The sequence below is a fragment of the Zalophus californianus genome, chromosome 16, assembly GCF_009762305.2.
Source record: "Zalophus californianus isolate mZalCal1 chromosome 16, mZalCal1.pri.v2, whole genome shotgun sequence".
In the NCBI taxonomy this organism is placed as follows: domain Eukaryota; kingdom Metazoa; phylum Chordata; class Mammalia; order Carnivora; family Otariidae; genus Zalophus; species Zalophus californianus.
In genome coordinates, this window is record NC_045610.1 from 40,657,417 (window position 1) to 40,727,794 (window position 70,378).

The window sequence follows — 70,378 nt, forward strand, 5'->3', positions numbered from 1 at the left end:
CCCCAAAGATACAAATGTAGGGATCCGAAGGGGTACGTGCACCCCAATGTTTATAGCAGCAATGTCCCCAATAGCCAAACTGTGGAAAGAGCCAAGATGTCCATTGACAGAAGAATGGATAAAGAAGAAGTGGTATATATACACAATGGAATATTATGCAGCCATCAAAAGGAATGAGATCTTGCCATTTGCAACGACGTGGATGGAACTGGAGGGTGTTATGCTGAGTGAAATAAGTCAATCAGAGAAAGACATGTATCATATGACCTCACTGATATGAGGAATTCTTAATCTCAGGAAACAAACTGAGTGTTGCTGGAGGGGTGGGGGGTGGGAAGGATGGGGTGGCTGGATGATAGACATTGGGGAGGGTATGTGCTATATGGGAGCGCTGTGAATTGTGCAAGACTGTTGAATCACAGATCTGTACTTCTGAAACAAATAATGCAACATATGTTAAGAAAAAAGAAAAAGAAAAAGATTGCAGGAGGGGAAGAATGAAGGGGAGTAAGTCGGAGGAGGAGACGAACCATGAGAGACGATGGACTCTGAAAAACAAACTGAGGGCTCTAGAGGGGAGGAGGGTGGGGGGATGGGTTATCCTGGTGATGGGTATTAAAGAGGGCACATTCTGCGTGGAGCACTGGGTGTTATGCACAAACAATGAATCATGGAACACTACATCAAGAACTAAGGATGTAATATATGGTGATTAACATAACAATAAAAATTTTTTAAAAAAAGAACAAAGTTAGAAAACTCACACTTTCTGATTTCAAACCTTAACTACAAAGTTATAGTATTCAAAACAGTGTGGCACTGGAATAAAGACAGACATATGACCAACGGAATAGAATAAAAATCATCCTTCACATACATGATCAAATGATTTTCAAAAAGGATGCCATTCAGTGAAGGACAGTCTTTTCAATGAATGGTGCTGAAAAAACTGGATATTCACATGCAAAGAATGAAGTTAGACCCTTACCTCACACCATATACAAAACATGAACCCACAATGGATCATAGACCTAAATGTAAGAGCTAAAACTATAAAACTTTGAGAATAAACCGTAGAGGAAAACTCTATGACGTTGGGTGTGGCAATGATTTCCTGGCCATGGCACCAAAGGCTCAGATAACAAAAGAAAAAATAGATAAAATGAACATAAAATGTAAAAACTTGCCCACCAAAGGACACCATCAAGAGAGTGAAAAGGTGACCCACAGAACGGAAGAAAATATTTGCAAATTATATTTCTAATAAGGGATTAATATCCAGAACACATAAAAAAACTCCTACAGCTCAACAACAACAAAACTAAACGACTCAATTAAACACATGGTCAGAAGACTTGAATAGACATTTCTCCAAAGATATACAAATGGTCAATAAGCACATGAAAAGATGCTTCAACATCACTAATCATCAGGGAAATGCACATCAAAACCACAGAGGTACCACTTCACACCCACTAGAATGGCTATTAGCAAAAACAAAAACAAACAAAAGACCCAGAATTTAAAAAAGTGTTGGTGAGGATGTGGAGAAATTGGAACCCTCATGCATGGTTATGTTGAATGGCACAACCTCAAACAATTAAACATAGAGTTACCATAGGATCCAGTAACTCCACTTTTAGGTGCATACACAAAAGAATTGAAAGCAGGGACTTGAACAGATATATATATAGCAGTGTTCACAGCAGCATTAATCTCAATAGCCAAAATACCCATCCATGGATGAGTGGACAAACAAAATGTGATATATACAATGGAGTATTATCTAAGCTTTAAAGGGAACAAACTTCTGATACATGCTACAACATGAATGAGCCTTGAAAACATTATACCAAGTGAAATACACACACAAAAAAACCAAATACCGTATGATTCCACTTATATGAGGTACTTAGAGTAGTCAAATTCATACGGACAGAAAGTGGAATGGCAGTTAGCAGGGGCTTAGGGCAGAGGGGTTATGGAGTTTAATGAGGACAGAGTTTTAGTTCAGATTGGTGAGAAAGTTCTGGAGATGGATGGTGCTGATGAATGGACAACAATGTGAATGTACTGAATTAAACACTAAAAAAAAAGATAAAATGGTAAATTTTATGTTATATATATATATTTTTTTCCACAATAAAAAGAGAAAAACCAAGGTGTTGGCAGGACTATGTTCCTTTCTGGAGGCTCCAACAGAGAATCCATTTCCTTTTCTTCTCCAGCAACTAAAGCTACCTACTTTCTTGGCCCCCTTCCTCCATCTTCAGATCCTGCATTGAGGGGTCTGGTCCTCATATCACATCGCTCTGACCTGTGTCCTCAGTCATATCTCCCTGTCCCTCTCACTATATTCTGCCTCCCCTTCCACTTTAAAGGACCCTTCTGATTACATTGGGCCCATTAGATAATCCAGTTTAATCTCCCCCATTTTAAAGTCAGCTGATTAGCAGCTTTAATTCCATCTGCACCTTTAACTTCCCTTTGTGTGCAACCTAACACATTCCTGGGTTCCAGAAAATAACATGGGCATCTTGCAGAGAAGGGGGACAGTCATGCCACTTACGACAGGAGCCATTAGCATTAATTTTGCATTACTGTAAAATAATATATGTAAGCAGAACTTGGAATAAAGGAACAAGCAAAATTAGGGAGGGCCTCTGAACTGAGCTTGACCTTGGATTGGAAGGAAATCACAGACACAGTAGCAGACCACATCACAGAAGAGATTCCAGGTCAGAGGCTGCTCACGAACCAAGCAGGTGTGCAAATCTGAATCCATCCTGGAATTTGAGCTTTAAAAATAAGGGTCTGGGGGGACAATTATGGTAGAAACAATAAACAGTTGCTTTATCAAATATATATATGTAATTTCAATCCGTTTGGTCATTTCAGTACACAAGACTGTGTTTCATCAAAGTGGGGTCTGATATCTGCCTCAGAAAGCCTGGTGTGATGGGAAGGTTCATGGGAAAAGGTAGACACCTGAGTGGTTTCTGATCCTTTCATGTCAAAATGGTCCTCTGGGGTTCTAGCAGGTCAAAGCTTAACATTTCCTTGGCTCTTCTTTGAAGTTAAAGATTCAAGTTCAAGCCTTTCTTGATGAACTCTGATGTCATTTTCAGTACTCGGTGATTTGTTTGCAGCACAAGCCTGAGTGTTCAGTGTCGGGGACAATGCCTTATAATAGCACTACTTAGGGACTAGTTTTATCCCTTTACAAGTTGGAAATAACTTGCAGCCAGGACTATGTCTTTCTTGATGTGTGTCTCCCTTCCCCACCAACAAGGGTGTGCAAAGAGTAGGTAACAGGTACTGGTTGGGATGGACTGAGAAAGGTGGAAGTATCAGTTGAGGCGGGGGGGGGGGTCTCTAAGCCCCCGAGTTGGGAGGGTAAGTGAGCAGCTGGAATCCAGGGTGATAATGATCCACTGACACAGGAGGAAAAAGGAAGTCCTGGGCACGGCAGGCAAGACAGAGCATTCTTCTGCTTGTTGTTCCTGAGGCTGCATGGAATGCGCAGGGTCACCAGGACCCAGATAATACAGCACTAGATCTGAAACTTCCTGCTGAGAAAAGATGAACTTTCCAGAGCCTCTTTCTCGTGCCCAGCTGATGAGCCTCCTTACTTGGGATTTAGATGCAACCAGCTCTAGGAGATGTCCAGGTCACAAGGGGAGAGTGGGAAACATGCAGGAATGGTCAAGGAGAGATGAGGGCCACAGCATTGCAGCTTCTATGCCCTCCCTCCTGACAGCCTGCCTCACCCATGTGTCCAGGGCGCCAGACCAGCCATCTGCCCGCCAGGCAAAGAACGGCTCTTGTATCCAAGAGTCAGGCCATTATGTAGCCTGACTTTCAAGTGGCTTTTTATAGAGTGCTCAAGTGATGGGCGCGGCAGAACGAATGAATACCAATGAGAAAGGCATCTGCTTTGCCAGGGAAATCAAGTTTATTAGCAGGTTACAAGGGAACGCCCTGGCATTTCCGAGGGTTCCCTGGGCAAGTGAAAAAGGAACAGACCCCAGCGAAGGAAGGGTGGGCAAGGAACGATCTGCAGTAGGTGGGGTGAGTTTCGTGGCTGCCTTACTGGGGCGGCTCCAGCCACGCAAACTGTTTTCTGCCCCTTTTTGTCGAATGAACCAGTGCCGGGTCAAAGCTCTGGAACCTTGGGCCCTGCCTCCTTGCTCCTCTGGCAGCCCCTGGGCTCTAGCGCACGAAGGAGTTGCAGGGCCCACAGCGTGGGCGGGGGACACATGGCGTGCAGGGGGTGCAGGAATTAGAGACGCAAGACCCGGCGGATCCGCATGCATTCGTTGTGGCACAAGGGTTGCAGGGCAGCCTGGAGAAAAAGAATGATGTGGAAAAGATGAATTGAGGGAGGCTTGTAGACTATATGAGCAGAATGCCTGTGGGATTTGACCTGACCTGTAACAGAGAAAACCACGGGCTCACCTGCTGTAAAGCTCCCTATCAAATTGCTTGATGGTCTTCCTACCATGTAGTGCCCAAAGTGTTAGACAGAAACTCTAGAACTCTGGCTTTCACTCACAACACTGTCCATTCCTAGTGAGTGACCTTGGGAAAGTCACTTAGCTTCTCCAAGCCCCAGTTTCTTCACCCGCAGAATGGAAAGAATACTGATCCAACCTGCTTGGCAGTAAATATAAGGTCAGATAAGGTAGCGTATGGAGATGTACCCTCTACGCAATACGGTCTTATAAAATGTAAGAAATATCATTGATCTTATATCTATACGATCACAGCAGAATGCAAAGAATTGGCTGTACAATTTTAGTTTGTGCATCAAACAATTCTTGCTTTTCTGTGTCTTTAATGATGGCCATATTATGTTTTCTGAGTTCTGTTTGATCATGTCTGGTGTGGAGGTATAATTTCCTTTTGAAAGTATGCAAACTTTGCCTGGAGTCCAACTGAGAAGCACGCTTATGTGAGCCTCATCAGATAACTCCAGCTGGCTACTCACTTGCAGTCCTCGCTCTCCAGCAGGCCCCGGTACGTGTTGATCTCACACTCCAGCCGGGCCCGCACGTCCAGCAGCACCTGGTACTCCTGGTTCTGCCGCTCCAGGTCACTCCTGATCTCAGCCAGCTGGGACTCCACGTTGGTGATCATGCACTGCACCTGGCCCAGCTGGGAGCTGTAGCGCGCCTCCGTCTCCGTCAGCGTGTTCTCCAGGGAGTCCCTCTGTGTGGGGAAGATAAAGAATGTCACAGAGCTGCTCCTCAGGAAGCTTCTCCATGGGGTTCCAGAGAAGTCCCAGGCTTCACGAGGTCAGGTGAGTGTGGCCCAAAGGGCACCCCACTGACTGCAGTTCCCCGACCTCACATTGGTCACCAGGAGGGCTGAACAACACCCACCAGGTTGTGCTGGGCCTGCAGCTCAATCTCCAGGGCATTGACCGTGCGTCTCAGCTCGATGATCTCTGCCTGGCAGGACTGCAGCTGCTCCGAGCTGGACACCACTTGCTTGTTCAGCTCCTCGGTCTGAAACAGTACAGGGGAGAAGACAGGGTCAGACCCTGCCTCAAGGGCCCTGAGGGGCCAAGTGTCCTGAGTGGCCATGTGCTGAGATGCCCACCTGGGTGGTGAACCATTCCTCCACGTCCCTGCGGTTGGTCTCCACCAGGGCCTCATACTGACTCCTGGTCTCGTTGAGCACACGGTTCAGGTCCACGGCAGGGGCTGCGTCCACCTCCACGTTGAGGCGGTCTCCAATCTGGCAGCGCAGGGTGTTGACTTCCTGTGGATGCAGAAAACGCAAGAGTGATTCTCCTCAATGAAGAATAGACTTTGCTTGTTGAAGCCCCGTTGGTCTATTTCCTTGGAAAAGAGACTGAGTGGAGCAGTCTGTGACAGCTCAAGGCAAAGCGATCTGTGCTCCATGTGGCACAGCTCCCTCCTCACACAACTGTGCCATGGCTCTTGGGCTCAAAAAGAATTCCCAAGGATTTGCTTGGATGCTGCCAAAAGATGAACTAATGCCTAACGTTCCCAATTTGCAGATTGGCTGCAGAAGACCTCATAATACAAAGAATTTTGACTGTACAATTTCAGATTGTATGGCAAACAATTCTTGCCATCAGATAAGATCATGGCTTGGCCCCTCTGGGAGAGAGAAGGAGGAACCCCAGAACATTTTTCAACAAGACTTTGAAAGAGTGGAGACTTAGATCCACCAAGCTTGATTCTGTGACCTTTGGGGAGAGAGATGACTTTGTACAGATGAATACAGCTATGCTGAGGCTCATTCTATAGCTCAGTAATCAATCACAAGCTGATTAAGGGGCTCTAGGAAACTCACATGATGCACTAGTTTTGAGTGAAAGATACATCTTATCTGGGAACATGGATAGGTTTCATCTCTGTTTTTTCATTCATCATGAAGTTTGGCATTTTTAAAGGAAAATCGTAAAGTCAAACCCAACCTCATATTCCAGTTTCTGCCATCCCAAATCATTCAAGTCACCCTCAGCCTGAGGCTGAGCCAGGTTTCTTCATTTCTCATTTCTGGTCTCACCTCCTCATGGTTCCTCTTGAGGCACAGCAGCTCCTCCTTCAGGGACTCCACCTGGGCCTCCAGGTCAGACTTGCAGAGGGTCAGCTCATCCAGAATCCTGCGCAGGCCATTGATGTCTGATTCCACCAGCTGCCGCAAGCCCAGCTCCATCTCGTACCTGTGCAAGGACAAGGTCAAAGCAGTGACCAGCACACCTTTAAGACTCACAGGAATATTTGATAGCCCGCATGCATGTAGCCTTTCCACTTTCTGCCAGGAGAAGTAGACATCAATGTGAAATCTGAACAACTCACTTGGTTCTGAAATCATCTGCGGCCAACTTGGCATTGTCGATCTGCACCACCAACCTGGCGTTCTCAGACTTGGCACACAGAATCTGAAAACAAGAGTCTACTATGAGGGCAACTTGAACTTGAGAATGTCTTATTGTTCAAGGACAGTTAGCGGCTGTTGCACCCCCATATGGCTATGGCACCCCCTCACCTTCTGCTGGAGCTCCTCGATGGTCCGGAAGTAGGACTGATAGCTGGGGCACACGTAGGGCTCCTGCTGCTGGCACCGCTCCCGGATGCGGCTCTCCAGTTCTGCGTTCTCCCGCTCCAGCTGGCGCACCTTCTCCAGGTAGCTGGCCAGGCGGTCGTTCAGGAACTGCATGGTCTCCTTCTCGCTGCCATTGAAGGAGCCCTCACAGAACCAGCCACAGTTGCCCACATTGGCGGGGATGTTGCAGGCCCCGGGCAGGGTGCAGGTGTGGCAGCTGGGGGGGACGCAGGGCCGGGAGGAGCAGGTGGAGCGGCAGCTCATGTTGGGCAGACAGCAGTTGTAAGGCATGGTGTTGGAGGGAGCAAGGCACCCGGCTGAACACAGAGCCCAAGTTCTCCAAGGAGCTTGTGGATTTCCTTCCTCTGAGGAGGATTTATATTCCCTCCACAGAGGGTGTGGACATGGTATGTAATGTCTTTTTTCTTTCTATGTCTTCTCTGGTTTTCAAATGCCCTTCCCTCAGTCTGTTATTTGCCTTCCTCAGAAGAGTCCCTTGTCCCATAAAATTCTTTACTTGGGCTTCTTGCGAAGTCAGGACTCCTCTTCAGGCAGTATACCCATAAAATCAGAGTTTTGTGGTAGATCTTAAAAGAGTCCACACAGTCTAGCCCAGGTATCTGCCCTTGTTAATTGGGAGTTAGTCCATCCAATGACATTCTTCTGTGTTATGTGATCCTGTAAACCCACACTCAGACTCATTTCCTGGCCCACCTGACATTTCGAGGGAGGAACTGGGATTGAGTCAAAGAAGTTGCATTCAACTCTTTTCCCATCTGCTTTAAGGGAAGAATCCTTCAATGGTGCAGCATCCCAAGCCTTGGAAGCCTTGAGTGGATAAGGACTGAGTTGGGCCATGGCTGAGGAGAATGAGCAGCTGTTTGTGGAAGGCCTCCTATATTTCTTGAACACAGGTTGTAGAGGAGTTTCAAAAGAAAAGGCTCTGATAATTAGTTTAAGAACAGAGAAGGCTCTGGAGGTAGAGATCATTTGGAAGGAGGGCTGAGAGATCCATATAAATGTGTTTTAACTGTCCAGGAAAAGTATCTGGGGCTGGCTTGGAAAAGAAAAAAGGCATTGCTAGTCAAACCTTACCACTGAAATGTCCATAACATTAGACCAGTGTGAGCAGATAATTGGGGAAGTCGAGAGCTTGCCCAAAGGAGGCTCCTCAAGGAGGTTGATCTTAAAACTTCATGTGAATTGACCTTATATTCCATCATATGCCCATGTTGGCTTTAATATTTAAAAAAAAAAAAACTTTTACAATTTCCAGTTAAACTTTCTAAGATTTTGCCCAATCCTCTCAGTGAAATTGACACACCCAGAAGATGGATCACATCCTTTCCTGGGCTCCCATCCCTAGCCTTACTGGGTTATGCACAATCTGGTTTAAGAACCAAACGTTAAAATGTACCGAGGAGGGCTCTGTGGTTGTATAATTGAATCCAAGGACTTGGGCACCAGGACAGAAACTGCTGAGAAATAGCAGAAGCAGAGCAAGCTTGGAGTCATGCAGGGTTGATTTGGGAGGGGAGGGAAGGCACCAGAAGGTCTGTGGAAAGGGATGGCCAAAGTTCTGAGTATATAAAGGTTGCATAATTATAGGCACCACTGGGGTACCCCCTGCATCTTGGGTAGCAGCATCTCAACTTCCATTGTGGCTTTGGCTGCCAGCCAGAGTGGTAGTTTTATTGACAACTTATTGGAGTCCTTTTCCCCAACAAGCTTTCATGATGGTACTCATGCGGCACTCCGCTTGGGTCTCAGATAAAAGGTCCTCCATCTACCCTCTCCAAGGCCATTATCTCGCCACTTATTATAATGCCATTCAGATGGAAAGCCCCACCACACTACAAAGAAGCCCCAGACTTATAATAAAACCAAAATTTCTTTGTTTTCCTCCCAGGCAATTAAAGGGGCAGAAATAGGTGGGTCCTGAGGCAGGCACCACTGAGACTTTCCAGAGGAAGAACACAAGGCCAGGTGTAGGGACCTTCTGTCTCACTTCAGCTGGGCTTGGGACAGATGGAAAGCCCTGTCAATCAGACTGATGCACGTTTGCTCATAGGGAACAGCACTGGCCTCCTGCTTCCTGCCTCTTGTCAGCCTGCTCCAGAGCCTGCTCCGTTTCCAGCCCAGAGCTGTTCCTCACTCCTGCCTTCCTCCCTACCCAAGGACACTGGCCCTTGAGCACAGACCGCTGGCAGCAGCTCTTCAAGCTCTTTGGTCAAGCCCACTGATTGATCAGCGCAGCCTCACGGGGACTTCAGTCCAAAGAGAGTGTTTAGGTCTAAGAATAAGAAGATTCAAGAACTGGGTCAACAAAAAAGCAAAGCCAGAATTTGCATACAATGCCGAGAGACCAGAGAAATAGAAACTGGGAGCAGGGTGTTGAATAAGAGATAAGAATGGACCAAGAGGCAAGGAAGGAATCCTCAGAACCTCAAGTGGCCACGGTACTCAGACAAAGTGAGCCCATCCTCAAATGAGTGAACCTGGAGAACACAATGCTAAGAAGTAGCCAACGCGACCCAAATCCATGGACAGAAGATTGGCCCACCCTGCTGAGTGTCCTGCATGATGTAAATAGAGATGATTCAGAAGAGATCTATAGACATGGGACCACAGCTCCAGAGGCCTCCAAAAGAAGTGACATTTCCCGAGGTGCCCAGACCAGAACATCACCTCCGCTATCCAGTCTGAGATTTGTTTGTGGCTGAGAAATACAAGGTTGTCTAAAGCAGCATAAGGTTAGAAGGGGACAACACCACCTGTTCCTGAATGGTACGGACAGGTATGGTATGGACAGCGGAAAGAAGAAAGAAGCAGAGGGGGTCAGAGCTGCACTGGCTTCAGGTCAAGCCAACCAGCATCCACACCGATGATGCAGGAATGAACAGGTTACAACCAGAGATTCCTTTTCCCCTGCTGGCTGCCCCGCAGGTGCAATGGCACAAGAATTCAGAAGAGAGACAGCAGACGGAGTGACCGGTGAGTGAACACAATGCTGCCATCCCTTGTAAATCTTGCCTCTATCTTGCAATGTTTTTAAAATACCAGTAGGCTTGAGTGAATTTGCTTCTTGAACTAGTGGGGGAAAAGGGACTCCTGCACTGTAAGGTCTTTGAGAACTCACACAGGGTAGGAGTCGACTTTGTGTACTCTCTTGATTTCCTAATTGAAATATCGGCAAATTGTATTCACTCAAAGAGAAATTGAGCAGTTGAGAGACAATCAAGCCCACATTCTTTCTTTAGATCAATTTTATTCAAAGCACATTTATTGTGCAGCTTCTCCAAGCTGGGCACACGTCTACATTGGAACAGAAGAATCATAGTTCTGGTAGAGGATTATATTTTTATAAGCAATTCAGGCTAATATGGGTCCCCCAAAATATCTGAGAAACAACAAGAAGGTAAGGAAGTGAGATATTTAAGAGCTGTGAGATGGACATATCTGGAAATTTGTATTTAGTGTAACTAGGAAATTGCATATACAACATTAAGGGCAGAAGTCATTTACTGAACACCTGCCAAACACCTGGCACAGCCCCAGGGCTGGGGACGGGGACGAAGACAGGGGACGGTGGGGAGATGACATGCTACGGTCCTGCTGAGCACACAGCCCACAACAAACTCTAATGTAAAGTGATATAATTGGGTCCTTCCCCCCACCCAAAAGTTTCTTCCTTCCTCCTCCACTTCTTCCCGCACCTATTCCTGCCCCAACCTCCAGTTGGACCATTTTAAACCAGTTTCTGATTCTCTGCCTGGAAATGGGGGATGAGACCATTTCAGGTCATTTACCTGTATCCCAAAGGAGACTTAGTAGTAACCCCACTCGCTAGGCGACTCAGGGGTAGGATTCAAACAAGTGGTCTCATCAGAGCCCTAATCCCTTTAAGAATCTTGTCTTCCATCAGGCCTGGTCATTAGTTTTTTTGATATTTGGTTCTTGTTGCTTTGAAGACCACAGCTGAGTGGTATGGTTGCCCCGAGACATCCCCAGAGGCTCCATGGCATTAGGGTGAGCTGCCAAGCAGGTGGAAGAGGTCTCCGGGGACGCAGTATGGGGTGGCAGAAGAAGGAGAGGCAACGTTAAATCAAGCAAGTGAAAGAGGAAGTGTCGAAGGGCCTGAGATTCATGTGGGGAAATGGGGGTGACACGTGAGCCAGCTGATGAGCAGGCACAAGTCTGCCACCCTCGGGATGAAAGAGATCTACTGTGTGGCAGAGGCATCTTGGTGGAGGGCCTTGGGGCACATGTTTAGGATGTCCAGCAACCCAGCAGGAAGAAGGGAGAGGCAAGCAAAGGAGCTTTGGGCACGAAATCCAGCATACCGGGAGCCTCAGCTGAAAAAGACCAGTGGATGGCCAAAGGCCAGAAGCTCAGTCTGAAATGCGATTGGGGTGAGGAGGACCATGCGGGTGGGAGTTAACACCAGGAAGATTCTCCTTGCAGAGATTCGCAGGCCCTGTAAAATCCATCTGAGCCACCTCACCCCAGCATCAGACAGTGGGTGTGAATGGGCAGTTTTATGCAGATGTACCCCCAGCCCTTAGCAGCTGAGTGCAGGGACAGGGCAGTGGGCTTGAGAGAGAGACCACTGGGAGACCTCGGGGGTTCATTTCCTTCCCTAACCCTGAACTTCTCCTCCTGCAAAATGGGGAGCCTGCTCTGCCTCTCCAGAGAGTTTGGGGGATTTCAAATTGGATAGCCTGTGTGAAAGTGCATTTTAAGTGGTGAAGGGACAGATAGGTAAGCGATTCTGTTTCTTTCTCCTCCTCTTCCTTGGTAGAGAGAGTGTTTTTAACAATAGCAGTGGGTGAGTTGAACTTCTTTCATGATTTCCATTCATTAAAATTGCCAGGGTTCTCAGGCTATTTTGAAATGCTGTACAACCTTTATTTCTTGCACTGCCCTTTGTGGCAGAAATTCTCAGCAGTGGTTCTGCTAGCATAAACACTCTACCATTCCCTTCAAGGAAAAGGAATCAAAACAAAGGGGTGATTATGATTCTGTCATCCTGCCGACACAATCGGAGACTTGGCCTCTGTGAAGCACAGTGGTCAGGAGCACAGTTGCTGGAGGTAGACAGCCTGGATCTGAATCCTGGCTTCACCACCTACTAGCTGTGTGATCTTGGGCATGTTACTTAACCTCTCTGAGCCATGGTTTCTCACTCCAAAATGGGGATAATATGAGTTTATATACATAAATTTATCTATAACTTAGACGAGTGCCTGGCTCATGGTAAGAGCTCAATGAATGTGAGCTTCAATGATGATGATGATGGTGGTGATGATGGTGGTGGTGATGATGATGGTGATGATGGTGGTGATGATGGTGGTGATGATGGTGGTGGTGATGGTGGTGATGATAGACTATTTGGTCTCCAGGGAAGCTCTTCACACCTCCCCAAGCAGAGTGATCCCTCCACCCAGCATTTCTTCCCAGGAACCCAAACCACTTCACACACACATACGTATACACCACACACACACACAAACAATGTCTCATCAAAGCTCCTCTTTTAATTATAATTAGAGCACTGGATGTGAACTTAAGAAACACGGGTCAATTACCCTGGGGCACTGACTCATTTCATGTCACCAGAAGAATCCCTCCACCACTCAATGACTCACCTTCTCTCCCTCTCCTTAAAAGGGAAAAACAATGCTTAGCTACTGTCATGGTGCAAGAATAAGTGGGTTTATTTTGTTAGACCGCTTTGAACTTGTTGGATGAAAGGAGCTTTTTAACTACAAAGGAAGAGGCAAAGGTATTTGGGCCAGGTGCTAAATTAAGACTTAATCAAGATTGTTCTTTCTTATTGGGACCTACCCTCAGAGATGGGTCACCTGGGACGCCTGAGTGGTTCAGTCGGTTAAGCATCTGCCTTCGGCTCAGGTCATAATCCCAGGGTCCCAGGATCAAGCCCCATGTCAGGCTCCTTGCTCAGTGGGGAGCCTGCTTCTCCCTCTGCCTGCTGCTCCCCCTGCTTGTGCTCTCTCTCACACACACAAATAAATAAATAAAATATTTTTTAAATCCTTAAAAAAGAGAGAGAGAGAGAGATGCCCCCTGTACCCTAATGCCGGTACAGCTTGAGAAAAAGAGCAGAGGCAGAGTGGAGGAGAAGGGTGTAACAGCCTCTGACCCTTCCAGATTCCCTGTGTTGGAAGTCCTGTTGCTTCCCAAGCAAATCGGTCCTGTCCGCACAGATGGTGGCCAACAAGTAGGATTTGGGATTTGAGAGCAGTTGGAGATGCAACAACCAGGCCCTGGCTTAAGATCTCTCCAGCCTTGGGGCTTGGGGCTATGGTCACTCCTGTACCAGGATGGGCTGGACTTTGTAAATTTCTCAGCAGGCTACTCTGATTCGGAGAGCTCACGGAGCAGAGGGAAGACAAGAACCAGTGCGTGGAGTCAGTGTGTCAGCTCTGCTTTAACACTTGTAATCTCACCAATCAATAAGACCTAGACCGCAGGGGGTCATAGAATTTGGGGACTAGAAAACCCCCTAGAACCACCTTATTCGGCCCCATCAGATGCCCGAGTAACCTCCTCAACATCTCTACCAGGTGGTTAAAAAGACCCTGCTTGAATGCCTCCAATGATGGGGAATTCGCTGCTTCCCCTCTTTGGCCAGCTCTGATGCTGTTTTCTGGAGACATGCTGTTTTTGGCCGTGGCTGCCTAAACATGGAGCTTCTGATTCATGTGTCTACTGCCTACAAGGTCCAAGCCAGGCAGCTTCAGAGGGCTTGCTAGTGGAGCCCATGAGGGAGCTTGGATGGGTCTGTTTGGCCTTTTCTATACTGATAGTCTGACAGGTTGGGCAACCACCATCCTTTATACATTCAGCATTTCACAGCGTGCAGGGAAAAGGCGCTATCTTGATCGAATGAGGCACTGCTCACACACAGGATCCTTAGGAGGCTGTGGCCAACTCCTTCCACAGTGTATCTGGCCCATAAGGGGCTCAGTCCCCAAATAAACCCCCTAACCCAGGGGTTCTCAAACTTGAGTATGCATAGAATCACCTGGAAGGCTCAGTAAACCAGACTGCTTATTCAGAAAGTCTGAGGTGGGGCCCAAGACTTGGAATTTCCTAAAAGTCCCCAAGTAAAGCTGGTACGACTGGTTGGAGGACAACACTTTTAGAACCTCCACCTTAAACCTACTCATCTTTATTTTTTTTTCCCTTCAAAGCTTCCGAAGTATGGGCTTTGGGCCTAATTCAAAGAGACCAGGGTTCAAGTCTTGATTCAGCCACCAGCTGCTCCCTCTTTGCAGGCTTTGGCAGAACCCCTGTGTCACAAGATCTGTAAAGCCCAGCACTGTGCCTTGCTCGCCCTGGGCCTGTGATCACAAAAGTTTACTTTAAGTAGAGTATTCTAGGGGGTCCCGGCAGCACCTCTGACCTGAGCTTTTCCTTTGCACAAGGACCAGAGGCTTCATCCTGATAAGGGGGGGATTTCAGTTGGTTCGCATATTTTAACAGCTCTGTGAATCTGGCTCTAAATAGGTTTTAGATACCCAATTACAGCTGGGTATCTCTCAGCGGCACCATTTTGTGACAGGCCTATTTTTAACTGTGGTCCTGGCTGGCTTTGCCATCTCTCAGAACCCTCAGATGAGGGAGCCCCAACCCCTGCTTCTGTGGGAACAGCTCAAGGGGCCCTCAGCAACACTCTTGGCATGAGGTGGAGACACTGACCACAGGCCCTGGGCTCTTCATGCTGCAGAAGTGAAGTTTATTAGCAAAATAAAAACCAGGCTACCTACCACTTCTCAGACTGTGAAGCAACAGAAGAGAGCAAAAGGAGTGTTTAAGACACTCTAAATTTTAGAGAGGAAGCCCAAATCCAGGGGCCTGGGCTAAGCCACTGGACTAGAAAGCCCATCAGCAGAGAAGCACTGCCTGGCATCAGCTCCCCGCCCAGCTGGCCAAGGGAGCAAGGCCTCAGGGGCCAGGCCAGCAGAGTGGAACCAGTGGGGCTGCAGACGGTTCCCATCTCCCTCAGGCTGAGGAGGGTGTCAGCATCGAGGTGTTGAGCTGGAGCCACAGGAGGCCCGAGGAGGCCCAGAAAGGCAGGGAGAGCAGGGGGTACAGGCTGCAGGGACTGGGCGGGGGGTGCTGGAGGCTGGGGTCGCACATGGGTTGCAAGGGAGCCTGTGGAGAGAAAAAGATGAGATGTTTGAAATACTGACGTCAGAAGTGCATGAAAGACGAAAGTATACAGACACTTCAGAATCAGAAAAGCAAAAGGGGATTGTAGACCTTGGAGGTCCTGCTGGGCCTAGAAAGTCCACAGTGGAGCTGGGACCAGAGCTCACCGTGCCCCTGTGCAAAACCAGGGCTTCCAGCCCCAGGCAAAGGAACACGGATGAGAAAGGCAGAAAGGCTGGCCAGGCAAGAGCAGGCCAGAGGTTAGCTGCCCTCCGATTGACATATAACCCCCAGTCTTGTTGATTATTGCTTAACGGGGTGTTCTATCCACCTTACCTTTTGCACAGCGCAATGGAAGGACAAAATGAAAGAATGGCTGCAAATGCCCTTAGCAATGTTCTTTAAACTTGAGTATGAAGAATCCCTGTTACTAGAATACTTCTTCCAGAGAGAATTTAGCAAAACCTAAATGCACTGAGCTCTCAGTATTTCAGCACACCCGTGGCAATGATTGGCATCTGGGAACATAATGTGGTCAGCAGAATGGATGGCATGAGCTGAAAAGTTCCCGAATGCCCTACTCTACGTCCAGGCGGCTCACCAGGCTTAAGTTTGTCCCCAGAGAAGCAGTCTGCAATGCCACCCCTCCTTTCAAATCATCCCCACAAGAGGTCCCTGCTTTTACACATGACACTGGCACAAACGTCAGGGTACACACTTGCAATCCTCGCTCTCCAGAAGGTTCCGGTACGTGGCAATCTCACACTCTAGCCGGGCCTTGACGTCCAGCAGCACCTGGTACTCCTGGTTCTGCCGCTCCAGGTCAGCCCGGATCTCGGAGAGCTGTTCCTCCACGTTGCTGATCAGGATCTGCATCTGGGCCAGCTCGGTGCCAAAGCGAGTGTCAGCTTCACACAGAGAGTTCTGCAGACAGTCTTTCTGTAATACCAAAGGGGGAAGCAGGTGGAAAATCATGGACTGCAGCCCTCAGTCTCTCCAGTAAGACTGTGACACCCCAGGGGGCGGAGCAAGATGGCGGAGGAGTAGGAGACCTGGATTTCGTCTGGTTTCAGGAATTCAGCTGAATAGGGATCAAACCATTCTGAACACCTACGAACTCAATAAGAGATCGAAGATAAGAATAGTAACAACACTCTGAACAGAAAAGCGACCACTTTCTGGAAGGCAGGATGTGCGGAGAAGTGAATCCGAGGCGATATTCGGGAGGATAGACGGCGGGGGAGGGGGCCTCCGTCGGCCGCTTCTGGCAAGTGCTAGAGCCGCGGAGCACAAAATCGGACCTTTTAGAAGTCGGCTCCGCGGAGGGACGTCGCTCCAGTGGCTAAGCGGGGTGTGGAATGCTCGCAGGACAGTGTGGTCTCAGGACCCTCGGGGTGACAGAAAGACTGGGGGTGCCTGAGTGCGGCAGAGCTCCCAGGGATCGGAGCAGGGAAGTCGGCTGCAGAGATGGAGCCGAGTCGCGGGCTCTCAGCTCAGGGTGGCCATAAACTGTGATCCGCGGCCTAGTCGGGCTACTGCTCCTCCAGCAGGGACCCAACAAGCGGCAGAGGCGGGGAGACTCCCCTTCCTCCCCTGGGAGGAACAGCGCGGAAGAGCACCGCAGGGATCTGCTGGGTTTGGAGACTCCACACGGGGTCGGGTGCCAGACATAGAAACGCTCGATCACAGGCCGGGTGAGCACGGAGTGCGGCCGGAGACCGGGGAGACAGGAATGACTGCTTTTCTCTGGGGGCGCACTGAGGAGCGGGGCCCCGAGTTCTCCGCTCCTCCGGGCAGAGATTGGGAGGCCACCATTTTCACCCTGGTCCTCCAAAGCTGTACCGAGAGCTTGCAGGGAACAAAAGCTCCTGAGAGCAAACCCAAGCAGCTTGCTTAGCCCGGATTCACAAGGGCGGGGCAATTCCGCCTCCGGCAAAGACATTTCGGAACCACGGCAACAGGCCCCTCCCCCAGAAGCTCAGCAAGAACAGCCAGCAAGCCAAGACCAAGTTTACTGATCAAGGAGAACGGGAGAACTCCAGCGCTAGGGGAATACTGCACATAGAATTCATGGCTTTTTTACCATAATTCATTAGTTTTTCAAAGTTAATTTTTTTAACTATTTTTTTAATGTTTCTTTTTCCCTTTTTCAAACAACATCTTATCAATCCCTTTTTAAAAAAAATTTTTTTTATTTTTCATTTTTAGAGTCATATTTTTATCCCTTCATAGTAGTTACCCTTATTTTTGGCATATATATATATATATAAGTTGTTCTCTCCTTAAAATTTTGAGATACAATTTCTTCTAACAGATCAAAATATACCCTAAATCACTAGTGTATGGCTTTGTTCTAGTCTCCTGCCTGATCACATTCTCTCCCTTTTTTTTCTTTTTTCTTTTTCTTTTTAAATCTTCTTCTTTCTTTTTAAAAACAACTTCTTATCTTATTAAGTCCTTTTATAAAATCTTTTATAATTTTCATCTTTACAGTCATCTCCCATCCCTTCATTATTACACCCCTTATTTTGTACATATATAAGTCTTTCTTCCTTTAAAATTTTAGCAGGCACTTTCTTCTAACAGAACAAAATATGCCCAAAAGCTAGTATGTGGCACTGATCTATGCACTAGCCTGATCATATTTGATCATATTCTGGTTTTTTTTTGTTTTGTTCTGTTTTTGTTTGTTTTTATCTTTTTCTTTTTCCTTTTTTTTTTCTCTTCTTTCTTTCCCTTTCTTGTCCCCTGGTTTCAGGTCTTTTCTGATTTGTATAGAGTATATTTGGTGGAGACGTTAACCTGTTAGCATTCTGTTCTCTCATTCATCTGTTCTCCTCTGGACAAAATGACAAGACGAAAAAAATCACCTCAGCAAAAAGAACAAGAGGTAGTACCGTCTGCCAGGGACCTACTCAATACTGACATTAGTACGATGTCAGACCTAGAGTTCAGAATCATGACTTTAAAGATACTAGCTGGGCTTGAAAAAAGCATGGAAGTTATTAGAGAAACCCTTTCTGGAGAAATAAAAGAACTAAAATCTAACCAAGTCAAAACCACAAAGGCTATTAATGAGGTGCAATCAAAAATGGGGGCACTAACTGCTAGGATAAAGGAGGCAGAAGAAAGAATCAGCGATATAGAAGACCAAATGATGGAAAATAAAGAGGCTGAGAAAAAGAGAGAGAAACAACTACAGGATCACGAGGGCAGAATTCGAGAGATAAGCGATACGATAAGACGAAACAACATTAGAATAATTGGGATCCCAGAAGAAGAAGAAAGAGAGAGAGGGGCAGAAGGTATATTGGAGCAAATTATAGCACAGAACTTCCCTAATGTGGGGAAGGAAACAGGCATCAAAATCCAGGAGGCACAGAGAACCCCTCTCAAAATCAATAAAAATAGGTCAACACCCCGACATCTAATAGTAAAACGTACGAGTCTCAGAGACAAAGAGAAAATCCTGAAAGCAGCTCAGGAGAAGAGATATGTAACCTACAATGGTAGAAACATTAGATTGGCAACAGACCTATCCACAGAGACCTGGCAGGCCAGAAAGGACTGGCATGATATCTTCAGAGCACTAAACGAGAAAAATATGCAGCCAAGAATACTATATCCAGCTAGGCTGTCATTCAAAATAGAAGGAGAGATAAAAAGCTTCCAGGACAAACAAAAACTAAAGGAATTTGCAAACACGAAACCAGCCCTACAAGAAATATTGAAAGAGGTCCTCTAAGCAAAAAGAGAGCCTAAAGCAGCATAGATCAGAAAGGAACACAGAAAATATACAGTAACAGTCACCTTACAGGCAATACAATGGCACTAAATTCATACCTTTCAATAGTTACCCTGAATGTAAATGGGCTCAATGCCCCAATCAAAAGACACAGGCTATCAGATTGGATTAAAAAACAAGACCCATCAATATGCTGTCTGCAAGAGACTCATTTTAGACCCAAAGACACCCCCAGATTGAAAGTGAGGGGGTGGAAAACCATTTACCATGCTAATGGACACCAAAAGAAAGCTGGGGTGGCCATCCTTATATCAGACAAATTAGATTTTAAAACAAAGCCTGTAATAAGAGATGAAGAAGGACACTATATCCTACTTAAAGGATCTATCCAACAAGAAGATCTAACAATTGTAAATATCTATGCCCCTAACATGGGAGCAGCCAATTATATAAGGCAATTAATAACAAAAGCAAAGAAACACATTGACAACAATACAATAATAGTGGGGGACTTTAACACCCCCCCTAGACAGATCATCTAAGCAAAAGATCAACAAGGAAATAAAGACTTTAAATGACACACTGGACCAAATGGACTTTACAGACATATTCAGAACATTCCATCCCAAAGCAACAGAATACACATTCTTCTCTAGTACCCACGGAACATTCTCCAGAATTGATCACATCCTAGGTCACAAATCAGGTCTCAACCGGTACCAAAAGATTGGGATTATTCCCTGCATATTTTCAGACCACAATGCTTTGAAACTAGAACTCAATCACAAGAGGAAAGTCGGAAACAACTCAAATACATGGAGGCTAAAGAGCATCCTACGAAAGAATGAATGGGTCAACCAGGAAATTAAAGAAGAATTAAAAAAATTCATGGAAACCAATGAAAATGAAAACACAACTGTTCAAAATCTTTGGGATACAGCAAAGGCAGTCCTGAGAGGAAAATATATAACAATACAAGCCTTTCTCAAGAAACAAGAAAGGTATCAAATACACAACCTAACCCTACACCTATAGGAGCTGGAGAAAAAAACAGCAAATAAAGCCTGAACCCAGCAGGAGAAGAGAAATAATAAAGATCAGAGCAGAAATCAATGAAATAGAACCCAAAAGAACAGTAGTTCAATTGCTGGATCGTATGGTAGCTCTATTTTCAACTGTTTGAGAAACCTCCATACTGTTTTCCAGAGGGGTTGCACCAGCTTGCATTCCCACCAACAGTGTAGGAGGGTTCCCCTTTCTCCACATCCACATCTGTTTCGTTGAAACAGTAGTTTCAACGAAACTAGGAGCTGGTTCTTCGAAAGAATTAACAAGATTGATAAACCCCTGGCCAGACTTATCCAAAAGAAAAGAGAAATGACCCAAATCAACAAAATCATGAATGAAAGAGGAGAGATCACAACCAACACCAAAGAAATACAAACAATTATAAGAACATATTATGAGCAACTCTATGCCAGCAAATTAGATAACCTGGAAGAAATGGGTGCATTCCTAGAATGTATCAACTACCAAAATTGAACCAGGAAGAAATAGAAAATCTGAACAGACCTATAACCATTAAGGAAATTGAAGCATTCATCAAAAATCTCCCAACAAACAAAAGCCCAGGGCCAGATGGCTTCCCAGGGGAATTCCATCAGACATTTAAAGAAGAATTAATACCTATTCTCCTGAAACTGTTCCAAAAACTAGAAATGGAAGGAAAACTTCCAAACTCATTTTATGAGACCACCATTACCTTGATCCCAAAACCAGACAAAGACCCCATCAAAAAGGAGAATTACAACACCAAAACAAATTATGTAATATATGGTGATTAACATAACAATAAAAAAATTTTTAAAAAAAAGGAGAATTACAGACCAATATCCTTGATGAACATGGATGCAAAAATTCTCACCAAAGTACTAGCCAACAGGATCCAACAGTACATTAAAACGATTATTCACCATGACCAAGTGGGATTGATCCCTGGGCTGCAAGGCTGGTTCAACATCCGCAAATCAATCAATGTGATACAATACATTAACAAAAGAAAGAACAAGAGTCATGTGATCCTCTCAATAGATGCAGAAAAAGCATTTGACAAAGTACAGCATCCTTTCTTGATCAAAACTCTTCAGAGTATAGGGATAGAGGGTACATACCTCAATATTGTAAAAGCCATCTATGAAAAACCTACAGCGAATATCATTCTCAATGGGGAAAAGTGGAGAGCTTTTCCCCTAAGGTCAGGAACGCAGCAGGGATGTCCACTCTCACCACTGCTATTCAACATAGTATTAGAAGTCCTAGCCACAGCAATCAGAAAATAAAAAGAAATCAAAGGCATCCAAATCGGCAAAGAGGAAGTCAAACTCTCACTCTTTGCAGATGATATGATACTTTATGCGGAAAACCCAAAAGACTCCACCCCAAAACTGCTAGAACTCATACAGAAATTCAGTAAAGTAGCAGGATATAAAATCAATGCACAGAAATCAGTGGCATTCCTATACACCAACAACAAGACAGAAGAGAGACAAATCAAGGAGTCGATCCTATTTACAACTGCACCCAAAACCATAAGATACCTAGGAATAAATTTTACCAAAGAGGCAAAGGATCTGTACTCAGAAAACTATAAAATACTCATGAAAGAAATTGAAGAAGACACAAAGAAATGGAAAAACGTTCCATGCTCATGGACTGGAAGAACAAACCGTGTGAAGATGTCAGTGCTACTTAAAGCAATCTACACATTCAATGCAATCCCCATCAAAATACCATCCACCTTTTTCAAAGAAATGGAACAAATCATCCTAAAATTTGTATGGAACCAGAAGAGACCCCGAATAGCCAGAGGAATATTGAAAAAGAAAAGCAAAGCCGGCGGCATCACAATTCCGGACCTCCAGCTCTATTACAAAGCTGTCATCCTCAAGACAGGATGGTACTGGCACAAAAACAGACACATAGATCAATGGAACAGAATCGAGAGCCCAGAAATGGACCCTCAACTCTATGGTCAACTCATCTTTGACAAAGCAGGAAAGAATGTCCAATGGAAAAAAGACAGTCTCTTCAACAAATGGTGTTGGGAAAATTGGACAGCCACGTGCAGAAGAATGAAACTGGACCATTTCCTTACACCACACACAAAAATAGACTCCAAATGGTTGAAAGACCTAAACGTGAGACAGGAGTCCATCCAAATCCTAAAGGAGAACACAGGTAGCAATCTCTTCGACCTCAGCCGCAGCAACTTCTTCCTAGAAACATCACCAAAGGCAAGGAAGCAAGGGCAAAAATGAACTCTTGGGATTTCATCAACATAAAAAGCTTTTGCACAGCAAAAGAAACAGTCCACAAAACCAAAATACAACCGACAGAATGGGAGAAAATATTTGCAAATGACATATCAGATAAAGGGCTAGTATCCAAAATCTATAAAGAACTTATCAAACTCAACACCCAAAGAACAAATAATCCAATCAAGAAATGGGCAGAAGACATGAACAGACATTTTTCCAAAGAAGACATCCAGATGGCCAACAGACACATGAAAAAGTGCTCAACATCGCTCGGCATCAGGGAAATCCAAATCAAAATCTCAATGAGATACCACCTCACACCAGTCAGAATGGCTAGAATTAGCAAGTCAGGAAACGACAGATGTTGGCCGGGATGTGGAGAAAGGGGAACCCTCCTACACTGTTGGTGGGAATGCAAGCTGGTGCAACCCCTCTGGAAAACAGTATGGAGGTTCCTCAAACAGTTGAAAATAGAGCTACCATACGATCCAGCAATTGCACTACTGGGTATTTACCCCAAAGATACAAATGTAGGGATCCGAAGGGGTACGTGCACCCCAATGTTTATAGCAGCAATGTCCACAATAGCCAAACTGTGGAAAGAGCCAAGATGTCCATCGACAGATGAATGGATAAAGAAGAGGTGGTATATATACACAATGGAATATTATGCTGCCATCAAAAGGAATGAGATCTTGCCATTTGCAACGACATGGATGGAACTGGAGGGTGTTATGCTGAGTGAAATAAGTCAATCAGAGAAAGACATGTATCATATGACCTCACTGATATGAGGAATTCTTAATCTCAGGAAACAAACTGAGTGTTGCTGGAGGGGTGGGGGATGGGAGGGATGGGGTGGCTGGGTGATAGACATTGGGGAGCGTATGTGCTATGGTGAGCACTGTGAATTGTACAAGACTGATGAATCACGGATCTGTACTTCTGAAACAAATAATGCAATATATGTTAAGAAAAAAAAAGAAGAAGATAGCAGGAGGGGAAGAATGAAAGGGAGTAAGTCGGAGGGGGAGACGAACCATTAGAGACGATGGACTCTGAAAAACAAACTGAGGGCTCTAGAGGGGAGGAGGGTGGGGGGATGGGTTATCCTGGTGATGGGTATTAAAGAGGGCACATTCTGCGTGGAGCACTGGGTGTTATGCACAAACAATGAATCATGGAACACTACATCAAGAACTAATGATGTAGTGTATGGTGATTAACATAACAATAAAAAATTATTTAAAATAAAAGACTGTGACACCCCAAGGTATTGCCAGGCCTGGAGAACAAGCTAACTCCTGTTAGCAGTCCTCAGCTGGGAGAACTAAACGTGCCATTGTTCTTCATTCTAGACCTCAGGATAAGTTTGCAGGACCTCCCTCATATGGGTAATGTTCATTCCCTCATCATCCACATCTATGAGAAAGTTCTTGCAAAGGCAAGGAAATCAAGGTTTGAACTGTGTCCTGGTCTGTATTTAAGGGAGGCAGGTACTGAACCAAGCAAAGGAGCTCACCAGCGTGTGCTGGGCCTGAAGCTCCACCTCCAGGGCGTTCACTGTGCGTCTCAGCTCCAGGATCTCCGACTGGCAGCACCGCAGCTCCTCGGAGCAGGACATGTCCTGCTTGCTGATGCTTTCAGACTGAAGCACAAGGGCACAGAGACATGATCAGTAACCTGCCCAGGTGGAAGCCAGGGTCCCTCCCTGCTCCGAGGCAGCACCCGCACCTGATCTTGGAACCACTCTTCCAGATCATTGTGGTTGGTCTGCACCAAGGCCTCATAGTGGCACCTCATCTCCTGCAGCACCCTGCTCAGGTCCACGGTGGGCTCCGCATCCAGCTTAATCTGGAGCTTGTCCCCCAGCTGGCTCCTCAGGAGGCGGACTTCCTGTGGGCACAAGAGGACATCTCAGCCGTGGAGTCCCCACTGCCCTCCACCCCAAAACCTCATCTCCCACTCCCCACCCTCCCCAGTGATTTCCCTGGGCTCCTCTGAGGACAAGGCACCACCTGCATTAGCCTAGCAACTTCCAAAGGCTGTGGATGAAGAGCAAGTCCCCACTGAAAGCTGGAGCTCACCTCCATAGCTTGTGAGGCTTACCCACAAGGCAGGGCCTGTAGATCTCCCATCCTGAGGAGGAGGAAGAGCTTCATTTCTTCCCCCAAATGAGCCCAAATTCACTTCCAGAAAGTCTTACACAAAGGGCCATGTACCTGCTCATGGTTCTTCTTAAGGCAGAGCAGCTCCTCCTTGAGGGACTCCAGCTGGGCCTCCAGGTCACACTTGGCGAGTGTGAGGTCATCCAGCACCCTGCGCAGGCCGCAGATGTCGGCCTCCCCCAGCTGACAGAGAGAGTGTTCCATCTGGTACCTTTAGCAGGAAAGATACAGGAGTCGGGAGTAGAGAGCAGAGGGACCCCAGGACACTGGCAGCCACTCCACTGGCCATCCCTCTGCAGTCTAATTGTGAGTTGGCATTTCCTATGTGGCACACTCCCAGCCTGGAAAGCAATGGGGTGTTCCCCACCCATCTGACATGAAGCACCACTAGGCAGAGTGGCCAGGACTGAGGGTGCTGGGGCAGACACACGGCCAGCACCTGCCCTCAGGTGATCCCTGCAGACCCTCCTCTTCCACGCCCCCTACTGAGGCAGACCCTGGGTTCTCTCAGATTAGAAGCCAAATGCCAGATGGGAGGATAGAAATGGCCCTCTTTAGCTCCAGAGGAGTGAGGCTTCCACAGAGTTCTGAAGAAAGAATAAAGCACAATGCCCCTTCCTGTTCCCAGGTTGGACCTTCTGAGGTGGCATAAACCTTTTGAGCCTCACAGGCCTCCATCATAGATGGTGGAGCATGATTCCTGTCATGAGTTATTAGTGCTCACAAATTGGTTGGGCTGCAGTGTGGAAACATTCTCATGGAGGCAGCAGAATTTGGTAGGAAATGGCCTCAGCGTAGGAAACGTAGGGCCAGGTTCCAGTCCTACCACTCAGTGGCCACATGACTTGGGGCCCTGAGCTTCAGTTCCCTCACAAGGATGAAGCCATCAGTGCCCTGCCTACCTCCCCAGGTCCTTGGAACAGGAAGCAGCAAGAGTATGATGCATTCTCAAGCATGTTGTGAACTATAAAAGCTAAACAATTGAGGGGCAGAGGAGTGTTCTTTCAAGATCGTGGGCATAATGCCCTCTGTTTTCTCTTGCTTTAACTGTCGGTTTGGGATCTTGGTCAATTATATCTCTAATGCCAACTGCATCACCAGAGAGAAAAAGTCAGGGTAGGTACCTGGCTCCCCCCTCTGCCTGTTCTACCCCAACTCACTTGGTCCTGAAGTCATCTGCAGCCAGCCTGGCATTGTCTATTTGCACAACCAGCCTGTTGTTCTCAGATTTGATGCACAGGATCTGGGGAAAGAAAGAAGGCTCAGTAATTGACTATCTCTAGAGCCATCAATGGCCTCGGGTCAAAAGAAGTTCCATTGGCCTGAGATTCAAACAACAACATCCCCTTGGACTCCCAAACACCTAAGAGATGCTGGTGTGACACAGGGCGGGGGCTGTGCATGAGGATGCTTGGCAAAGGTGGAAGGCATACAGCCAAAAGAACTGGGAGATGGAAAGGAATAGCAAACTGAACACATAACAGAGACTTAATTTTATATTGCCAGCCGTGATACTTAGCCTGATATGAACAAGATCTGAAATCTAGGCCACAGAAACAATGGACTGGTTATGAAAGGTTTAGATGAAGAGGGACCCATTCTTAATAAGAAGTCCCTTATGCTTGTTGATCAACTTCCCCAAAGGTCTTCTGTGAATCTAGCCAGGTTTCTGTGGCCCTTATTTGACACTTTTTGTCTTCCTATCTCCAAAACAAAGATGTAGTTTCTTAAGAAGCTTTGCATTGATTATCAAAGGGGACAGTAGCTATGCAGAAGAGACCAGTGCTACTGAATGACCATATACTGGCTCATAAGGGACATTAGAACATGCCGCCTTGTACTGCACTGGAGGTTACGTTGCACTGTCTTTGCAACTACAATGTTAGAATTGTAAGTACTGAGATAAGCAAACATAAACTCAGAATCCTGGGGAGTCAAATCTCCCATCTCAACTTCTACATATTCCCATTCATCTGCACTCAAGAAATTCTCTTCCCACAGTCAAAAAAGAATTTTTTTTTTCAAATGTGGCTATTTCCAGTCCCAATCCAGGCCCTGAAAATTTTGTGCAAGTGTCAGTAATCTTTTTCTGTAAAGGGCCAGACAGTAAATATATAGGGTTTGAAGGCCATGGATCTCTGTCACAGCTATTCAACTCTGCCATTAGAGCGCAGAAGCAGCCATACACAATACATTAATGAATGAGCATAGCCATGTACCAATAAAACTTTATTTATAAAAATCAGTTAGTAGGCCAGATGGGCCATAGTTTGCCAACCCCTGATCTGAAGCACCACAAACCTCACCTTCTGCTGGAGCTCTTCAATGGTCTGGAAGTAGGACTGGTAGTCTGGACACATGGTGGACTCATGGCATTTGCTCGACTCTCGGATCCTGGTCTCTAGCTCCGTGTTCTCCTTCTCCAGCTGGCGCACCTTCTCCAGGTAGTTGGCCAGGCGATCGTTCAGGAACTGCATGGTCACCTTCTCGTGGCCATTCGGGGCACCTTCCCCATAGTTCTCACAGACTCCAATGTTGCCGGGAATGTTGCAGGTCCCTGGCAAGGGGCAAGCAGTGCGGCAGCTGTGGGGCATACAGAGGCTGGGTTTGCCCAGAGGGGTTGCCCCCACACGCACTCGGTTGGCATGTGCCAGGGTGGCTGACAAGCATAGGGAAGCGGGCTTGGCCTCTGGAAACTTTCCACTGAGGAGAGAACTGCAGTGATGAGAAGTCATGGTGTTCGAAGGCCAGACGTGTCCTTTGCCCACAGTTGGATTTGCTTGAAGTAGAAGCCTTCCTTCTCCTCCAGACCTTATATAGATTTGTAGTGGGTGTTGGTGCAAGAAAACAGGCATTTTCCTCATTAATATTTATGTTGATTCTCATACAATCACTCTATTAGTCAGTGATTTTTGTCTCTTATAAAGAGTTAATGAGCTCATGAAAGAGGCCTTCACCCACACAGGATACTTCCCCGCACTGCAGGGTCCTACAACACAGAGAAAATGAGGTTTTCTTCAAGTGGCCCACATCCTGTAGCTTATGTCTCTTTCCCCTCTGTCAATTTATCTGCGAGATAATCAACAACCAGAGACTCCTAAAATCACCTCAAAATCTCTCCCTCTCCAGTATCCTTTTCCTGCCTCCAAATGTTTCCATCATGGCAAAGTCTAAAATAATCATCAAATCAGGCACACTGAGGAAAGCAAAACAAATCACAATTAGTTTGTTTCAGCAGATATGTATAGAGGTCTCCACTCTGGGACGCAGCTTAGCCTGCCTGGAGGGAGGGGTTTAGATTTTAGTAAGAGGAATAAGAAAGTAAATGACCTTTATTATAAAGGCAATAAGAGAGGGGGTTAAAAAAAAAAAAAAAGCTGCATAGATTTTTAAGAAGAGAGCACACTGTGTGACCAGAAAAAGACTTCATGGAACAAGGAGCATTTCAAATGTGTTTTGAATGATGGTTTCCAGGAGGGGCTGGGGGAGAGACCATCTCTCATAGAGACCAAAGTGAACAGAATCAAATGTGTCTGGGAAATGGAAAATAGTATAGCTGTGCTGGAGCCCTGGAAAGTTGCATTCAGTCCAGGTTGTGGGAAGCCTTGAATGCCAGGACCATCCCATATATAGTCTTCTGGTAAAGGCAAATCAAAGGTAGGAATCTGCCCCTGGAAGCTGACTCTCCCCAAATATGAGGAAAAATAAATACACAGCTTCCTTATGAAGGAAGGTAACAGAGAAGAGATGAAAATCTCCTCTATAAACATTAGAGGACAACATCAGACCAGAACAACAAAACAGAAACCTAACTTCTAAATTGATTTTGGTGTCTGAAAACTGAATAGACACTTTTTAATTACTCATGGGTCAAAGGAGATATCAGATGAGAAATTAAAGTATTTTCAACTGAATTAAAATGGAAATACCACCTATCAAACTGATTTGGGCAATTAAGACTTCCCTGTGCAAGCATGAGATAAATAAGTAGTTTGGGAAGCAGGAAAAAAAAAAAAAAAACTTCATGAATGAAACAGGGTAATCTATGACTCCCAAGAAATAAAATTATCGGTTTTTTGTATTAGAGTCTATAGGCTAATTAAGGCAGGCAGTGATTAGTACTTTATGGTGTCTGTTCTCAGGCACCTCCTCCTCCTTTCTGGCAGCTTTCCTTGTAAGACACTGGTCCTCTCACCCACTGACTCCCTCTACACCTTGTTTAAGGAGATACACACTCAAGAACTTTGATCTTTCATCTTTTGAAACTTCGTGCATTTCTTTGAAATGCACCCACCTTGATTGTCCATTACTTAGCAGACTGTAAAATAAAATTTAAATTTCATTAATCTTCAGACACACTCAGAGCTTCAGAAGCTTTATGGCCTCCTCCATTCCTAAACAAATAAGCCAGTTGTTCAGTAAGCCCTGGAAAAGGGCAGCCAGCCAGCTTCTAGGCTATGCTAACGAAGACGCTGCTTTGACCCCATTCCTAAGATGAATGAATTTACCAGGAGGACCCTTGAGGCAGGAGGTACGTGTTTTAGGTGGCTCTAAAACAAGGAATCTGAGCTAAAAGGGATCTCAAAGACTTCTAGTCTAAGGCCCTTTGGCATTAAATCCCTTCTGATAACCTTCCAACTCATTGTCCAGTCCACTGCTCTCCGGAAGGCCCATCCCATCACTGGCCAGCTGGGCCTCTGTGGCTCAGCTTCCCAGGCTTTGTGCAAGATGCTGGTGTCAAGAGATAAATAACATCTAGCTCTATCTTCAGGGGCTTACAATACAAGGGACTGTGAGAAAGTCCTTTCTGCAGAGAGACATATCTACCTCCATGCTGTTTATGTCTATTGCTTTCATTTGTTCCTGCATTCTTCAATAAACATTGAGGGAGTACCCATTCTGTTCCAGGCAGGCTCTGATGCTGGATGCTGGCAGTAGGTTAGCAAGTAAGTCAGAGAGTTTGCCTTCCAGCTCTTTCTAATCCCCCTCGCCATCCTGAGTACATTCCTATGGATACATTCCATGGAGTCTCTACTACTCTTAAGTGAAGGCCCTAGAATGGAATTTCTGATGAGCAGGGATTAAGAGGCTGCCAGCAGATGGCCCAGAAAACCTTCATGCCCAGGACTCCTGTGTGCAGTATGCTGGTGCCACCAACTCTTAAGACATGGTATCCACCCAGCCATCAGTTGGTCCCATACATAAACAGTGAGACCCATGGGAACACTTCCCCTTAACAACTCTAACTACAGATATGGGCAATATTCACCAAGGCAGGGTTTACCGCCATCAGTGAACTTGTCCCAGTGAGCTACTCCAAGTGATTCAGTATTCATATAAGCTCCTCTAACATTCAAAGCCATCTCAAGGCACCATGAGGATTGCAGTGATGAATCAGAGAAATCCCCACCTCTGAAAAAGCTCAGAGCAGAAAGAAAAATAGGTCATGTCACTCAAAGGAAAGAGAAGTCACAGAAAGAGCTGCAGGGGTGGGGGGGGCGGATATCAAGAGACTTTATCTGGAGCTTGAAATATAGATAAGATTTGGACAGGCAGAGGAAAGACAGAAAGGATTTTCTAGAAAAACAGGTAACCACAGGCACACACTCAGAAGCAGAACCGTGATGGTGGGCTCTGGAGAAGCAGGGGTACAACCTTAGGAATGCAAGCGTGCAGCCAACAGAGGCCTGCCCCAACAGGAACAACTTTGAATGACACAAAAATGTAGACCTCAAGAGTCAAATAGCATTTTTAAAGCCTAGAGAACTGAAATTTATACTAACTTACGCAAAAAAAAAAAAAAATGTGGTCTCCTTATATTTTTGTAACTTCTACACAGGTGATTCTCAAACTTTAGGCTGCATCAGAATCATCTGGAGGGCTTGCCAAAAGGCAGATTGCCAGGCCCCCATGCCAGGGTATCTGATTCAGTAGATTTGGGGTCAGCCCCAAGAGTCTGCATTTCTAACAAGTTCCCAGGTGATACCGACTCTGGGGTCTGGAGAGCACACTTTGAGAACAGGACCTCTGCTCCACAGAAAGAGAAGAGCTTCCTGGTGGCTGTCGTCCTATGTAAATGAAGCACAATGTAGCAAACTGGTATTTGATGCATTCAGGAGGGGCCAATGTTTGGGCACATTTGAAATGTGTGTTAGCACGTGTTGTCTTTAATATAACAAGCAAGTTCTGTTTGTTTTCTTCCTAGTCATTCTTCTTCACAGAGGTTTGTTTTATAAGAACATCTAAGACAGAAGGAGAAGGGAGGGACCAGAGGGGAAACCCATACAGTGTTTGTTAAACCTGTGGGTATGAAGCCTGTCCACATGAAACAATATCTGTAGCGGACAGATGAAGGTCAAGTGAAGTGATACTTATTAACATCTACTAGGCCCTGGGAATCTGGCTTGGCACTCACACAGGATTTCATGACTCTCTCTCTCTCTCTCTCTCTCTCTCTCTCTCTCTCTCACACACACACACACACACACACACACACACACACACACCCTACATATTCAGAGTTGATACACACTATCATATTTTACTACTTACTCTGCACTCCTGGGTATTGTACCTCAGGCTTTAATCCTTTCAACCACACTGCAAAGTGGTTGCCAGTATCCCATTATAGAATAAGCAAAAAGCTCAGAGCGGTTAGGAACTTGTCTGAGCTCACAGAACTAGAAAAGAAATTCCGAGAAACATTAGCTCCGGTCGACCAGACCCTCAAGCCCAAGCCGAGGCTCCTAGCCAGCCATCACAGATACCCATTCCATCCACGTGCTTCATTCCACAAACCAGTGCCACAGTCCCCTCTGAGCTGCACACTCACCCAAAGAGCTAGAAGTAGAGCAGGGGACAGAACAGAATCCTCTGGAGGTTTTGAGCAGACCAGAGAGATGACCAAAGGGCAGTTTAGGAAAAGCAGTGCCCAGAATGCACCCTGAGATGGGGATGGTGAATCTCCATTCTGCACGCTCTCCAGCACATACTGCAGTGCCTGGTACATAAAACACACTCGGGAACTATCAAACGAGACAGTGAAGGGCTGGTAGTATGTGCAGGATAAACTTGGTACAGAGGAGACGGGGCAGATGGAAGAGGAGGAGACGCCTACAAGACCCCTAGCAGCATGTGATGAAATCAGCAGTGCCGACAGGAAGGGATGGGCGGCAGAGGTGTTCCCAGAGGACTCTACCAAAACACTACAAGGCTGAGTCATTTGCAGTATATGGGGGTCAAAGGAGGGAGGGACGCCAAGTGTCCCTGAGGTCCCTGGGTTCCTGGGACAATAATGTGGTGGGAAGGGAAGCCGCAGGGAAGTCAAAGAGCTGGCTCAAGGGGACAGATGCTGAATTCAAGTTTTGGAGAATGTGAAATGTAGCCCATTGGGACTGCCCATGCCCACCAGGAGGTCGGAGGGAAAGACCTGGAGCCAGGCAAGAGCAGCCTGAGTTGCTTGGACTCACTGAGAGACTCTCCTGGTTTCTTACACCAGGCAGGCTGGTAGAGCGGTTGAGTTAGCCCAGAGGCTCATACCTAAACCAGGCAGTGATTCTCAAAGGGAGGGTCCCCTCCCCCTGCTGGAGGGGAAGTGGTGAGGAAGATATTTTGGTTAGAGGGAATGTCATTTAAAAACAAACAGCCTGTATTCTAAATGAGCTGTCTTTTAACCATGACTGGGCTTGGTATTCATATTTTTTAAAGCTAAATTAACATTAAGTGAGAAGTGAGGGTTTTTTTTGAATATTTGTTAAAGAGAAGGCACAAATGAGAAAAATGTTGAGAAACACTAAATTAGGTGAAAAGAAAGAAATGATTCAATAAGATGAGCTCAGAAGGGGCGGATTTGATTTTGTTCTAGTCGGGAAGATGAAGGGAGGATGATGAGGGGGTGGCAAGGCAAAGCCTTAGGTATCACACATCATGGACCACAACACACAAAAATTAATATCTAAATAAAAAATGTTCCCGTTCAGAAAAGTCCAGAATTCCATCTCAATATTCTTGGCTTCTGGGTGTAAACAGTGGTGGGAGCAGAAGTATGGGCCCTTCCCCAAAGCTGGCTCAGTGACTGGGGGCCTGCCGCCAGCCACCCTCTCTTCTTCCACTTTACTGGTATTTGGGAGAAATGGCATTTGGAGTAAAAAAAAAAAAAGCAGGTTATGAGTGGTGGGGCCTGCAGAGGCCTGCCTGGTGTCATTGTGTGAAGCCTGGAAAAAAGTATTACAGATCAGCACATTGGTAGTGCAGGGTGGTAATCTGAAGACTAATGGGCTTAGTACTTACAAGGTGGCTCAAAACTGGATCTGGTCCTAAACCAAGGGAGCAAAAGTCTCAGGGGAAGAAAAATAATCAATATGGTTAAAATTGCTGTGACTAAAGCAAAACCAGATATGCACCTTGGGTCCCTATCAGTCCAATCCATGAGGATAGTGGGATGCAGGGAGGCCAGAGGGCCCCGCGTGGAACGTACAGATGTGAGAATCAGTCTGTGAGTGGAGAAGTGCTTGGATTTTGGCACCAGAGGGCACCCTGAGCTGTTGGGCATAATTCTGGATGATTGTAAAACCAGTGTCCAGGTGCCCTGGGCCGGGCTGGATAGCCACCTGCCAGCCTCCCTAGCCGGCAGTACCCCCTGTGTCCGAACAGCCTTTCCTACTACAGCCAATAGCCATGGGGGTCCCAAATTAGAGTGCATTCAGATTGTGACCTGGCCAGGCAAGCTAGGAACAGGCCAGATTTTCATGGCCCTGTTACATGAAAAGGTAATGGCCACTCCTTAAAGCATATAATTTTTGTGAGTTACTTGTTAGAAGGAAGCCCACAAGAGCCCACTTGTCCTCTGACAGCCCAAATAATACTTTTTTTTTTTTTTTGGTTAGGCCATTTGGAGAGAAACACTAAGCTCCAATAACAAGAGTGGTTGGTTTTCCTTATTGCTTAGAAGTGGACAAGGAGGGTGGTCAAACTTCCAGGCCACCGACTTGGAAATACATGGCCCCTGATACTGCTAATGGGTTTTGCTACAACCTCTGTAGTTCCTCTTTCCTTCTAAGAGGAAAAGATTATCCCTGCTGGTTCCCAGGCAACCCCACAGGCCAATATCCGTCGAACACCTTCTCTATGCCAGGAGCATTGTAGGGATTATCCCTCAAAAAGAGTGAAGGGGAAATAATATTTTTCTAATTTTACAACTGAAGAATAGGTCTCAAGAGAGTGTAGTGGCCTGGCCAACTTCATTTAACTAGTGTCACAGAGGATAGGATTTGAGCTTGGATCTGCCCAACTCCAGAGCAGGTGCTCTTTCCATCATACTATGCTACCATGCAGGAGAACCGAATCTGCACTGGTCTTTGGACCAGGGTAAACAAGGGAACCGAAATCTGAGAGTTTCATTCTTGGACATGCTCAGCCCATGCCAGATGCTAAACTGACTAGCATAGCAAAGGAGGCACATAATCTCTCAGATACTCTTCTACCATGTCTGGCTGTGACCCACCTGGGCCTGGGTCAGAGCCATGTCCAAGAGGCAGACAGGCATTTGGAGCACTCATGCCAACTGCATTCCTCACCATTGGTGCTTCAAAGGCAACAGTAGAGGAGACAAGCATACATCTCTCTGGAGGAAAATATGCCCAGGACCCAGACAACTGTCCCCAGTGCCCAATCTAAGAAAGCAGGTGGTAATGCTGTGCCTCCATAAAAGGGACAATTTGAATGAGAGAAAAAACTTGGCGACCTGTCCAGGGCAGTTCTCAGCATGACCTCCCTTTGGCTAGACTGGAACTCTAAGTTGTGTGATTTTGCTCTTGGACCAAATACCAAGGGGCTGAAGATGCCAAAAGCATGGTAGGGACATGTTAGTTCTGAGCTGTTCTGAAGGAATTCAAACCTGGCAACCAAAATGGCTTCCTTTCCCCAGTCTGTAGGGATCAATGGGCAAGGTAAGTACACATCCAGTGTCAGCAAAGGGCCTTCATCCAAAGGCTAAGACCCCAGTGCCCTAGAGAGATCCTGGCAGCAAGGAGACATGTCGGAGCCAATGACCACCCAAGGTCTTGAGGGCCAGACTCTATCACACCACATACATTGCCAAACACCAGAAGTGTAGCACTTGATGCAGGAAGGAGATTTATTGACCATTTTGTACAAGAATCCAATTACATCTTAGGAGAGTCTGAAGCATTGGAGTAGAACCAAAATCCCAGAAGAGGTACTGGGAACAAACAGTAGCTTAAGTGAAAGACAATTACAGCATTGGGGGAGAAATGCAGCAAAGGGACACACAGGGAGCCACAGCTTAGAAGTTTCTGTTGTACTTTGATTCAGTGAAAATGCCTCCAGTTGAGTTTGGTCTTCCTGGAGGGAAGACTAAGCAGGTGAGGGCAATCATAGCCCCAGGGCAGCCAGCCTTGACCTTCTGCACTGGCACTCAGACCTTCAGAATCAGCTCTCAGTGCTGGCGCCACTGGCTTAGAGAGGGCTGCAGGTGGCAGGAGCACAGCCTGGACAAAGGACACAGGAGGCAGCCATAGAGCAGGGATTGATGGGGAGTCTGCAGGGAGAGAGAGAGAGGAAGAGTTAGACACAGGAGTACAAAGATGTCTCAGTGATGCACAGAAAGGGCAAGACCAAAAGGGTAAAGGAGGGGTCTGCCACCAAGTCACAGGGCCCTTCTTCCATTCTCATCTATGTCTTTCCACATCCAGGAATCCTCTGGGGAGACCCAGCTTAGGAACCAGCTATTGTTTATGTAACAGTCAATCCACAGTACAATCTGCACACACCGGAGAGCTGAGTGCATCACTAAGCCAGCGTGCACAGGAAGGCTTGTTCTTTATGATAAAATCTCCTTCCACAACCATGTCAGTTATCTGTGAGGAATCGCCTGATAGTCAGGTATGTAGCTTGGCCAGAAATTGACCCAATCACACATACTTGCAATCCTCGCTCTCCAGAAGTTTCTGGTACGTGGCAATCTCACACTCCAGCCGGGCCTTGACATCCAGCAGCACCTGGTACTCCTGGTTCTGCCGCTCCAGGTCAGCCCGGATCTCGGACAGCTGCTCCTCCACGTTGCTGATCAGGACCTGCATCTGGGCCAGCTCAGTGCCGAAGCGGGCATCAGCTTCACACAGGGAGCTCTGCAGACAGTCTTTCTGTAATGGGAAATAATGGGGTAAGAGACCCAGGTGTCCCAAAATTCAGCAGTGAAAATCATGGCCAACCTCACCATGGAGCACATTCCAAGAGGTCACAGGACATTCCCAGAACTCTAGAGGAATCACCGCCAATATCATCATGACTTTTCACAAAAAAAAAAAATCTAACTTGAGGAACAGTGTCCTGTTCATCCCTGGATTCCCAATACCTGACAAAGTAGACACCCAGTAGACACCCACGAAATCTCGTGGAATGAATGAGTGCCTGAACCCCCGCACGTTATTCTAAAGGAAGTGGAGTTGACTTGTAAGAGGAACCATTTTTCAGCATCCAACTAACCTTGACAGCAAGGCACCTCCCCCAAGGAGGGAGGGACCCAGACCCTGAGTTCTGACTGTCAGTGGAACTGATGAGTGGGACTTCTGAGAGATGCTGCTAGCAGGCCATGGCCAGTGGCACTAGCAGCATGGTGAGGGTGGAGGACCGTACCAGGCTGTGCTGGGCCTGAAGCTCCACCTCCAGGGCGTTCACCGTGCGTCTCAGCTCCAGGATCTCCGACTGGCAGCACCGCAGCTCCTCGGAGCAGGACATGTCCTGCTTGCTGATGCTTTCAGACTGAAGCACAAGGGCACAGAGACATGATCACCCCCCTGCCCAGGTAGAAGCCAGGGTCCCTCCCTGCTCCGAGGCAGCACCCTCACCTGATCTTGGAACCACTCTTCCAGATCATTGTGGTTGGTCTGCACCATGGCTTCATAGTGGCACCGCATCTCCTGCAGCACCCTGCTCATGTCCACGGTGGGCTCAACATCCAGCTTAATCTGGAGCTTGTCCCCCAGCTGGCTCCTCAGAATGCTCACTTCCTGCAGGAATAGAAGGACCCACACCCTGAGTGAGGAAAGAGCTTTTGACAGAGCAGATGGCACCTGAACTCCTCCCCAGACAAACAGCATGAGGGGAGACCCCACTGGTGCACTGATGTAAAAGGTCTTGCCCACGGTCCACTGGGAAGAGCCCACTTGGACACCTTCCTAAACTGACAAGGCAAAACTTTACAGACAAGAAACTCCCCCCTGCCACCTCCCACACAGTCAGCCTGACTCCAAGACCCCGATCAACCCTTCATCCCGATGCCACCTGAGCCCAGGTTCGAATCCTAGAGCCACAAGGTGAGCAGTGCTCCCTTTTCTGCCCAGTGCCCTCCCTCAAGGGTCTGCAGCCCCAGGCCCACACCTGTTCATGGTTGCTCTTGAGGCAGAGCAGCTCCTCCTTCAGGGACTCCTGCTGGGCCTCCAGGTCAGCCTTGGCCAGGCTCAGGTCATCCAGGAGCTTGTGCATCCCACACATGTCCGCCTCCACCACTTGGCGCAGGGAGAGCTCACTCTCGTGCCTTCCAGCACAGGAAATGTTAAGGTCAGCAGAATGATAAGGATATCCCCTCTCAGCTGCCCCTGGTTCCCACCAACTTGGATCCTCTTTTCCTCAATTAATTAACTTACACTCTGATGGATCCTGTGAGATCCAACATGAGCTACAGAGCTCATAGTCGGGACAAGTATCATTATGCCCACTGGATGGGACGAAATGGGAACCTGAGGCTCAGAAAGAATAAATGGATTATCCAGGATTTTATACCTTGGTTAATAGTAAATACATGGATTCAACCTAAGTGTTCAAACTTCAATGCTGTGTTCATTCTGCTATAAAAGATCATTTAGCCAGGAAAAATAATGACTCAAAAGTAAGCCTTCTGGACCTACAGTTTTCTAGTTTGCCCCATGGATTAACTATTTCACATGATTTTTATGCCTTTCTCATTCATTCATTTGCAACTCTTGATACCAAGGAGCTACAGTGACAATTCTTCCCATTGATAAATTCAGCCAAGAGTCAGTGCGTCTGTCAACAACAAATGCACTGAAAGTTTATTCTTGCAATGACTTGATTTTGTTTCTGGCTATAACACAAAGCTCTCTTATCTTTCAGATGTGGGGAGAAAATGACATGAGACCTGACCAATCTAGATGATTCTTCCTCTTTTTGTTTCAATGCTTTTGTTCTCTTTCTCCTATGTAAGGACCACTTCTAGTAATAGGTTAAGTTATGGTTTGGAAAAGAAGAAAGTGCACACTTAGGTATTGATCCATTCATGCTTCTAGTCAGCAACTATTTTCAAACCCCTACTTTGGGCCAGTACCATAATTGGCACCTAGAAATAGAACAAAAAAGAGGAGTCACTCTGAGCCCTCTTCTAGTCCTACTTACTTGATTCTAAAGTCATCAGCAGCCAGCTTGGCATTGTCGACTTGGATAATCAGCCTGGTATTCTCAGCCTTGCTGCACAGGATCTGAGGAAAAGCAGGAAGACAGTTCACACACAAAACATCATACTCTGGGCTCCAGCTCTACAGGTAGCATCTACACTCATACTCAAAGCTCCTTGAACCTTCAGGAGCTTTTAGCCTGCCATGCTCTTCCACCTTCCTCAGACCCAGCACATCCCAAGCTACTCCAAACCTTACCTTCTGCTGGAGCTCCTGGATGGTCTGGAAGTAGGACTGGTAGTCTGGACACATGGTGGACTCATGGCATTTGCTCGACTCTTGGATCCTGGTCTCTAGCTCCGCATTCTCCTTCTCCAGTTGGCGCACCTTCTCCAGGTAGTTGGCCAGGCGATCGTTCAAGAACTTCATGGTCACCTTCTCGTGGCCATTTGGGGCGCCTTCCCCATAGTTCTCACAGACTCCAATGTTGCCAGGAATGTTGCAGGTCCCTGGCAAGGGGCAAGCAGTGCAGCAGCTGTAGGGCATACAGAGGCTGGGTTTGCCCAGAGGGGTTGCCCCCACACGCACTCGGTTGGCATGTGCCAAAGTGGCCGACAGGCACAGGGAGGCAGCCCTGGCCTCTGCCCCAGGCTGGTCCACAATGTCAATGGAGGAGCCACAGATATTTGTTGCTACAGGCATCCTGGTGCTGCCTGGACACTGGGATGAGCTAATGCAGCAGGAAGTCATGGTGTTAGGCTGAGGTTGCACAGAAGGTTCAGATCAGCTGGGAAGGCCAAGCCACTGAGTCTGCCAACCTCCCTCCCGCCTGGAGCTTTTATACCCCATCCCAGGTGGGTGTTGGCTCCATGCCTTGACCTCAGTGCCTTGATTCTCTCCCTATTGTTGTACTGTCATCCTGTTACTCAGCTGTTGAGTTTACCATTAAGAGTTCCCCACCTCATTAAAGGAATGTTGATGAATTTGAGGTGCCCTTTGATTTTTGATATCAGGTTATCTGTTGAGGAAAGGTCAGAGATTTCTATTTCTACCCAACAGTCACCAGCAGTTAATTCAACTTCCAGATGTCCTCTCTGGACTGGGCCAGCATCTCTGTGGATATGGACACACTCAGGGATTGAATCTTTCAGTCAATTTTCTGTGTATCAGGAGAGACAGTGAATATGTCACCTGTGCTTAGACTCACCCAGACTTTCCTTTGAAGAGAAACACCAGTTTATAAACTGGTAAGTCTACAGACGCTTGATTATTGTGAGGTCCCATTTCTTCTTTCTTCTATCCTTTACACTGCACACTCCCCTTCAGAAGCTTTAGAGCATCAGTGCATCCAGAAACATTATTGCTAGCTAAGTTTTGGTTGACTAGTCAGAATCAGTTTTCAGTCATTCACTTGTTCAGCCTGTTTCCTAAACATTCCCTAGAACTTGAGCAGTTTGCTGGTTTTTGAACATGCAATGGTCCCTATTCTTCAGGAGAAAACAGCACCCCAGAAATCTCAGGTTTTCTTCAACAAACTTGAATGAGAACCATTGATCAATGGGAGTTGGTGAAAGAGAGGATCCATGGTCCTAAACAAGGATGTATCTAGAGAGAAGCTACTGACAAACAAACAAACAAACAAAAAAATATTTGATCCAGAAAAGGGAACTGGGACCAGAGCTCAAGGGATATTTAAAGAAAAGTTCAAGAACTAACATTTATGAGAATGTAAGTTGTAATAGCTATCCTGCAGTGTTTTTTCCTATTTAATCCTTACTACCTGAATATACTATGAATGGCTATTCATAGCCTCAGTGTGCGAATGAAGAAACTAAAACCATCTTCAAATTAACAGAGAAATAAATTGTCAAGAACTCGATTCAGTTTCATGTCTGTAGAGCCCACTCATTCTCTTTCCACCCTGCCATGACCCCTGGTTAGAACAACCTGTGTGTTGTCTGGGCTGTTGTTTTGTTGCAGGAGGGAGGCTTAGTTGTTGGCCAAGAAGCTGACGCGAAAAAAAAAAAAATATATATATATATATATCTCTGAGGGTCCTTGTGTTCCAGCAAAGGAAGATGTTTAGGCACAGAGCAGAGAGGACAAAAAATGCACATAGAAAAAGTTATATTCAAAAGTTGAGAGTCTAAAATAGACCTCACATCCCGGAGATTTTTGTTAGAGCCAAGGGACTAAAGCAACCATGAGCTGTGGGGTCAGAGGTTGCCCCTCCAGAGTGCTGGAGGGAAAGTAGAGGGACTGAAAGCTGGAGGAAGAGCTAATCGTAGAACACCCCAGAAGGATACAAATAGGTCTCTTCTCTAATCTCTCAAATTCAAGAACAAGCATCCCCAAGAAAACCAAATAGGAGGCAATGGATGTGAGTATTGGTGAAACCTGGGCTCTGAGAATGCTCTCAAAAAGAAATAAAGAAATCTGGAATTCTTCCCAAAAGGAAAAGCCACTCTGGGGTCATCAGTGCCAGTTACCCTGAGATCACCAATGAATAACCCCTTACAAACACCATAATTAGGAGACATCACCAGGCCTGGCCTTCCCATCCTTCAGAGGCCTCTGGGTGTAATCTGCATAAGTTCCATCTTCAAACACCCCTTTATTTCTCTCTTGCCTCATCCCAGTGCATCACTTTAATCCAGAGAATTGGACCATTGCATTTGTTTCCTTTGATTTGCTAAATAGGCTCCACCTTTTGGCCCTATCCCCTGGCAGGATTTGTCCCATTGACTGAAATTATGGTTCCTTCCATCTCGGGACACACGCCACTTGTTACTTTTTAGGCTTCACAGATGGAGTGTTGATGCCCTCACTGACACCCCTCTCTAAAGCCTTGGCTTGGGCTTGGCGTGGTCTGTTTTGCATAATGACACTGAAGCCACTTGTTGCTCTTAGAGAAGTGGGTTCTACTGATTCTTCTTTTGTCTCAAAGGAACCGGCAGTAAGTGGAAGGCATGAGGCAGGTGTTTGAGACGCTGTGTAGCTGGGGAGGAGCCTACCCTTGACATCCCGGGCTGCCTCCTTTCTCTCCCTCTAAAGAGTCCTCGGCCCCTGAGAACAACATATGAGCCAGGTTGCATGAAGGGAATTCCTGGCGATGAAGTGTGAAGGAAGGGACAGACCTGCAGCCCTCCTTTTTCACAGGGGCCATCCAATCTCTCGTTGGGAGTGAAAGTTTTGGAGTTGCTTTCTGTCTTCAGGGGGAGGTGGAGCACTGGGTCCAGAACAGCATCATTCAAAGTCATGGCGTTGGGACCTACTGAGACAACTCTGTGTGAAAGAGAAAGCAATGATGTCAGAGCAGCCCAGGGGTTAGGATCTGGTCTGCAGCTACCTTATCTGTAGCCAGGGGGTAGATTCTGAGGGTGTCTAAGGAAGCAGGTGCTGTCCACAAGCAGCGTGCCCTGTGTGTGCTGCACCAGGAAGAGGTTGGCAGACCACAACAGGTGGTCCATCTGGCCCAGCTGTGCTTGTACACCCTCAGACACTCTGGGCAAGGGGGTCCCAGGACGGACACCCTCAGGGATCTTTGTGATCTCAGAAGTCTGCCTCGAGAGGCTTTGAAAAAGACTGAAAGTTGCCATTATCTTCTTCCTTAAGTGGGATTTTATGATATGATTACTTGGAAGTCTTTAGTCTGATTTTAAGGGTCTTTATTAGTAGTAGTCTTCTTCATTCTTGTCCCAGGTCTCCAGAGCATCAGAGACTAGCTGACAAAAACAATTGTCTGCACTTCCTCTCTCCGTCATCCCCTGATAACAGGGTTCCTTTATCCACATTCTAGGGCAGCACATTTGCCCTTATCTATCTCCTACCCCAGCCCATTACAAAGCCCTTTAATGCAGCATAGTAGTTATGGTTAAGGCCAAGAACTCTGGAGCGAGCCTGCCTGGGTTCGGATTCTGGTTCTACCATTTACTAACTGTGGAAACTTGGCCTGGTGGCTTGACCTCTCTGTGCTGTGGTTTCTACATATGTAAACAGAGGCAGTAATAGAATCTAGCTCATAGACTTGTTTTAACTATTAAAGAATTTGATCTCTGTAAATCATTTAAAATAATGTCCAGCACATGGCAGAGTAAACACTAAATAAGTGTTCGCTGGTTTTTTTCAAGTGGCTTTTAATCATGGGTTTAGATGCTCACATCATTTAAAATTCAAAAATGCTTATTAAATTACCATTTTGTACCTATTTAAATGAGCAAAGATCAAAAAGGTTAATGTCACAATGTTGGCAAGGAACAGAAAAACAGGCATTGTCAAACACTGTGGGGGGGGCAGTACATCATGCAGCCTCTTCAAGGCAGTGTAGCAATATCTATGGAAATTACAGTTGCACATACTGTAACCCAATAATTCTGCTTCCAGGAATTATCCCAGACGCATTACATAGACATATGTACAAGGATAACAAGAGCATTTATTGCAATATCTGGGGAATCATAGCAGACTAGAGAGAAATGAAACACCCACCAAAAGAAGCCTGGTTAAGTGAATTCTAGTACATGCATATAGTGAAAAGCTTGCAGCCATTGCAAATAATGAGGTAGATATAGATATACTAACATAGAAATGATACCTGTGATGTAAGTTTCAGTGAAGAAAAGACCAAATGCTCAACAAGATACCCAGTATGCTACTTTTTATATTTACCCAAAGGGGTATATATGTGGGCTTACATTTATGGCAAGAATGAATCTCAGACCATAAAGTCAGGTGTGAAAGATATATAACTTTACTTTCTTGTGCTTGAACTAAATTGTACTTCTAATCTTCAACCCACATGACGCCAAGTGGCAGAACCTTATCTCAGTCATCTTGAGGACCCCTTCCCAAGAGGTTGCCCTGAGTTTCAGGGGCCTTTTTTCCAGAATGTTGGGAAACAGGAGGTGAGCAGGGATCAGCCCTTGGCATTTTCCTCCATCCACACTGTAACAGAGACCCACTTGGGTCCTCCTGCCCAGTTCTAGGCTATCAGAACACCCCGGTGTTGCCATGGCATCGTCATTCTCACCCACATGGCCCTTGAGCTCTCAGGGTTCCCTTTGCTCCATTCATGCTACTCTCTGATGCGCAGAGTCATATTTCAGCTTCAGTACTACCCTGGGCCTCAGAATTGTCTATGACATCTTCTCAGGCACCTTCTGTCCAGACTCCCCATGAACTATTTCTCCCATGGGGTCTTGGTGCCTCTCCAGGTTCTACCTGGGAAAGGGAGAACAGATGCCCTCTGGTCCTACATCCCCCAACCTATTACCCTCCTGCCCTTGACTCTATATCTCAGCCTGGGAGAAGGGGTAGAACAAGCAGGGGATCCACCAGCCTCTAAATTCTCTTCCCTTCCCCTCCTCTTCATTCCTCAATCCCAGATGCCTTCCTCTAACTGAAGGGTGAGATGTTTCCCTTTACTCGTCTCATCCAAGTCCGTTCTCTTGTCAACTCAGAGCTTGGACTCATGAGACTCAAAACCTCTTCCCTGCCTTCTGCTATGTCTTCCCTCTCTCAAATCACTGAGCGTTGCTTGGGCTACAGCTATTAGAAGGGCCCAGGGTACAAGGAAATATAGTGAGGATCATCTGTTAGAACCTCAAAATATGCCCCCTCTCCTCTGTATACATATGGAAACTAATTTGTGGAGGAGGACTATTTGCATGGTGTAGGCTTCACTTCTGTTTCAAGTTTTCACAAGATGTATGTTCTGTGTGTATAATTTTTGTAAGCTAGTTTTGTTTTTTTTTTTAAGAAGACTTTCTACAAACAAAAAAAATGCTTGGTATTTTGTGAGAGTTTGGACACCCTTGGGCTCCATTTTCCCTATCAGGAATCTATGACTTTTGTGCTGAACTGGTGGGGTTCAGGTGTTGTTCTGCCCCAGCGTTCAGAAGCCCCTTTGCCCTCCACAGCCTCATCTTTGAGTGATTATTGTGGCTGATGAGGTACCTGGGACATTGGATTAGGAGCCATCTCCTCCATCCTCTGCCCCCAGGGGCTTGTGGATTTCCCCTTAATGTTAGAAGTCCATTCCTGTGAGCTTCTCAGGGGACCATACCCTGTGGATGTGAAGCTAACAAATCTCTCACTGACCTCGCTGGAGATGGTTCTGGAGCAAAGGTATGTTTAATGGAAAGGAGAAAAATGCAATTGTAGAAACTTGTAGAGTGGATGATTTAGGAAGTTAGGAAAATATGAAATTCCGAATAACTCATTGTCAGACTATTTATTTGGTCCACTTCACAGTTTTTATGCAATATAAATAGGTAAATATTGGGGTGCCTAGGTGGCTCAGTCAGTTGAGCGTCCAACTCTTGATTTCAACTCAGGTCATGATCTCGGAGTTGTGAGATCAAGCCCTGCGTCAGGCTCTGTACTCTGCATGGAATCTGCTTGTCTCTCTCTCCCTCTTCCTTTCCCTCTGCCCCCTCCCCCTGCTTGCTCTCTCTCTCTCTCAAATAAATATTAAATAAACCTTTAAAAAAATAGGGAAATATTGACAATTCTGCATTATTTTTCACATTGACAATCTATTATTAAATACCTAATTCTGAAACATTCTGAAGGTCAAGTGTATCTCTGGGGATTCATGTTTCTCAACTGAAAAGTTGTCTTTAAGTGGAAGCTTCTTCCAGCTTCTCAGGGCATTCAGTCAGTTCCTATTCTCCATTCACACTGAATCCTCAGTTTACCTTGAACATAACCCTCTTCATAGTGTGCTCTTTGCCAGATTATGTGGAATACCCTTGGAAGCACGGGTTTTGCCTTATAATTTTTGTCTTGTTCATCTCTGTAATTCCCAACACAGCATCTGACTCACAGGAAATGCCCAACCAATGAAAACATGAAAGAAGGAACTAAATGAACTCAACTATAGAGCCAGTCATACTCAGTGTATCCTCCACAGTGCTTGGTGCATGGTGATGCTCAACAAGTATGTGTTGAATGAATGAATATAGTATGAACCAAACAGCAGCTTCTTGCCCCAATGACAGAAAATCCTTGACTTCTAAACCCTGTCATCCTAATCAAATCAAAATCAGGATAACGTTTATTTTCATCTAGGAACATATTTCTATGAAAAGTCCTACAGAACACTCAAGAGTAGATCACACTGAATCATGTGTTTAGCCCATGTCCTTTTAGGAAAAGAATAGAATTATTTCATGACAGAATCAGTCGCTTTGATTGTACTGGGAATAGTCCTTCTCTGCTAATGACATATTCCCTCCTCAAAAGTCATCCTTTATCCCTTCTCAGATACTGATTTGACCCATGAAATGTTCAACACAGACAAGGCATTTAGGAGGAGTTAGAGAGCAGTGAGCTGGGGGCAGACTAGCTCATTCAGGAACTAACAATACACTGTCTTGTAAGGTTTGTACTAAATAAATCAAACAAATTACACAATTTCAGTGACCCTTTCCAAATTATACTATGTCAGTGACCATGAGTATGAAAAATGGGGATATCCAAGGCTCACATTTCAGGGTCTCCCTTATTGTTTTTTGATTCAGTGTAATATTAGTTTCAGATGTATAATACAGTGATTCAACAATTCTATATATTGAGTAATGTATAGAATGCTCATCATGATAAGTGCACTCTTAATCCCCTCTATCCATGTCACCCAACTCCCCACTTATATCCCCTCTGGCAACCACTGGTTTAGTCTCTGTAGGTAAGGGTCTGGTTTTTTTGTTTGTCTTTTTTTTTTCCTTTGTTCATTTGTTTTGTTTCTTAACTCCCACATATGAGTGAAATCATACTGTATTTGTCTTTCTCTGACTGACTTATTTCACTTAGCATTATACCCTCTAGGCCCATCCATGTTGTTGAAAATGGCAAGATTTCATTCTTTTTTACATCTGCCTTTAGAGATGAGTCTTAAATGAACCATGAGAGACTATGGCTTCTGAAAAACAAACTGAGGGTTCTAGAGGGGAGGGGGGTGGGAGGATGGGTTATCCTGGTGATGGGTATTAAAGAGGGCACATTCTGCGTGGAGCATGGGGTGTTATACGCAAACAATGAATCATGGAACACTACATCAAAAACTAATGATATAATGTATGGTGATTAACATAACACAATAAAAAAAGAAAAAGAAAATATGTAGAGATGAGTCTTAAAAAGAAGTCCCTGTGGCCAATGTCAAAGAGGTTACTGCCTATGTTCTCTTCTGGGATTTTGATGGATTCCTGTCCCACATTAGGTCTTTCATCCATTTTGAGTTTATCTTTGTGTATGGTGTAAGAGAATGGTCCAGTTTCATTCTTCTGCATGTGGCTGTCCAATTTTCTCAGCACCATTTATTGAAGAGACTGTCTTTTTCCATTGCATGTTTTTTCCTGCTTTGTCAAAAATTATTTGACCATAGAGTTGAGGGTCCATATCTGGGCTCTCTATTCTGTTCCATTGGTCTATATGTCTGTTTTTGTGCCAGTACCATGCTGTCTTGGTGATCACTGCTTTGTAATATAGCTTGAAGTCAGGCATTGTGATGTTCCCAGCTTTGGTTTTCTTTTTCAACATTCCTCTGGTGATTCGGGGTCTTTTCTGGTTCCATAAAAATTTTAGGATTGTTTGTTCCAGCTCTGTGAAAACTGTCAATGGTATTTTGATAAGGATTGCATTGAAAGTGTAGATTGCTCTGGGCAGCATAGACATTTTAACAATGTTTATTCTTCCAATACATGAGCATGGAATGTTTTCCCATCTTTTTGTGTCTTCCTCAATTTCTTTCATAAGTGTCTCTCTTTAAAAGGCAGCTCAATCACTCAAAGGAACAGAGGATAAGCACGTTAAGTGATACAATGAGAGTTGCTTTTCAGCCAGTGCAGTTTAGGTCTCAGTCCTAGCTCAGCCACTTGCCAAATCACATCTGTAGTCAAGCTATTTAACCTCTGTGAGCTTCACTGCTTCATATTTTAAAAGCAGTTATAACATCTGCCCTAAAAGAATGCTGGAGAGTGGCATTCTGTTCTTGGGAAGAAGAGACAGCATTTAACATCAGGCAGGAGGAAGCCACCACTATATAAAACTCCATTTTAAAACTGTGCGGTTATATTCAAATGTTTAACCAGCAAAGGGGGAGAGAGCAAAGCAGGCTCTGTGCAATGTAGATGTTGCTCTTCACAGGAAGGAAAGAAATGCATCAGCCACAGAGTCAGGGGACTGAAGCTGGCCAGAATCAAGAGACTGGGTCTTTTCCAAAAGGCAGTGCTCCAAAGGTGGGCACCAGCACAGCAGGTCCCATCTCCTTCATTTCACTTCTCAGAAAAAGCCAAAGTTGCACAGGAAGCTCTCCAGCTCATATCATTGGGGAAAAAAACAAACCAGTTTCTGGAAAAACTCCTGTTCCTGCCCCCAGTACAGGCCAGTCAATCCACATCAGACAAAAGGGGACTTGATATCATGAGAAGTTCTTCCTAAAGGCCACCCCTCACCACCAGGACACACTTAGGATTGGAAGTTTGTCCCCATGGCTGCCTTGAACCATCCCAGTCTTCACCCTGACGTGGTGGTTAAAGCAACTTCATTTCTCCCTGTTGCTTTTTCTTCTATGATGGCACAAGACCTGAGAAACAGGGAAGCTAATAGGAGCTATTTTTTTTTTTCAACCAGCTGTTAACCACATTTAGAAGTCAGGACTGCAAATGGTAATAATCTGTATTCCCCCAAAACAAAGCCTCCAAAATGGAGTTCTACAAGAATCACAGTGGCCTTTAGAATTAATGAGTGCCTCTGGGAACTAGAGTGTATTCTCCCATCACTTCAACACTGGGATCCAAAAGAAGAAAAAGGAAATGAGAGTACCCATAAAATTAGGCCCCCTCTCCTTGGATGGATTCAATATAAGGGAGTTGCTAGGAAGGCTCTGCCACTTGGAGCAAAGTTTTCTCATTCTTTGAACTAATGCAAATACTCAAATAAAATTTGCTCTGGAAAGCAAGGTACTAAGTGCACCATTTCGTTTCTGATTGTATTTAGCTGCTAGAGGAAATTAATTTTAGCTGCCCAGAGGAAAAAGCCTGAGGCCATGGGTGAACTCTGAGCAGTATGGCTCAGCACCCAGACTCCTAATTATATGACATTGGCTCTGGATGAGGTTAATATGGTGCTTTCTCCTTTTTAGACTTTTTAAATTTCTTTCATCTCACCCATAGAATCCATGACAGATCTAGGATGTAAGTAGGAAAGATGACATAACCCTCATTTTCCAGCAGGGAAAAACACTGAGTTAAGTGATGATTCTCAAGCCCCATAACAAGTCAGAGATAAAGTCAGGAAGACACATTCATTCTTTCAACAGATGTTTATTAAGCATCTACTCTTTACCTCTTTACCAAGCAGTGAGCTAGGCTCTGGGGAAGCAGCAGTGGACAAATGCTAATCTCCAGGAAGCATTTTAATGAAAAAAAAAACAATGGAAAAGCAGGCAATTTTAGCTGTTGAGAGCTCACATGGTGACAGTAAGCAAGACAGAGAGTGACAAGGCTGTGATCATTGTGGACCGATGGCCAAGCAGGCGCTCTCAAGGGGAGTGACATTTCTGCTGAGGCCTGAATAACAAGAAAGAAGTGGAAAGCATTCCAGGGAGGAGGAAGAACAGGGGCCAGTCTCGGGCATGTCCAAGGAATGCACTGGCCAATGTGGCAGCATCGTAGTGAGGAAGGGAGAGAGTGGGATGACATGAGGTGGGAGTATAGAAGGTAAGCAAGAATAAAAATTTTGCAACTATTGTAATGCTATATTTTCCATTACCCTACATCATCATGCCCAGCAGTGTGACCTATTGAATCAATAGGTTTTAACATATGAGGGGAAAGTACTAGAGAAAATAAAGTCATTGTTCAAATTTTACTGTAAAATTTGATGAAGAGAGAGTTATAGCCAGACAATAGTTAGGAGAGTCAAGATTTCTAGAGAAGAGAGATTTTTTTAATCTGAAAGTTCCCTTTAAATAGCAAGAGGCAAGCCTGGTCCTTTGTCAAAGATAGGACTCTGATTGGAGAGGCTCAGATCTGATACAAGAGAAGTTCCCACCTTACCCTAGAGAGGAAATGGAGCCACTTCCAAGGCAGGGAGGCAGGAGGACAGCAGAAAGGAAGTAGAAGAGGAAGTGGTCAGATATATAGTATCTAGTTCCATTGCCCCCTCACTGGAACCATTACCCAAGGCTGCAGATGTTAGACAGAATCAGTAGATTCCCAAACAGTGAAGTTTGTTCATCACTTTCCTGGTCACAAACTGGAAATTTTTCAAACTAAAACTGGTGTTTGAAATGCAGTTTCAGGTCCCACCCTATCCTATCCTCACCTCCAAGATAGTTCCTGATCTTATGCCTGAGTCTCTCCAATGTAGATATTCCCAAGCCACCACTGGTGGCTGGGATCCAGGCACTGAGGTCACAGAACTACTCTGGGAAAATCCAGAGCTGAGAAGGAAGGCTCTCAACCAAGATTCTACTTCTCCTGTGGCCTTTGGAAAGGCCTCTGCATACAGAAAGTCAACAATAGTTAGAAACCATAGTGCCTGGATGTATAATAAACATTTCTCCTTGGGCATCCCCTCACTTTAACCGCACCTACTGGTGCATGGGCATTCAGAACCGGGTCCCAGTGCTGGCTCCACAGGCTGGCCCAGGCACACAAGTGGTGCAGGGTGTGCAGCTTGGACGAGGTGCACAGGGGGTAGTCACACAGGAGGCAGAGGTGGAACACGGATTGCAGGGGAGTCTGTGGAGAGATAGAAAGGCGAACAAAGTTAGTGATGGGAAATGAGTGATATGTGATGGAGAATGAAGGAGTCCCCACTCCAAAACTACAGAACAGGGACCCAAGAAGCTTTGGCCATTGACCCCTACTGTGCACCCCTAGGACTAGACTGAGTGATCTTAAAATGCCTTCCAAAATGAGGTTTTCTATATGAGAATCAGGTTCTATCCTATAGGATAGAAAATACAAAGAAGGATTGACAAGAGAGCAAAAGCAAGTCCAACAAACCTGCTGGGGTCTATACTCAAATCTCCTGCTCAAGGAGCAGCCCCATGTCTACCCTCCCCAGTCAGGGCTACACCAAGCAGCCCCACTGGAGACCTGGCAATGGATCCAAATGGACAGTCACTCCCTTCACACTCTGTCAACAATGCACAGTGTGAGCAGAGGACACAGCAATGGGTCACACAGCAGAAGCATAAACCACCTTCTTCTTTGTAGACAGCACCGTTGTTACCCTGAGAATCTCATGAGAATTGAGCAAATGATTTGTCCAAGTGCCTAGACCACACATACTTGCAATCCTCGCTCTCTAGAAGTTTCCGGTATGTGGCAATCTCGCACTCCAGCCGGGCCTTGACATCCAGCAGCACCTGGTACTCCTGGTTCTGCCGCTCCAGGTCAGCCCGGATCTCGGACAGCTGCTCCTCCACGTTGCTGATCAGGACCTGCATCTGGGCCAGCTCAGTGCCGAAGCGGGCATCAGCTTCACACAGGGAGCTCTGCAGACAGTCTTTCTGTAATGGGAAATAATGGGGTAAGAGACCCAGGTGTCCCAAAATTCAGCAGTGAAAATCATGGCCAACCTCACCATGGAGCACATTCCAAGAGGTCACAGGACATTCCCAGAACTCTAGAGGAATCACCGCCAATATCATCATGACTTTTCACAAAAAAAAAAAATCTAACTTGAGGAACAGTGTCCTGTTCATCCCTGGATTCCCAATACCTGACAAAGTAGACACCCAGTAGACACCCACGAAATCTCGTGGAATGAATGAGTGCCTGAACCCCCGCACGTTATTCTAAAGGAAGTGGAGTTGACTTGTAAGAGGAACCATTTTTCAGCATCCAACTAACCTTGACAGCAAAGCACCTCCCCCAAGGAGGGAGGGACCCAGACCCTGAGTTCTGACTGTCAGTGGAACTGATGAGTGGGACTTCTGAGAGATGCTGCTAGCAGGCCATGGCCAGTGGCACTAGCAGCATGGTGAGGGTGGAGGACCGTACCAGGCTGTGCTGGGCCTGAAGCTCCACCTCCAGGGCGTTCACCGTGCGTCTCAGCTCCAGGATCTCCGACTGGCAGCACCGCAGCTCCTCGGAGCAGGACATGTCCTGCTTGCTGATGCTTTCAGACTGAAGCACAAGGGCACAGAGACATGATCACCCCCCTGCCCAGGTAGAAGCCAGGGTCCCTCCCTGCTCCGAGGCAGCACCCTCACCTGATCTTGGAACCACTCTTCCAGATCATTGTGGTTGGTCTGCACCATGGCTTCATAGTGGCACCGCATCTCCTGCAGCACCCTGCTCATGTCCACGGTGGGCTCAACATCCAGCTTAATCTGGAGCTTGTCCCCCAGCTGGCTCCTCAGAATGCTCACTTCCTGCAGGAATAGAAGGACCCACACCCTGAGTGAGGAAAGAGCTTTTGACAGAGCAGATGGCACCTGAACTCCTCCCCAGACAAACAGCATGAGGGGAGACCCCACTGGTGCACTGATGTAAAAGGTCTTGCCCACGGTCCACTGGGAAGAGCCCACTTGGACACCTTCCTAAACTGACAAGGCAAAACTTTACAGACAAGAAACTCCCCCTCTGCCACCTCCCACACAGTCAGCCTGACTCCAAGACCCCGATCAACCCTTCATCCCGATGCCACCTGAGCCCAGGTTCGAATCCTAGAGCCACAAGGTGAGCTCCCTTTTCTGCCAGTGCCCTCCCCCAAGGGTCTGCAGCCCCAGGCCCACACCTGTTCGTGGTTGCTCTTGAGGAAGAGCAGCTCCTCCTTCAGGGACTCCTGCTGGGCCTCCAGGTCAGCCTTGGCCAGGCTCAGGTCATCCAGGAGCTTGTGCATCCCACACATGTCCGCCTCCACCATCTGGCGCAGGGAGAGCTCACTCTCGTGCCTTCCAGCACAGGAAACGTTAAGGTCAGCAGAATGATAAGGATATCCCCTCTCAGCTGCCTCTGTTTCCCATTTCCTTTACCAACTGGAATTCTCATTTGCTCACTGTGCTCAGTCCTGGCCTCAGAGATGAATTAGACTCAGCCCCTCTACTCAATCTGCTCACGGTCTAGCAAAGAACTCCTAGCAGATATCATTTTACCATCAGGCATTGAGGCAATTTTGATTCCAAAAGATTAACCTGCTTGCCTATGACAATGTATCTTAGGATCCAGGACAGATCTTGCACCACTTGCTGATCTATCACTTAAGCAGGTTAAGCAACCACCAGGTGCCAGGTCAGTGATTTGCTCCCTTATTCCTTGTATTGGGCTACTTCTCTATCTCTGATCTTTGTTTAGTAGAAATGCGTGGTACCTGAGGGCCCCATAGGTAAATCTGGACCCTGACCCATCTGTAAGTGGATCCTCTAATTATGTATGAAATTCAATGACTGTCCTTGCTCAGTTTATTCTTGAAATCACCTTATCTGCCCCTAGTTAGTGAGCTCAGGCAGCCTTATCTTCTTCCATTTTAGGAAAATAATTGAAGGAGGACTAACTCTAGGCTATATCATACATGCTAAATTTGGTGGTGTTTTTTTCTCATCCACCTTCTATTAATTTTGTTTGTAATAAAAATTTTTATTTGGGGAATTTAGGAAAGAAGAAACAAGACAGTAATTCAGTTAATCAAGTGTTTGGCCATTGGGACTTAGGATGGAGGAAGGAGTCACTCTGACCCTCTTCTAGTCCTACTTACTTGATTCTAAAGTCATCAGCAGCCAGCTTGGCATTGTCAACTTGGATAATCAGCTTGGTATTCTCAGCCTTGCTGCACAGGATCTGAGGAAAAGCAGGAAGACAGTTCACACACAAAACATCATACTCTGGGCTCCAGCTCTACAGGTAGCAACTACACTCATACTCAAGAGAATCCAAGAACCCAAAGCTCCTTGAACCTTCAGGAGCTTTTAGCCTGCCATGCCCTTCCACCTTCCTCAGACCCAGCACACCCCAGGCTACTCCAAACCACACCTTCTGCTGGAGCTCCTCAATAGTCTGGAAGTAGGACTGGTAGTCTGGACACATGGTGGACTCGTGGCACTTGCTCGACTCTCGAATCCTGGTCTCTAGCTCCATGTTCTCCTGCTCCAGTTGGCGCACCTTCTCCAGGTAGTTGGCCAGGCGATCGTTCAGGAACTGCATGGTCACCTTCTCGTGGCCATTCGGAGCACCTTCCCCATAGTTCTCACAGACTCCAATGTTGCCAGGAATGTTGCAGGTCCCTGGCAAGGGGCAAGCAGTGCGGCAGCTGTGGGGCATACAGAGGCTGGGTTTGCCCAGAGGGGTTGCCCCCACACGCGCTCGGTTGGCATGTGCCACGGTGGCTGACAGGCACAGGGAGGCAGCCCTGGCCTCTGCCCCAGGCTGGCCCACAATGTCAATGGAGGAGCCACAGATATTTGTTGCTACAGGCATCCTGGTGCTCCCTGGACACTGGGAGGAGCTAATGCAGCAGGAAGTCATGGTGTTAGGCTGAGTTTGCACAGAAGGTTCAGATCAGCTGAGAAGACCAAGCCACTGAGTCTGCCAACCTCCCTCCCTCCTGAGCCTTTTATACCCCATCCCAGGTGGGTGTTGGCTCCATGCCTTGACCTCAGTGCCTTGATTCTCTCCCTATTGTACCGTCATCCTCTTACTCAGCTGTTGAATTTACCATTAAGAGTTCCTCGCCTCATTAAAGGAATGTTGATGAATTTGAGGTACCTGGCTCTTTGATATCAGGTTGTGTGTTGATGGAAAATCAGAAGCTTTTTATTGTTTTTCAAAGAGCAAAATCCTTTTGGCCATCAGAGGTTTATTCCTTGACTAGAGTTGGCCTCCCTGTTGATGTGCCCACAGTGAAGACATGACTATTCCTGTTGGTCACTGGGGTGGCAAGAGAGATAAATCCCTATGACCACAGTGGTGCTCACCTGGGCTAAGATTAACCCAGCCTTTCCTAATCAGGAAAGAGACTGCTTCTTTGCTGGTAGATATTATGGGTTTTGATTACCAAAAATTTCACATTTCTTCTTTCTTCAGTTGTGTGTCTCTCAAACTCAGTTTGAGGGGCAATAAAATTTTAATTAAATCCATTCATTCAACATGCATCTCCTGGCACATTCTATGTGCCAGGCACTATGCCACACACCTGCCGTACGGTTATTTAAGCCTGGCATAGTTCCTGTCCATCAGGAAGCAACTCAAACTTGGGTAGCCATGGATGTTTCAAATCGGTTGTCTGAGAAGCTCATCAGTATGAGGATGACCCTGAACCTTGCCTGATCTGGACCAGGAATAAGCCAGAAACAAATAAAAATGAACAACAATCTTTTTTTAATCCCAAATAAGAACTTGGCCCTGAAACTCAATGGGCACTGAGTTATCAAAGTCAGTATGGGGGAGTTTTTCCTGCCTTACTTCCTTGATTCTAAATTTCTTCATTCAGCACTTACCATATGTGTTAGGAGATTTATCAAAAATATTGTTTAGGGACGCCTGGGTGGCTCAGTTGGTTAAGCGACTGCCTTCGGCTCAGGTCATGATCCCGGAGTCCTGGGATCAAGTCCCACATCAGGCTCCCGGCTCAGCGGGGAGCCTGCTTCTCCCTCTGACCCTCTCCCCTCTCATGCTGTTTCTCATTCTCTCTCTCTCTTTCTCTCAAATAAATAAATAAATAAAATCTTAAAAAAATATATTGTTTAATCCTTCCTACCATTCTGTAGAGTGGATATTCCTATCTTAATTTTACAAAAGAAATAAATAAGGCATTCAGGACCAGAGATGTAAAGTTATTTTTCTAAGATCTACCCCAATATGAAGTGGCAAAGCCTGTTCTATCAGTTTCTTTTGACTCCAGAGCCCATTCTTGTTCTCTTCACCTTGACCACCCCCACATCCCTCATCCCACGCCCCCAATAGGAGAACAACTGTGTCATTGCCAGAAGCAAGAAAGATTATAAGGTCTATAAACTGGTAAGAAGTTAAAATAAGAATCTGACATTTTATATTATTCTTTGTATCTCAGAAAATACAAATGTTGGGGTACCAAAGAAATAGGGCAAGGTTTCTCCAAGGACCATGCAGAAAGATGCCCAGGAGAAAGTTCCATTTCCAAATTATTATACTACATCCCACACCTGACAAGCTCTCGGTACCGGGGGACCAAGACAGCTGACTGTTAAGGTCCCAGAAGTTTTCTCTCAAAATTTATGGCAGGAAATAGATTGTCCCCTAGGACTGAGAATGCCTAATGTGGAGTAAGAACCCCCCAAAGTGGTTATAACTATATCTTTGTGAAAATGAATATCTTCCAGTCCTCTGAGCAATGAGCAAAAGCTGAACAGATATCTCTATAGGGACCAGATATGTATCTGTGAAACATAAGCTATTGGAGTTCTATCAAGAAGAAATACAGAATTTGAGACTTCTGTCCAGATTGGGTTTCCCAGGAAAGGTAACTAGTGGTCAGCTCTGTCCTAAGGGTTACTCAGAGCTCATCAATGAATAGCTCTTTATAGACACCATAATTAGAAGACATCACCAGGTAAGGCGAACTCATCCTTCAGAGGCCTCTGGGTGCAATCTGCATAGGTTACATCTTCAAACATCCCTTTGTTGCTCTCCTCTGCCTCATCACATAGCAACAAGCTTCTCTATAAACCAGAGAACTAGCTTATAAAGTCATTTTTTTTTTTTTTTACTCACTAAATAGAATCTATCTTTCGGCCTTATTCTCTGCCAGGATTCATTCCATTAGTTAAAACTCATGATTTCTTCCATCTCAAAATACACAACACTTGTTACTTCATAATGTCAATGCTGCAGCTTTCTATGTCCGGTGACGCTCCTCTCTACTGAAGCTTCCTCATGGTCCTGGCATGGGCTTCTACTGAGTATGCTGTTTTGCATAATGACACTGATGTTGTATGTCTCTTTGTAAAGTTATTTGGTTCCACTGATTTGCATTTTTCTCAAAGAAGGTCAGTGTGGGGTAAGGATCCCTGCCCTCATATCTAAGACCGCCTTTCTTCCTGACCCTTTGAGAAACGTCCCTATGGCCCTGAGGACCAAATATGAGCCAGATTCAGTGACAAGAAGTGGTGAAAACAGTGTGAGAGACAGGAGCTTTAATCCTACTTCACTCACCTGTGTGCACAAAGTTCTCTCACTGATTCTGACTTTAGAAATACCAGTCTCTAGAGGCAGGAAGGCTACTGCAGAAGGAAAGCCCAAGCTGTAGTCTTGAGACGCTATTTTCAAACATGGTGTTGTTACAGATGGATGCATCTCAACCAGTGGGAGGGAAAGGTATGGACTTGAAGACTAGCACCCAGAAATTTTGCCTAGCCCACAGCCTACCTTTCTATGGCATGGCTCCTGCTGCAGGAAGATGCATGGGGCATCCAAGGGTTCATGCCCTGAATAGGAGCATTACCCATCATATAACGCAATGGATGCAGAGATTGAAGACAGCTCCCGTGTGTGAAGCCTCATACTGTCATGTCTTTTCAGTGTTAGGAAATGGTGCCAGAGAAAATTGTAGGTCAAGAAAATCACAAAAAGACTCTTGAGAGAAGAGTAATAAATAATAATAGTAAGTAATAAATAATTTATTATTCTAGGTATGCAACTCTTGGGGCTTTGACAAATGGAAAAGGCACACTTTTATTCAAATTAGGTAGGATTTACCATCAGATTTCTTAGATGCAGTCCTATAATCCACAAAGTTTATTCACTTATCAATGTTGTTTTCCTCCTACCGTTGGGAATGCAGCTATAAAAGACAGAGTCCCTGACTTAAAGTGGGGGAGACATTTGTGACAAGGCACCACAGTGGTGTATGGGGGTGGTGCCACACTCCACTCTGAGGTCTGCAGATATGTCACCATCTTTTTTCCCATTACCCTGTTGATGGCTCAAGTGCAGAATCTACTTTTCCTTCATAATTGTCTATTCTGTATACCAAGCAATTCTCTGTGACACCAGCTGGTCGTCCTATAATTCAATTTAATTCTGATATTATCTACATAGATTTAGCATCAGATCTCCCAAGGTAAGGACTCAGTCCCACAAGACTGCCCCTACCTCAGACACCAATCACAAGTCCCAGGTTGTCACCTGTACTTCTGAATGACTGGCTATAAATCAGGGTTCCCATGACCCCTTCCTTGGGTTTGATAATTTACTAGAAAGGCTCACAGAACTCAGGGAAACATTTATGTTTATCAGTTTATTATAAAGGACACAGGCGAATAGCCTAAAGAGACACATAGGGCAAGATATGTGGGAAGGGGTGCAGAACTTTCAGACCCTCTCTGACCAAGCCATACTTCCCACACCTCTACATGTTCACCAACCCAAAAGCACTGTGAATCCTGTACTTTGGGTGTTTTTATGGAGGCATTATCATGTAGGCATGATCGATCACTGAGGTGGAAAAATGCCAAGATTCTAATCATAGCTTAGTCTTTGTGGTGACCAGCCCCTATCCAGAAGCCCACCCAGAGTGGCTTTATTAGAACAAAAAACATTCTTATCACCCACGAAATCCCAAGGGATTTAGGAGCTCTGTGTCGGAAATCAGCGTCAAAAAACAAATATTGGAACAAAAGATGCTCCTAGTGTTCTTATCACTTAGGAAATTACAAGAGTTTTAGGAGTTCTGTGCCAGGAACTGGGGGCAAGAGACCAATATACATATTTTTTATAATTTTCCCAGCAATGGGAATAGAAAATACCCAAACCTCAATTTCTGAGCTGCCTGACCTCAATGAAGTTGCATAACCTTTAAAGGCACCTGTTTCCTCCTATGAACACTTAAAATGATATTTATACCCAGGGCTACTGGTAAGAGTAAAGGATACTAGGTAGATAGAACTCCTAACATAATGCCTAGCACAGAGTAAGCACTTAAAAAATGTCATTTCCCTTCTCTTTCAGGGTCTCCAGCCATCATCATCACCCCCTTTAGAAAGCCTAGTGTTTTCAGAAAAATAAAAATCAGAACGGCTTATAAATACATGAATATATGCTAGCTTTTTGATGTAGTCCCACTTGTTTTTTATTTTGTTACTTGTGCTTTATGTGTCATATCCAAGAAATCATGACCAAGACCTACTTTTTCCCATGTTTTCTTCTAGGAGTTTTATGGGCCGGATCTTACACTTAAGTCTTTAATACATTTTGGGTTAATTTTGGTGAGTGGTGTAAGATAGGGGTGAATGGCCATGTTTTCCCAGACCATTTATTGAAGAGACTGTCTTTTCTCCATTGAGTATTATTGGCTCCCTTGTCAAATATTAGTTGGATGTATATACATGGGCTTAGTTCTGGGCTCTTGATTCTGTTACATTGGTCTATGTGTCTATGTTTATGCCAGTGCCATGCTGTTTTTATGTCTATAGCATTATAATATAGCTTGAAATCAGGGAATGTAATGCCTCCTGCTTTGTTCTTCTTCAGACATCAGTATTAAGCTCCCCAAGTGGTTCCAGTGTTCAGTCAAAGCTGAGAAGCAGTGACTTAGAAGAACAAGGAAAGAGAGAATGGGAAAACCATTGTGGTATTGTGAAAACCAGCACTTTGGAGCCACACTTGTGTGGTTCTGGCTCGACTAAGGTTTTTAAGCCACAGAGATTTCATTTTTCTCCTGTGGAAAATGAAGTTATAAAATCTGCCCTGGGAGTTAGGAGGATTCACACACCCCAGAAAGCAGAGTTCAGTTGCTAACTACATCTAATAAAGCAGGACATGGCCATAAGACCTTATCTGCAATTCTGAGATCCAAAACATTCTGAAAAGCCAAGTTCTCACCTAACTCGTTTGTCTTTGTCTAGTGTTTATTTATCCCACTTAGGAGAACTATCCATATACTTCATGGCAGAATCAGTAAGGAGTTTGTTCACCAGGTTTTCCCCCACAGCCATCAGAGTTCTGGGAGAAAGAGTCCCCAGCCACTGGGGCTCTGTAAGGAATCCACTCTCTCGTGCTCTTCACATACCTTTCCAGTGAATTCCAGGATTAAAATGTTGAGTCTGGTGTGTGATTGAAGTCTGTGAAGGTAGAGCCACAGCCCTGTGCTATGTGGGTACCTGTCTGACATGTCCATCACCTGCAGAGGAGGGGTATTCACAGAAAGGAAAGAAGCACTTCAAGTGCTCACCTCCTCCTTGGCCTAGCATCTGGGAAGGAGCCGGACATGGTGTCCAGAACACAGAGGGAAACCCGAGCTAGAAGGAGAGGGTCTCAGACAAGAGCACTTTCTTCACAAAACCATGAGATTAGGTCAGGTCTGTATGTCCCACAAGTAGGCTGTGAGCCGGGTCATCTAAACTCATGACCCATAGATCCCTTTTGCTGTCATCAACATGGAGCTGAATCCCCTTTCGACCACCCAGTGACAGGGAACCTGGGGTCCTTTATTCCCTATTGACCAGTATCAGAGTAAGAGAAGGCTCCCAAGTCCTGGCTGTGGTACTTAGTGACAGGCCCTAAGGGCAGATGACCCAGAAGGCAGGACCAAATTATTTGGCCCCTTCTCCACCGCAGGAGAGCCTCCTTCTAGGGCTGACAAAGCAGGATTAGGAATTCGTTCTCATTTAAGGAGGGGGTGTTTCTAGACAGTCTCTGCTCCCAGCACTGCCCCTTACTAGCTGTGTGGCCCAAAGCAAGTCAGCCAGTTCTTCTGGTCCTCTGTTCCCCACTGAAAATGCAAGCTCTAGAATAGACCATGGGCTTGAACTCTTGATCACAACCCAAGTAAGAATTACGCTGCACATTTTGCAACCCAACACACACACATATTATTTTCTATTCTGTTCTCTCTCTCGCTCTCAAGCTGATCAAAATCCACTAAAATGACTTCACAGACCATTAATGGGTCACAGCCATTGTATAAAATAACCGCACCCATGACCATTGTAACTCAGTGAAATAACCTGACAACAGTAGACACACTCAATAGACAACTTCACTTATTAATTTATTCATTTAATTTATTGGCCAGGATCCAGAAATGAGATGCAGCTCCCCAAGTGCTACAGAAGGAAAATGGCCCCACTAAGAAAACTTGGAAGTCAAAACACATGCGGAAGTCATGAAAAGCTGCAGAGCCACAGCGCCCCACCTCAGAGATGAACCATTCATAAGTGGGCGTCAGCCACAGGTGAGTCTCTGACTTCCTGCGTCCCTCTCATCTGCAGCAATGGAAGGATCCCCACTGCCCCATGTACAGGATCTGCTGCTACCCTGGCAGCCTCTGATGTGCACAAGGGGTGGGCTAAAGGAGGAGGTGCTAGGTGGGGCTTGTGGGGTACAGATCACAGGATGCCCTTGTGTGTTGCCTGAGGGAGTGGTGTGTGGATTGTGAAGACATGCTGCAACCCGGACATGCAGCACCCGAGCCCCAGAAAGACCAAGCAGTAGAACACAGGGGTGCAAAGGTGTTGGAACTAAAGAAAAATTAGAGTGACTTCAACCCCTTCCTGCTTCAGCCAGAGACAAGAGGGGCTGTGAGCTCCTCAGGGGTGCAGAGCAAGTCAGCCACAGGGTCCAGACTGCGGCCCAGGACTCCTGACTCCAGCACGTTCTCTTTCCTCTACACCAAACATTTCCTATTAAAAGGCCAAATGGTGAATATTTGGCTTTGCAGGCCATACAGGCTGTTTGCACTACAACTGCTCAACTCCACATTGTGGCACAGGGCAGACTTAGATGGTATGGAAGCAAAGGGGTGGGGTCGTGTTCCAGTAAAACTTTAATGACCAAAACAGGCAACAGCTGGATGTGACCTGTGAGCTGTCGCTTGCCAACCCTGCTCTACACAGCACAATGAATGAGGCCTGAAAATTGGATCCCTCAGAGCACGTGGGGAGCATGTTGGCCTGCCCTGGAGCCAGAGGGCTGGGGCAGGGGAAGGGCCTCACAAGGGTGGACTCCAGAAGTGGACACTGGACCTTGGACACTGGACCCTCCACTGCACCGAAGTATTTAGACGGAGACTGGAAGTCCATCCAGATGCTCTTCAACCTCAGAGCAAAGCAAAGGGGCCTAGACAGTGGTGGTTGGTGTGGTAGTGTCCCTGGTGCTTCTACCCCTGTTCTTTCTGAAATTTGGGTGTGAAATGGCGCTGAAAAGTGACTCAGCTTCCATAGCCACTGGGCAAGTCACAAGACAGGGGCACTTGTTGCAGACTTTCTTTAACCAACATTAATTGAGCCCTTAGGGTATGCCAGACATCATGATGGACAGTTGAGATGCACTCTGTCCCACTGACTCTGTGGAGGAGGTAGAATTACCCGCCTTTCCCCAGGGAGAAGGAGACTGCGATGCACGGAGGTTAGGAGACCTGCCCCAATCACACTGCTAGTGGTGGTGGGACTGGGATCCCAGCACAGGTTTTGTGAAACTGAAGTCGCTGATGGTTTCCCTTGTGGCAAGGGGCTCATTGGTGTATTTGGTTACTTATTTAGGGCTTAGAGAGAGGACTTTTTGGAAACGAATTTATCTTGACCAATTGCTCAAAAAGATAAAATTCTTAGGAAATTTCTATTTAGCCAAATTGAGATCATTGCATGCATGTGCTAAAATCTACGAAACACACAAAGAATTGTTTTGTTATTCACGATCTTCCCAGTTAACACCCAGCATCTCCTTTCCTGATCACATTGCAGAAGTTTTCCCAATATCATAGGGAAGGTCCCATTCAGGGCAATTCAGTCCACAAACTATCTTGGTTATTCTCCCAGTCACTGTGTCCAACCACTGGGCCTTTCTTTTCTGGAAGCTTCTCTGAACCCAGTTCTGCCCTGGTTGGCCCTCACTCCCACCCCGTGAAGGGGGCCTTGCTCTAGGGCAGTGAGAGGCAGACCCAACACTGTGCACCAGTCTCCTTAATGGCCTCAGGGGGAGTCACATCTTTGAAACACACGTCCTAACCTTTCCAGTCCCCACTCAGGGAGGATCCTGCTACCTGTGGGAGTCTCTCTCAAACATCAAATACACCAAAGGTTTTATTACTTTACTCTGGTCCTGCCTAAGTTTTCCTATAAACTGGAGTTAATTAAATCCAAATGCTTTGATATGAGGACAGAGTTCCTCTGAGAATCCACATATGTGTAGCACTGGGTCCACTTTCCAGGAGGTCCTGGTGCTGGTGGGCATAAATATTTCCCAAAGTCTACACCCATGGCTTTTTCATCCAACAGAAAAGAGAGATGGGCTAGGCAGGAGGATAACTTGCAACCTCTCTCACTTGGAAGCACCATCTGAACACAGAAGATGGTGGCCATCCATGTCCAGCAGAGGGGGCAGCACTCCGAGCTTGGTATCATATAAAAAGATTTAACAGGCATTTCGGTGGTCTGACAGGTCTTGGCAAGTCAGATGACACACAAGGGTGGAAACAGGGACCCGGTTGGATTGGACAGTATGCTCTGAGGGAAAAGGAGCCTACAGAAGTCCCCAAACGGCCCAGGGGCCTGGACTCCTGGCCTGCAACCCCTGTCTGATGGCTACAGCTCTGGCCACAGCCTGGGGTCTGTGCTCTTACTGAGCCACATGCTCCAAGGATAAGGAGATTCTGAGTTTGGTGTTTCCAGTTATTTTTTTAAAGGGGAAATATAGTCCCAGGATGGAGTTTCAGCATCTCAGAGAAAATGCCTCTGTTCTTAAGGACATGGAAGAAGGAGAAGGGAAAAATATTTATTAGCCTGAAATAATAATAAACCTTGGTGCTTGGAGAAAACATAAAGGGCTCAGAGAGACCCCCTAGACTTCGATTCCCACCTGTTGGTTGTATGTCTATGAGCACATCTTTCCAACTCTCTGGGCCTTAGAGTCCCCATCTGTAAATGGAAGAGGCTGGGCCAGATCATCTGGAAGGCTCCTTATGATTCTGACAGTTTAGGACAGTGCTGGCAAATAGAACTTTCTGGAATAATGGAAATATTCTACATCTGCCCTCTTCAGTATGGTACCCTTAGCCTCATGTAGGTATTGAGCACTTGAAATGTGGGTTGTACAATTGAGGAACTGAATTTTCCATTTTATTTAATTAAAAATTCAATAGCCACCTGCAGTTTGTGGCTACCATATTGGACAGAACAGGCCTAGGATTTTAGAACCCAAGATCTGGTTCTGTTCAGTCTGCTGTGTTTATCAAGCTAAGCACATTCTAGGCAAATTTATGCAGGGCTTGAAATCAAGAAGGACTGCTGGTTGGTACTCAGTTATGAGAATATCCAGTTGGCCAGAAGCTCCTCTCCCTTGGCATTCCAGCTCACTGAAATGTTACCCTCACCTCCACACTCAGGAGCCACAGCTGGCTAAGCAGTGTGTTTGTGTCTCCTGTCAGGCTCACAACCCTGCCTGCCAGGCCTGCGCGCAGCATCATGTCCCGAGAGCCCCAGGCAGCTGCAGGAACAGATCCATCTCTCATCATTTCTTGGCAAGTCCAGAGGGCAGATCTTTAATAGAAACATCACCTCAGCTCATGAAGGAGGAACGGTGTGTTTGGAAGTTGAGCTTCAGAAAGGTGTGCGAGATTCCCATTTCTGGTGCTCTCCTCTTCACCTGCCATGGCCAGCCTTGCCAAGTCGGGTCCTTTACTGAGCCTCTCACATTGACTTTCCCACTGTCACAACCTGAGTTGAGGTCCCCTTAGCTTCTTCCATACACTCCTATCAGCTTTCCCCCTGCCCCTCAGCCATCCTTTTGACACTCCTCGGTGAAACTTTCTAAAATATCACTCCAGCCATGCCATCCCGGGGCTCAGAACCTGCAGCAGCCCTCCTGCTGCCTTTGGGATGGAGTCCAGGCTCTTTGTGGGGTACCCGACCACCCACCATGGTCTGATACCTTCCTACCACATGAGCTTTATTCCCACCAGGCTTTCACAGGGACACCTGCTGCTCTAGCCACTCTTGAGCAGGACCTCTGCTTCCATGCAGGCCCCATGCATGTCTACCTCTCGTTTGCTCTATAGACATTCAGGCCCATCTCAAATGCCACCAGCTGCATGACGCCCTTCCCTGCTTTCCCCAGGCTAGTACTTTCTCCCAGTCTTTGCTAGTGTGTGCTCTTTCTAGGTAGGAATGTGGCCGTCTAGCAGAGTGGTTCGAATAAATGCTTCAGTGGAAGCAAATGGACCTGGGTTCAAATCTTTGCCCTTGCAGGTAACTTTGGGCAACTGGTTAACCCATTCTCCAATCCTTGGTGTCTTTTTTCTAAAATGGACACGATGCCTCCCTTACACGGTGGTTGCACAAGGTACTATAGGCTGTTTTATGCAATATGCTCAGCACAGTACCAGGTGCATCATAAGTGCTCAGTAAGTGGTAGTCATGGTTATCATTATTATCATCATCATCATCTGGCCCTTATTGAGGAAGAGTGGGGTCTTACACACACTGGTCTCAGAGCCCTCTCCAATCCTCGGCATCTGGACAGCGGGGATCACTTGCATTTTTTTGTAGCCCCTGCACCCAGCTGTAGTTTGCAAATATGAGGACTCAGAATTACGAATTGCTTGAATCTCCCTGGGGCCTAACAGCCTATACTGAGTCCTGGGTCTACTTCTTACTAGTTGTATGAGCAAGTTTCTTAACCTCTCTGGGTCTCAGTTTCCTCATTTAGAAAGAGAAAATAATGGTATCTTTCTCACAGATTGTCGCAAGGTGTAAATGGGGCATTAACAAAATGTCTGGAGGACTACCCAGGGCTTAGCCAGCCCCTAATGCCAAATCTGCACGTAGGAGGCCATTAGTGAAGGTTATTTGAATGAATGAATAAATGAATGATCCCATTGTGCCAGTTGTAATGTGGTGGAGGGGTGGGGTTATAACAGTATTATTCTCAATTACGGCAGTTTGGCCTAGGTTTCTGGCATAATTATCTCCCTCTTCTCTTTATTCTTTTATTACTTGGCTCTGGACCGATTGCCTGGCTTTAACTAGTTTATGGCATGCAGGACTTTCTAGCGAGTGCCTCCCAAGCCTCTGTGGAAACAGACGGGGCATAAAAATAAATATAGAATTTGGCCACATTCCTCTTGAGCCCAACTGAGTAGAACTGGCTGGTGGATACAGCAACAAAGCTACAAATAGAGAAAGATATGCTTGCAGGGCTACTGGATGGGGCTTTATTTACCAGTTAAAAGAATATGTTCTTGAGGCAGAAGAGACAACCAGAAACATCAGCAAAGAGAGCAATGGGCAGGTGGAAGTGAGAAGCCGCTTCTAAGAAGTGGGGGCTAGGGCGCCCCCTGCAGATCAGAGCATGTTGCACACAGCCCACCTCCTGGCGCAGCTGCTGGAAGGCTTCCTTGCTGGCCCCTGACTGTGGTCAGACTCTGCCTGAGGAGGCTCCAGGCACCCAGCTCAGGTCTCTCCAGGATCCATCAATGCTGAGGAACTTCAGTAGCGGCCCGGAGGGCAGGGCACAGAAGGCACGCAGACGGTGCGGGGCACACAGATGGTGCGGGGCATGCTGGGGGAAGGGGCACAAGGGGGACAGGAGGGAGTGGAGCAGGGGTTACAAGGTAACCTGTGGAAGAAAGGCACATGGGGCAGGATTAGAAAAAAAGTCCAGCTCAGCAACATGTGCCGTGGTTCTGCCCCCCAGATGCCTCTCAAACTCACCCACTGCTCACCTTCTCCACTCATCCTCCCTAGTCCCACCTCCATCACCTTTGCCTATATGACCCCAGCGGCCCCCTCACTGGTCTCCGCAGCCCCTCTCTTTCCCCTCCTAACCACTATCAACTTCGAGGGCAGAGCGATCTTCTACAAACACAAATAGAAGCATGCCCCTCCCTGCCTAAAACCTTCAGTGACTCCACGTGAGCCATGATGAAGAACAGCTTCGAACTTCAACTCAACTGTCACATCCTCCTTGAAGCCCTCCCTGATCTCTCTGTATCAAGTCCCCCAGGGGTACCATGTGCCTACTCCCAGAGTGATTGGTGGTTATTCTGTCACGGTCCGTCTCCCCATTAAACAGTGAGGTCAGCAGCCACATATGTATGCGCACCCTGCAAACCTGGCCAGGAGCAGGCATGTCATAAGAATGTATTGAATAAGATGAACTAAGTAATTCATACAGAAGGAATACATGGCAAAAGGAGAAAGGGTGATCTCAGAGACTGACAGGTGTGGGCTCAAAACCAGAAACAACACCCTGAACAATAGATGGGAGCTAAATAGCCCAGAAACCAGACAGGTGCCCAGGGACCACATCCAGCCTGAAATATGTTTCATATGGCCGGCACTGTATTTTTTTTAATTTGTTGAAGATATTTAAAAATCAGAAGAATTTAATATTTAAAAGACATCCAGATCCCCAGCTTCTCTTGAACAATCGAAAGACCCAACCATACTGGATCTGCATCTCACACGGTAGAAACAGCCTTGGGGGGTGGGGGCAGTGCCCTCATTGGACTAGGCGTAGCTCTCTGGTCCTCCAGAGCCCCACAGTGACCTGTGTCACTCATGCACTTTAACAGCCTGCTCCTTGAAGAGCATTTGACTTTGCAACTCTTGCCCCGGAGGGTGAGAGCGAATGACAGAAAAGCAAGGCTGAATGCTGAATAAGAAACTGCCTGCAACAGCAATCAGCCCACCAGGTGTCCATGGTCCTGAGGTGTCCTGCACCCAGGTGACCACCATGCCCTGCTGAGCCTATCTGCACTGCCCAGCTTCCGACCCTCCCCACTGCTTACCCAGACCATGGCCAGGGCCTCCTAAACATGTTCCTTGCCTGGACCCTCCTCCCTCTATTCTGTCCTTCCTGCAGCCATCCGTACCGTCTTCCTAAAGAGCAGCTTTGAGCTTTCACGGATTTAGTCAAGAAACATTTACCGAGCATTTACTATGTGCCAGGTGCAGGAGATAAAAATGTCTCTGAGTTCTAGTTGTTCGTCTCACTGGGGAGATAGGCAGTTGAGCAAATTCTATCATTTCCTCCTCCCCCCCCCCAAAAAATTAGACTTTTCAATTGCTATGAAATAAGGTCCTCCCTCCCCGGCATGGCCTTCATGGTTCTCAGGGATGGGCCTCACCAATCTTCCCTGTCCTCCTTCCCACCACAGCTTGATCACACTGAGCTACCCATGTCCCCCCAAGTGCAGAAAACCTTTCCCCCAAGTATGAGCTCCAGTTGCTTGCCTGTCTCCCTAAACAGATGGAAACAACCTGAGAGCAGAGGCCTTGTCACCATCTATCCCCACATCCCCCATGGTGCCCCGCACCTGGGAAGTCCTTGGAAGGAGTTTGCTGACACAGAAAGGAACACAATGGTCTCCCCAGTGGGCCAGGTTTGGGATGGCAGCATGAACACCTGCCTTTCTTTGGGTCATACCAGCTTTCCAACTGCTTCTTAATCATGAGAGGGCTCTATCTCATGGGTAGGCCCAGTTGCTTCCCATGGCCTCCTCCAACCCTTGCCCGCATTTATACAGCGTCAGCAGGGCCCACTCACTTGCAGTCCTCACTCTCCAGTAGGCGGCGGTAGGTGGCGATCTCTGACTCCAGCCGGGCCTTGACGTCCAGTAGCACCTTGTACTCCTGGTTCTGCCGCTCCAGGTCACACCTGATCTCAGCCAGCTGGGCCTCCACGTTGCTGATCAGGCACTGCATCTGGCCCAGCTGGGAGCCGTAGCGGGCCTCGGTCTCTGCCAGGGTGGATTCCAGAGAGTCCCTCTAAGGCAAAGGGAAAGACAAAATAGTGGAGGAGGAGATGTATTTTCCTGGTTCAGAAAGAAGAGCTCAAGAAGAGCCACCTCTCTCTTTGGGGATGGGAATGACCCCTCCCCACCTAAGTCACTGTGGAAACTAACCCTACAAAGGCTGAGTGAGTTATTCAAACTTAAGCAGCTGGTAGGTAACAAGTCTAGAATTTGAACCCAGGTCCATGTGATCTTAAATCCCTTATTCCTTCTTCATCCTCAGTCTGGCTTTACACCTTGGATCTGAGGTTCACCGGGCTCATCCCCTATGGCATTATTTAGATCCATGGTCTTCAGCCCTGGCTGCACATTAAAGTCACATGGGAGATTTTAGAAAATCCTGGCGCCCAGGCCCCACCTCCAGAGACTCTGATTTCACTCATCCGGAGAAGAACCTGAGCATGGAAAGTGTTATCACTCCAATAGGCAGCATGGGTTTGGAAGGATGGACCAAGCAGAGAACAAGTGTCTACCTGCCCCATGTCAGATGTGAGACATGCCCCTTTGATCTCTGTGCTGGGTCTGGGGAGAAACTCCCTCTAGGAGACATCAGCTGGGCAAGCAACCATGGTGGCTGAATCTGGGCCTCCTCCTCCCTCCTGGATGCCTGCACCTAAGCGCAATGCCACCTGGGATCCAGCACCCACCAGGCTGTGCTGGGCCTGCAGCTCAATCTCCAGCGTGTTGACAGTCCGTCTCAGATCAATGATGTCTGACTGGTAGCTCTGAAGCTGCTCGGAGCTCGTGGCCACCTGCTGATTAAGCTCCTCCATCTGCAACGGGGGAGACAGAAGAAGGGCAGGAGTACCTTCTCAGGGACACTAGGGAGGCCGGCCCACCTGCGAGAGGCCCACCTGCGTGTTGAACCATTCCTCCACGTCCCTGAGGTTGGTCTCCACCACAGTCTCATACTGACACCGCATCTCCTCCAGCATCCTGTTCAGGTCCACGGGGGGTGCAGCGTCTACCTCAATGTTAAGGCGGTCCCCCAGCTGGTATCGGAGGGCACTGACTTCCTGAAAAGGCACAAGCATGAAGTCACATGGTCACCACCCCAGGGAGACATAAAATGATGGAACAAAAGATGCTAAGATGTCTATGTCAGAGAGGTCCTTTGAGGATTGCAGTCCACTCTGCAGCATGCCCTGTGGTCTTCCAGCTCCGGCTGGACACTCCCATAAGGGCAGAAGCACCCCATCGCCCTTCCTGTCACTTTGGCAGAAGCCGAGAGCAACTTCGGGATTTGTTTGATCTCCTTGGGCTACAAAGGGAAACCCGTGCCCCTGCATTCCCAGCCACCCTCCCAGCCCATGTTCATCTGGGACGGAGGGCAGCAGGAGTCTGGCTTTACTTGGTTCAAGGCCCGAGTGCGAGCAGGCACCTCCCTAGGCTTGGCTGCCAAGGAGAGAAAGTTGTCTCGGAGGCTGCCCGGGGGTGTGTGATGATGCCTCATTAGTGGCCTCTCAGTGCGGTTTCCAGCTCTCTGATTTAAATAGGATGAGTCAGCTACCTTAGGGCACTCAGTGAGTATGTGGTGACTGATTGTTACTTTACATTTAAGCCTAAGGAAACCCAGCCAGGATTCAGAGACCCTTGTTCTTTCAAATCCCAAGTCAAGAGGTTGAGAGTCAACTCAGATGGGCGGGGGGAGGGAGGGGTGCGGGGAGAGACACCAGAGCTCTGGTGGGCTTTGCAGCACACGGGTGCCCAGGGTGGAGGAATTTCCCTCCAAGGACCTGCAGGAGATGAGGGGGGAAATCAGAAAATAAAGACCTGTGACTTTTAGATCAAGCATATTATATGCAAACAGGAGAGTGGAAGAAGAACAGGGTGGGGACAGAAAAAAAAACCACCGCACTCGACCCTCCCTTGGAAGGATGGGGGTCACCACAACAGCCGAGCCTGAAAGAGATGGACAGGCCATTGCATGCGATTTCTGGAACACAACCCCCTCAGGCCCTCAGGCACCACTCCACCCCCAGAATGTTTTCTCAATGCTTGCATGAGAAAAACACGTGCAGTCACCGCAAGCATCTGGCAGTCACACAAGACCAAGATGCAGAAGAGAAGGTTGCTCGCCTCTCTGAGCACGGACCAAGTGACAGGTGTTTCACATCCATGGCCTCCCTTAAAGCTCACAGCGATCTGTGTGACAGTGCCACTCTGTTTTACAGACGAGGAGCCTCAGAAAGGTTCAGTAAATTGGGCAAGTCCCAGAAACATTACGTGGCACCCCTGGGAATTTCAACCCCAAAACCTCACATTCTTCCCACTCGGCTTCCCAGGGCCACGTCAGCTTGACTTTAGGGCTCACCTGCTCGTGGTTCTTCTTGAGGCACAGCAGCTCCTCCTTCAGGGACTCCACCTGGGCCTCCAGGTCGGCCTTGCACAGGGTTAGCTCGTCCAGGATCCGGCGCAGGCCGTTCGTGTCAGCCTCCACCAGCTGCCGCATGGACAGCTCCGTCTCATACCTGTGCAAGGGCAGGGTCAGCACCTGAGCGCTGGTGCTGAACACAGAAATCAGGGAAGCCCTGGAAATGCGGGGGCTTCTCCAGCCTCTCTGAAACTAATGGAGAGCTGCCCCCAAGGTTGTGCAGGGAGAGGGGGCGCCCCCATCCCCCCGGCCAAACTCACTTGGTCCTGAAGTCGTCCGCAGCAAGCTTGGCGTTATCAATGTGCACAACCATCCTGGCATTCTCTGCCTTGGTGCACAGAACCTGGGGGCCAACGCACAAGAAG

General features: G+C 46.6%; 5 protein-coding genes across 5 annotated transcripts in view; all 5 read right to left on the minus strand.

Moving 5' to 3' along the window:
- Nucleotides 1-4,212: 4,212 nt before the first annotated feature.
- On the minus strand, nt 4,213-7,383 carry LOC113939631 (keratin, type I cuticular Ha1). Its single transcript, XM_027626046.1, has 7 exons — nt 7,027-7,383; nt 6,837-6,919; nt 6,544-6,700; nt 5,605-5,766; nt 5,385-5,510; nt 4,991-5,211; nt 4,213-4,345 (listed from the first exon to the last, which is right to left on the minus strand). The coding sequence occupies exons 1-7, from the start codon at nt 7,372-7,374 to the stop codon at nt 4,213-4,215; spliced, it is 1,230 nt and encodes a 409-aa protein (XP_027481847.1). The 5' UTR covers nt 7,375-7,383.
- Nucleotides 7,384-15,128: 7,745 nt separating this feature from the next.
- LOC113939660 (keratin, type I cuticular Ha8-like) lies at nt 15,129-27,226 on the minus strand. Its single transcript, XM_027626089.2, has 7 exons — nt 26,798-27,226; nt 25,652-25,734; nt 24,546-24,702; nt 24,058-24,219; nt 23,846-23,971; nt 15,980-16,200; nt 15,129-15,264 (listed from the first exon to the last, which is right to left on the minus strand). The coding sequence occupies exons 1-7, from the start codon at nt 27,224-27,226 to the stop codon at nt 15,129-15,131; spliced, it is 1,314 nt and encodes a 437-aa protein (XP_027481890.1).
- A 7,741-nt stretch (nt 27,227-34,967) lies between these two features.
- Nucleotides 34,968-38,770, minus strand: LOC113939647 (keratin, type I cuticular Ha7-like). The gene is given in 7 exon segments (XM_035724625.1): nt 34,968-35,049; nt 35,433-35,653; nt 36,147-36,272; nt 36,359-36,520; nt 36,891-37,047; nt 37,923-38,005; nt 38,180-38,770. Coding segments are annotated over 7 exon segments (1,422 nt in total).
- A 10,765-nt stretch (nt 38,771-49,535) lies between these two features.
- Nucleotides 49,536-53,499, minus strand: LOC113939063 (keratin, type I cuticular Ha8-like). Its single transcript, XM_035724619.1, is given in 7 exon segments — nt 49,536-49,668; nt 50,224-50,444; nt 50,938-51,063; nt 51,150-51,311; nt 51,677-51,833; nt 52,634-52,716; nt 52,909-53,499. Coding segments are annotated over 7 exon segments (1,473 nt in total).
- Nucleotides 53,500-65,330: 11,831 nt separating this feature from the next.
- KRT32 (keratin 32) overlaps nt 65,331-70,378 on the minus strand; it is a 6,167-nt gene continuing 1,119 nt past the window's right edge. The window contains exons 2-7 of the mRNA XM_027626244.1: nt 70,274-70,356; nt 69,954-70,110; nt 68,494-68,655; nt 68,287-68,412; nt 67,393-67,613; nt 65,331-65,460 (exon numbers count right to left, since the gene is read on the minus strand). Coding sequence (XP_027482045.1) covers nt 65,331-65,460; nt 67,393-67,613; nt 68,287-68,412; nt 68,494-68,655; nt 69,954-70,110; nt 70,274-70,356 — 879 coding nt within the window. The remainder of the gene's footprint in view (nt 65,461-67,392; nt 67,614-68,286; nt 68,413-68,493; nt 68,656-69,953; nt 70,111-70,273; nt 70,357-70,378) is intronic.

Excerpts from the sequence above, each read along its gene's own strand:
- LOC113939631 (XM_027626046.1), bottom strand. The coding sequence starts at position 7,374 with ATGCCTTACAACTGCTGTCTGCCCAACATGAGCTGCCGCTCCACCTGC. Across the intron at positions 5,767-6,543 it reads TCAAGAGGAACCATGAGGAG|GAAGTCAACACCCTGCGCTG; the intron begins GTGAGACCAGAA and ends CTGCATCCACAG. Across the intron at positions 4,346-4,990 it reads CTGGAGAGCGAGGACTGCAA|GCTGCCCTGCAACCCTTGTG; the intron begins GTGAGTAGCCAG and ends CTTTTTCTCCAG.
- LOC113939660 (XM_027626089.2), bottom strand. The coding sequence starts at position 27,226 with ATGACTTCTCATCACTGCAGTTCTCTCCTCAGTGGAAAGTTTCCAGAG. Across the intron at positions 25,735-26,797 it reads TTGAAGAGCTCCAGCAGAAG|ATCCTGTGCATCAAATCTGA; the intron begins GTGAGGTTTGTG and ends TTCTTTCCCCAG. Across the intron at positions 15,265-15,979 it reads CTGGAGAGCGAGGATTGCAA|GCTCCCTTGCAACCCATGTG; the intron begins GTGTGTACCCTG and ends TTCTCTCCACAG.